Here is a 72,089-nt window from a genome sequence, read left to right on the forward strand (position 1 = left end):
ACAGATTCGGTGACCGATGGATTGGTAGAGGCGGACCAATTCCATGGCCTCCACGCTCTCCTGACCTCAACCCTCTTGACTTTCATTTTTTGGGGGCATTTGAAAGCTCTTGTCTACGTAACCCCGGTACCAAATGTAGAGACTCTTCGTGCTCGTATTGCGGACGGCTGTGATACAATACGCCATTCTCCAGGGCTGCATCAGCGCATCAGGGATTCCATGCGACGGAGGGTGGATGCATGTATCCTCGCTAAGGGAAGACATTTTGAGCATTTCCTGTAACAAAGTGTTTGAATTCAAGCTGGTACGTTCTATTGCTGTGTGTTTCCATTCCATGATTAACGTGATTTGAAGAGAAGTAATAAAATGAGCTCTAACATGGAAAGTAAGCGTTTCCGGACACATGTCCACATAACATATTTTCTTTCTTTGTGTGTGAGGAATGTTTCCTGAAAATTTGGCCGTACCTTTTTGTAACACCCTGTAGATCTCGCCTAATCTGGGTCTGGCCGCACACCTTCGTTTGACACAAGGCGTTCAAGTATTTTGATTTCTTTTTCTCCAAAGAGACACTTTTTTTGATCAAATTTCAGTCCGCCTTGTTGGAGACACTTACGAACGGCCCTCAGTCTTTTTATATGTTCATCAAATGTCTCTCAGAACACTATAATGTCATCTGAATAACAAAGACACATCGTCCACTTCAGGTGCCTTAGAAGATCATCCATCATCCGTTCAAAAGTTGCTGGTGCATTACACAAACCAAACGACATTACCTTAAACTCATACAGGACCTCAGGGGTGATGAATGCAGTATTCTCACGATCAGCCTCGTCTATTTCGATTAGCCAGTATCCCGAGTACATGTCCATGGTTGAAAAAAATTTAGCCCCCTTCAGACAATGTAGTGTATCGTCAATTCGTGGAAGAGGGTAAACGTCCTTTTTAGTTATCTTATTAAGCTTCTTGTAATCAACACAAAAGCGCCAACTGCCACCATTCTTCCTGGCGTGGACCACTGGTGACGACCATGAGCTCTGCGAAGTCTGAATGATGACACTCTTCATCATTTTCTCTACCTCGTCGCGAATTATTCGACGTTCCATTGCTGACACATGGTATGCTCTCTGGCTTATTGGTTGATTGTCTCCAGTGCTAATCCGGTGCTTCACCGTCGATTTGTCTAATTTGGTCTTCACCTGTGGATTGAAGCATTCAGAGAACTCTTGAAGAATGGCAAGTAGCTTCTTCTATTGTTCCTTGGTGAGATCTGGTGATAGTCGAGCTAGAAGATCTTGTCTCGTAGTGGTAGTGCTAATTTCCCCCACAGACTTGGCATGGGAGGTTTCTATGACGCTCAGCTGTTTTTCAATTAACGGCTCAGTGTTTGCTATGCACATGCGTCTTGGAAGGATCTGCGGTTCTCGGCGACAGTTAACTATCCGCAATTCACCGAATCCGTTCTTAAACGAGACGACAGAGGCTGGAATGACCAAGTTATTCTTCAGTGGTATGCTTCTCTTATATTCCACTACAAGATCCATGATATGACACATGACAGCTACCTTTCTAGCGCTGACTGCATCAATGATCACTTCACCCAGCACACGTAGTCTCCACACACTCGGATGCGCATCTTCCTGTCCACAATATCTCATCTCGTCTGGCATAATCTTCGAGCGCCCACAATCTATAATTGCCTGAGAAACTTTCAAAAAGTCCCATCCGAGAATGACGTCATGACTAAACTCTTGTAAGACAAATAATTCTAAGGGATGTGTATGGCCACTTATACCCACACGAATGGCACATTTCCCTGTAGGTTTTACATATTTCCCATTAGCCACCTTCAGCAGAGACGTTTTGTTGTTGACGAACACGGTTTTCTGCAACTGGCGACGATATTTCTACGAAATGACTGAATATGATACTCCAGAGTCCACAAGCGCTTGGGCTGGTCGGCCATCCATGAGGATATCGACATAGTTTCCTGTCATTTTTGTAGTGATCGACGGCGGAGGATTCTTCTCTTCGGCTGCCTCACCTCCAGGGAAGGTCGCACCCTTTAGTTCTCCAGGTTGCAGCGGCTAGGTGATCGGCTGGAGCTTCTAAACCTCGATGGAGGCCTTGATCGCCGTGTTGGGGAGCGTCCTCTCCAGCGTCTAGCTTGCTGTGATGGTGACCTAAGTCGTCCTGACCCACATCTTATTGTTCATCATCGTCATCTGGGGGTTGGCGTCGGCTAACATCGGTCTGCTGTCTTCTGGCGCAGGCGTCATCAAACATCCGCCGTCTTTCTCGACAACAGCGCACCACATGTCCCGATCGTCAGCAGTGGAAACATACTGGTTGGTTCAAATGACTCTGAGCACTGTGGGACTTAACATCTGAGGTCATCAGTCCCCTAGAACTTAGAACTACTTAAACCTAATAAGTTAAGGACATCACACACATCCATGCCCAAGGCAGGATTCGAACCTGCGACTGTAGCGGTCGCGTGGTTCCAGACTGAAGCTCATAGAACCGCTCGGCGACTGCGGCCGGCGCCATACTGGTTGGTTATCCTGGGTCCTCCAGACGTCAGTCTTCCTTGGTGCCCAAACAGGTTCTTCATATGGCATTGCAGGAACGTAACTCGGCCTGGGTCTCAACTTTTTCACCGTTTTAAAGGGAAATGAAGGACGACAGATTGGGCCCAATGACTGTTCCACTTCTTCCCTTATGACCTCTTGAAGCGTCGTGATTTTTTGCTCACCGTACAATCCAAGTGCCTTCTGAACTTCCTCTCTCACTATCTAACGAAGAACACTTGTGAAATCAGTTGCTTCCTCATCACAGACATCGATACGACGTTTGGAAGCCGTTCAAACTTTTTCGTGTAATTCTTTTTTGATGCATTGACTCGATATACTGGCACCATTTCATGAATTCGTCTGCTGTCGAAACCTCCTTTAAGAGTAGGGCTAGATATATGTCCTCAGAAACACCCTCCATGAGATATGCAACCTTATCTTCCTCCTCCATCCTAGGATCCACTATTTTACACAGCTCGAAGACGTCTTGAATGTAGGATGCTGTAGTTTCTCCTGGACGCTGTGCTCTGCACTTTAATTTATCTTCAGCCTTGCACATCAGTCGTTGTGTGTCGCCGAAATACTTGCTCAGTTTCGCCTGGAATACGTCCCAGCCTGTGAACTTGTCTTCGTTGTTTTCATACCATTGCTTGGCAGTGCCCTCCCAGTAGAAAAACACGTTAGACAAACACACGGTGCCATCTCAATTGTTAAATTTGGCTACACGCTCGTATACCTTCAGCCACTTTTTTGGATCTTGGCCATCGTCACCAGATTACCTGGAAGGATGTCTCATGTGGTGGCACACAGTTGCTGTTAACGTAACGTCCTCTTCTTCTTCTGTCTCCGATAGCTTACGATCTGTTGAATATGGCTGGAAGTCGTGTTTCCCGCCACGTAAACCGCGGCTCTGTCGTGGCCTGTTGGAGCCACTGTGTCGTCGATAATTAGCGCTATCACAAGTTCTAATACCCAGCGCCTCCACCAGAATACTGTCACCTAGAAGAAGCTGTAATTAGATGAATGACGAACAGTAACTTCGCTTAACGAAGGTTTATTCAGCACTTGCACATACAAGAGTGCGGAGGGAACTGCCTCCGGCCAGAACACATAAGGTATATATACAGTTACAGAACATTCCAGTACAATGATTCTTGACATTTGTGGATACTTCTAGACTGTTCTCGAACCGAACATAGAAATTAAAATTGTACAATCCTGGTGAGGTTTGATAGCTCGGCCCTCCATACAACACTTTAGTATCACAACTACTACACCACAGTGATACTCAGCTTCCTCTGCGACAATATGCAGTGCAACTGATAAGTTGTTGCACAAATATTCTTTTGCCTCTAAGGTTTCCATAGTGCCTTGAGTCTATGGTTGTAAAATGCTTGTGATTTTGAGAGGAAAGAAATATAATCTTTATAGCTTTTAATTTATAATTGGGAACCGTCGGGTAATTATCACCATTAAACGAGCATTAAGGCTGTTCTCGTAAAAACCGCTAACTCAGTCAGTGAACCTAACGATCACCAACAACATCTTCATGTTCGCCATATATTTGTCCGGTAGTGGTTGCTTTTCGAATTACAAGTAAGGGTAGTTTTCAGAAGCTTCGTTATTGCATCTTACCATTAACGTAATTGTTGCGTTAAAGATATTTCTCCTTCGAACAGGATTATCCCTTAAACGATAGAGCTTTGTTGGGTGATCAGTGGTAAAGAAAAGGACAATATCGGCGGCACTGTTGACACATTTTGCTGCATGACTGTTCTTGCAATGAAGGAAACGTAGACTACAACCAATCTGTAGTAAAACTTGGTTAGCTTCGTCACTGACGACTTTTTAATACTGTTCCGTTCGTTATCTTGAACCGTTCCAGCCAACCTGGATTACCACAAAATTTAAAACTTTTGTTTTTCAGTTTCAGTTGTCTGTAGCGGCCAGATATTTATTTTCACACATTCCAAGACATTTTTCGTATGAATGGTACAAGCAACACACTCTCCACATCTTCGTTTTTAACCGTTCTCATAGGTTCCCTCTCTGGCTTGAACACGCTGCACTCATGAATTGCTAGAGTCTGACTTTTATTTCTAATCGTACTCGATATTCTTGCGTTAGAAATTCCAATGCTCCATATTGATTTCCATTTTCGACTTCCGTTTCTCATCATCTTTCTTAAGCAGCTTCATCTTGATTTGAAGCGATATGCAGGACTTCTCGTCTGTATTTCCTTTCCGTTGCGCGTAAAAATGAGAATTACACTAACTATATGTAATATAAAAGAAAGTGAAAATATCTGAGTACAAATCTCGCTTATTTTGACAGACGGTTCACCGACTTTGATAAGCTTATCACCTAATACCAAAACTGAAATATTTCGATAGCGACAACATCGAAAGGCAAGCCGCAATAAAGCAACAGGTGCAACTATTGTTTGCTCCGTTCTGTCTCAGTGGGATAAAAGCGAATTACTTTGGTTGATGTCACAACTACCGAAAGCAGGTATATTTATTAGTGGCGGAGAGGATGTGGTTATGAATAGGGAAAACATAGGGTCACAACAAAGTGTTCAGGCAACGAACAGTAATTACATTACGAGACCCTCAAGACAGAACAAGTAAGAAAAGAAATTTTCTGAGTGTAGCAAGTCATCTGTAGGTCAAATGGCCAAGTCCCACGCTTGGAAATCCACAAACGACAGATGAGCTACGCAGGAACTAATTCTTCTGAAGGCCAACTTGCATGGTTGTAGGTATAAAATATCTGCCCGTACGTAGTGTAGCTCTCACTACGGTCTTTCCGGCGTTCTTTGATGTGGATCAATGTTCTTCTCTACCATTGTGTGCGTCGTTTTAATAGCAACATTTTTACACCTTCGTATCTCCGCTGACAGTCAGTGGCAAAGTGCACAGGGAACCAAGAATTGCTGTTCGAATAATGTGACGTTTCGCTCACGTTGTCCTGACGGGTAAACGTGGATAGAAGGAGCTCCAGGTGGACGGTATCTCCACCCGGGGTAAGTAAATCACAGACGTACGTTTGATTTCTCGTTCTCTTTCATGTGATTCTCATCAAGAACACAAAAGATATGCACAAAATCATCTTCACTCTAATTATAATACTAAACATCGATTTTAAAACGTTTTCATACTAATATTATGCTCATGTTTTAAATGTTGTCATGTTTTTGTTTATAATATCACTTCCTTTTTAATGACAATTTCACATTCAATCTCATTTTTGTAATATCTACTATTAATATTTTTGAGCTGTTGGTAGACTCTTTGGTTTTCCTAGAAGGTGTGCCTGTCCATCTAAAAATTATGCATAATTCCTGGTTGTCTCACACCTGTTCAGCGAAGTGGACAGATTTCTCTTGTTGTTCGCGAATGTCATCACATTCTCTTTACACCGAGAGGCAAATCTTTCATCAAGAGGTGGTTGCTTGGAATAGGACTGTTTCATTCAGTTATTATTCAGGATACTGCTGGAATCATGGAGGGTATCGGTTAATTTACTGCCTCGATACGACCCACCATGATTTGATCGCTTGTGTTGAAACTCTCCATCTGATAGAATCTACATCAACCATTTCGAACATTTGTGTATTGCAATGTCTGTTTTCCCCGAATCTTAATTCCTAGTACACTTCTCTGTAGTTCGCTGGAAGTTATGCAGTGGAGTCATAATGCGACTGCTGTCGGTACAAGAGACACAGCCACACCATGCTGTACACAAGCCGTACATTCTAAGAAATTTCTTCTCCTAATGGAGATATATGCGTATTATAATTAGAGTTCTTGTGGGTAAGAATTCTTCCTTTGCCTGTTCCAGTCTGCTTTTATATCCCTCTAGCTTTGTCTGACCGTCGCACAGTTTATCTAATTGCTTCATACTTTTGACCCAAGATGACAATATCGTACGCGAATTCATCCTTAATGCTTCTGAACCCTGAATTTTATTCCTATTTATTGATTCTTCTATATACACGTTGAACAGTAAAGTGCATCCTTGCCTTAGATGCATTTGATCGGTAGAAGAGAACTTGGTCTTCCATTCACATTGTTTATTTATGATAGTTTAAATCTGTATATTACCCTTCTTCCTGACAACATCGCCTACCTATATTACTGAGAATTTCAAACAACATATAATAGTTTACATTATCAATAGCTTCTTATAGGTCAGTAAATCATTTGAATTTTTTTTTTATTTTTCTAAAGCCTTGCTTCCAGTTTAAATCATAATGTCGTAGTACCTCAATTTTCCCTATAAGTAAATTCAACGAATTTTAGTAGTTCCTTAAATGTTCAAATGTGTGTGAATTCCTAAGGAACCAAACTCCAGAGGTCATCTGTCCCTAGGCTTACACACTACTAAAACTAACTAATGCTAAGAACAAAACACACACACACACATATACACACAGACACAAACACACACACACACACACACACATACACACACACACATGCCCAAGGCAGGACTCGAACCTTCGGCGGGAGGGGCCGCGCAATCGGTGACATGGCGCCTCAAACCGTTCGGGCATTCCGCGCGGCAAGCTCCTTAATTTACCTTTCCATTATTGTGTATATTATTCTTCGCAGCAACTTGTATGCATTAGCTCTTAAGATGAATTTGCAATAGCATTGGTCAATCTTTGATATCTTGTGGATTGTGTGGATTAAATTTTTGCGGAAGTCCGATGGTGTATCTCCAGTCTCATAGCTTCTAGAGACTAGCCGTTACCACATACACAAATTATCTCAGAAATTCCAAAAGAATATTACCTATTACTTAAATCTCATTTGTTCACAAGTCTTTTCAGATATTTTAACCTCTGCACTCTAATACTGGATCTGCAAGTGTTCTCCAAATTGGTATCCATCTGTTGTCCTGTCGTCATCAGGGAGTTACAAAAACTTACTTGTTAATAAATGTGCATGAATTAATTTTTGTTGCGCAAACTGATAAATTTATTTTAATACCAACATTTTCGTAGTTTACCTTTGGGGCTCACTTTACTTTTCTCGTAAAAATATTTTGTACACGATTATGGCTTTCTTTATGTCTTGCAGGGACGGTGACATCGAGGCACTGCCGGAAGTTCTTTTGTGTACAAGATGTGCTGCAAATAGCTTTCATCATATAATCTTGTAATCTACGATTTAACGGTGCCAGAAATACGTATAACTAGTAATTGAGCTGGCCACATGTTCGTCGTAGCATGTAGAAACACTATGCCAGATATGAAAATAAGATATATCTTATTCACTTAAAAATTTGTGTTTCATGTCCTCATTACTGACCATATTCCAAATACATACCTATGGGTTACCAATGGCAAGGGTTGACAGACTCTTCTAAACTATAAAGGCATATCAAAAGTTCAGGATGTAATGCATGTTTCGTTAGAGAAACACAGAATTTTAAATTTGTTGCCGGCCGGGGTTGCCGAGCGGTTCTAGGCGCTACAGTCTGGAACCGCGCGACCGCAACGGTCGCAGGTTCGAATCCTGCCTCGGGCATGGATGTGTGTGGTGTCCTTAGGTTAGTTAGGTTTAAGTAGTTCTAAGTTCTGATGACCTCAGAAGTTAAGTCCCATAGTGCTCAGAGCCATTTGAACCATTTTTTTTTAAATTTGTATATCTACTAATTAATGTTTAATTGAATAACTGGCTAGTGTTCCACAGTGACAAACATCCGGAAAAGGATAAGGCGGAACATATGCTGGAATGAAATAAAAGTACTTTATAGTTACTAGGACATCTTATTGCTGATCATTAGGTGGACGAATGGCAGCGTGAGACCCATGCGTCAGCAGTACTGCCGAATCGTATTTCCAATGGTGAAGAGCAGAGGCGTGGTTACAAATGTTCAAATGCGTGTGAAATCTTATGGGACTTAACTGCTAAGGTCATCAGTCCCTAAGATTACACACTACTTAACCTAAATAATCCTAAGGACAAACACACACACCCATGCCCGACGGAGGACTCGAACCTCCGCCGGGATCAGCCGCACAGTCCATGACTGCAGTGCCTGAGACCGCTCGGCTAATCCCGCGCGGCGCCGTGGTTACAATACAGGGCGACGTTTCATCTTATGCACTGGTGCCCAACTCACAGCCACTGTGTACGGGTTCCTTGAGGTATTTCAACGTGAGCGCATCCATGATTTGTACTGTAAAGTGAATGTATGGTATCACGCGTCGCTTATAGTTTCATTGTATGTGGTCCAGTTCCTAAACTTTTCTATGGATGTGTGTACAAGGAAGTGCTGGAAATTAATGTCTCAGAATTTTTAATGTGAAAACTGTTAAAGTTTTTACTTTTTTATAAAAAAAGAATCAAACAACGATAGTAACATTCTACATCTATATTCTCCATGTCTACGTATTTATTTCTCTATACAGTCACCCTAGCGACGAATACATTTCTCCGAAAGAGAGACCAGTTTGTTGGTACCGTCACTGTAGAATGTTTCACTTTCTTGACGAAGCCACAACCTAAGGTCTGCTCTCACCGCTTCACCGCCATCAAAATGAAATCAATGCAAAATGCGGTGCAAGTACACTATCTGTCAAGTGATACTCGGAATTCACTTATTTCTAGTTGTAAGCTTCACGTCAAGAGTGCCATCCTGGAATAGACAGAAAATGAGAAGCATCACTCAGTTATTGTCGATGCAACTCCTGACTGAACTCATGTTGAACAGATAACATTGACCCTGCGTTATACACTCCTGGAAATTGAAATAAGAACACCGTGAATTCATTGTCCCAGGAAGGGGAAACTTTATTGACACATTCCTGGGGTCAGATACATCACATGATCACACTGACAGAACCACAGGCACATAGACACAGGCAACAGAGCATGCACAATGTCGGCACTAGTACAGTGTATATCCACCTTTCGCAGCAATGCAGGCTGCTATTCTCCCATGGAGACGATCGTAGAGATGCTGGATGTAGTCCTGTGGAACGGCTTGCCATGCCATTTCCACCTGGCGCCTCAGTTGGACCAGCGTTCGTGCTGGACGTGCAGACCGCGTGAGACGACGCTTCATCCAGTCCCAAACATGCTCAATGGGGGACAGATCCGGAGATCTTGCTGGCCAGGGTAGTTGACTTACACCTTCTAGAGCACGTTGGGTGGCACGGGATACATGCGGACGTGCATTGTCCTGTTGGAACAGCAAGTTCCCTTGCCGGTCTAGGAATGGTAGAACGATGGGTTCGATGACGGTTTGGATGTACCGTGCACTATTCAGTGTCCCCTCGACGATCACCAGTGGTGTACGGCCAGTGTAGGAGATCGCTCCCCACACCATGATGCCGGGTGTTGGCCCTGTGTGCCTCGGTCGTATGCAGTCCTGATTGTGGCGCTCACCTGCACGGCGCCAAACACGCATACGACCATCATTGGCACCAAGGCAGAAGCGACTCTCATCGCTGAAGACGACACGTCTCCATTCGTCCCTCCATTCACGCCTGTCGCGACACCACTGGAGGCGGGCTGCACGATGTTGGGGCGTGAGCGGAAGACGGCCTAACGGTGTGCGGGACCGTAGCCCAGCTTCATGGAGACGGTTGCGAATGGTCCTCGCCGATACCCCAGGAGCAACAGTGTCCCTAATTTGCTGGGAAGTGGCGGTGCGGTCCCCTACGGCACTGCGTAGGATCCTACGGTCTTGGCGTGCATCCGTGCGTCGCTGCGGTCCGGTTCCAGGTCGACGGGCTCGTGCACCTTCCGCCGACCACTGGCGACAACATCGATGTACTGTGGAGACCTCACGCCCCACGTGTTGAGCAATTCGGCGGTACGTCCACCCGGCCTCCCGCATGCCCACTATACGCCCTCGCTCAAAGTCCGTCAACTGCACATACGGTTCACGTCCACGCTGTCGCGGCATGCTACCAGTGTTAAAGACTGCGATGGAGCTCCGTATGCCACGGCAAACTGGCTGACACTGACGGCGGCGGTGCACAAATGCTGCGCAGCTAGCGCCATTCGACGGCCAACACCGCGGTTCCTGGTGTGTCCGCTGTGCCGTGCGTGTGATCATTGCTTGTACAGCCCTCTCGCAGTGTCCGGAGCAAGTATGGTGGGTCTGACACACCGGTGTCAATGTGTTCTTTTTTCCATTTCCAGGAGTGTATTTATTTCAATAAGAAAATAGGTAAATATGAGATAAATTAACTGCGTTTTTGAATTCGTGGATTGTAATCAAAAAACATAAGTTGCTGTAGCACATTTAATTCGAACAATACTTGTGAAACAACCAGTTCCTGTCAGTGAATGCAGCGGACAAGGTTATGGTAAAGGAAGTAATTTGGAGCGGTATTATAAAGCAGCACAGACAGAGTTTCTTTACTGGAACGTTCTTGCAAAATTTTCTGTGTGTGTTTATCGTACATAGTCTACTATGGTGTGCTCGCTACTGAGAGTCGTTTTCTTTTTTCTACTTAAGCATCTTTACAACCTGTTCAGTTGTAGACCACAATGATGGGAAATTCTGAAACAATATCCTGAGAGTTGTTAATATTCCGTGTCTGATATATGTAGGAGTACTCGGACTGAAACTCAACTTCGATAAGTTGGCATTGCTTTTGAAATTCTTAAGAGTTAAATTCATAAGCTGAAGTACGTTTGTGTTATGAGATTTTTTGATTAAGTAATAGCTTTCACGTTCTTCATCATAGCATCAATTTGGCTAAAGTTGTTGGCACCAGTTGATTATCAGAGCCAATTACTAGAAGTCCGGAATACTATCACTGACGCAAATACGCTTCTTGGGTCTGCCACCGGATCGTATTGTGCAACTCGCACAATATTTCATCGATGCAACTGCCCAACAGCATCAGGTAATGGTTGCTGTTGTGTTTCTCCGGCATCTGAACTCGCTCCATCCCAGTACACACTTCACAATGGAAGTGGAAAAGAATGGCATCTTAACATTCCTGGAGTTTATAGTCAGAAGAAAAGCTGATGGTACACTAGGACACAGCATCTATCGCAAATCAACTCAAACGGAGCTATATTTGCTGGCCAAAAGTTGTAATCGTCCTACCCAACGTGGCACTGTCCTACGCTATTTGGTACATAGAACACTTGTAGTCTCAGATGCCGACAGTCTACCTGGTAAACTACACCACCTGAGAACGGTATTCCAACAGAATGGCTATTCATATAGGCAGATACACCATGCATTCCGTTCTAAGAAAACTCGAAGCAGGGATGTAAATGAAGATGCGGAGGCACCCACTGCAACAGCGTTCTCTCCCTATTTTGGAAGCATGTCTTCGAGAAGAGAAAGGATATTCCAAAAGCACGATATCAAGTGTGTTTTTCGGCCACCAGCAAAATTGAAGAATTTATTGTGCTCGGTCAAAGACGACCTTGACGTTAGGAAACATGGCGTGTGTAAATCTCATGCCAATGTGGAAAATCTAATACTGGACATACATGCCGAAGCCTGCAAGAACGTCGCATCGAACACAATCGTAATATACGCCTCAGGCAACCTGATAAATCAGCGGTAGCGGAGCACTGCCTGGACACGGGACATAGTACGCTTTACGAACAGACGGAAATTTTATCCCCAGCGTCATCTTTCTGGGACTGTGTAGTTAAGGAGGCCATACATATATGTACGGTGGACAATCTTATCAACAGGGACGCAGGTTTTCAACTAAGCGCCACCTGGAATCCAGCACTGGCTGCCATTAAATCAAATAAGGGAAAACAAGAACTTCCGATTCATCACGTGACGCAACGCGCTACTGAGATTTAGTTCAGCCTTTAACCACAGGAGAGTCCGGCAGCACAGTGATTGAAACTTCCTGACAGATTAAAACTGTGTGCCGGACCCAGACTCGAACTCGGGACCTTTGCCTTTCGCGGGGAAGTGCTCTATCAACTAAGCTACCCAAGCGCGACTCACGACCCGTCCTCACAGCTTGAATTCTGTCAGTACTTGTGAGGACGGGTCGTGAGTCATGCTTGGGTAGCTCGGTTGGTAGAGCACTTCCCCGCGAAAGGCAAAGGTCCCGAGTTAGAGTCTCGGTCCAGCACACAGTTTTAATCTGTCAGAAAGTTTCATATCAGCGCAGGCTCCGCTGCAGACTGAAAATCTTATTCTGGAGCACAGTGATTGGCCATAGCGCACGAGCTGATGGCCTTTCCGCGGCTCCCAGCAGGGGGCACTAGGAGCACCGCCGCGCGGGAGTAGCCGAGCGGTCTTAGGCGCTGCAGTCCTGGGCTGTGCGGCTGGTCCCGGCGCAGGTTCGAGTCCTCGCTCGGGCATGGGTATGTGTGTTTGTTCTTAGGACAATTTAGGTTAAGTAGTGTGTAAGCTTAGGGACTGATGACTTTAGCAGTTAAGTCCCATAAGATTTCACACACATTTGAACATTTTTTGAACCAGGAGCGCCGCTTTCCTCCAACTACTAGCATCTTCCGGCACACGCGTATTGCCTGCTCCCGGCATGATAAATTTCGATGCCGCCGGCATAATCGTAAGTCGCCCCTTGCCGCACTTTCACAATAATTATTATGACGAAAGCAGAAATTAAATAATGCGCTGCAGAGACAAGACGGGGAGCCAAGTGCTACCTAATCTGATTCTAAATCGAAGGAACACCACATGCCGTGTGTAGGAAACTAAGTAACGTCTATGCGGAAACTGGTGCTCTCCAGGTGGAAACAGTAACATAACCAGTAACAATAATACAGGCGACAGCCAGTCAGCAAACGCAAACCAAAAACAGGGATAACGAAATAGGAAGCGACAGTACCAGTGATATGCTAAGCTACTCTCACTATATGTCTGACAGCATTTTGGACAGATTAAAAAATGGCAATACTGAGGCAATATTGACCCTACGACTTATCTTAGAAAATAGATTGAGGAAAGGCAAACCTACATTTCTAGCATCTGTAGACTTAGATAAAAATTTGACAATGTTGACTGGTATACTCTCTTTCAAATTCTAAAGGTGGCAGGGGTAAAATAAACAGACCGAAAGGCTATTTACAATTTTTACAGAAACCAGACTGTATATTGAACAAGCAGTAAAGGAAACAAAAGAAAAATTAAGAGTAGGTATTAAAGTCAATGGAGAAGAAATAAAAACGTTGGTGTTCGCCGATGACATTGTAATTCTGTCAGAGACAGCAAAGGACTTGGAAGAGCAGTTGAATCGAATGGACAGTGCCTTGAAAGGAGGATATAAGATGAACATCAACAAAAGCAAATGAGGATAATGGAATGTAGTCGAATTAAGTCGGGTGACGCTGAGGGAATTAGATTAGGAAATGAGACACTTAAAGTAGTAAAGGAGTTTTGCTATTTAGGGAGCAACATAACTGATGATGGTCGAATTAGAGAGGATATAAAATGTAGACTGGCAATGGCAAGGAAAGCGTTTCTGAAGAAGAGAAATTTGTTAACATCGAGTATAGATTTAAGTGTCAGGAAGTCGTTTCTGAAAGCATTTGTATGGAGTGTAGCCACGTATGGAAGTGAAACATAGACGATAAATAGTTTGGACAAGAAGAGAATAGAAACTTTCGAAATGTGGTGCTACAGAAGAATGCTGAAGATTAGATGGGTAGATCACATAACTAATGAGGGGGTATTGAATAGAATTGGGGAGAAGAGGAGTTTGTGGCACAACTTGACAAGAAGAAGGGACCAGTTGGTAGGACATGTTCTGAGGCATCAAGGGATCACAAATTTAGCATTGGAGGGCAGCGTGGAGGGTAAAAATCGTAGAGGGAGACCAAGAGATGAATACACTAAGCAGATTCAGAAGGATGTAGGTTGCAATAAGTACTGGGAGATGAAGAAGCTTGCACAGGATAGAGTAGCATGGAGAGCTGCATCAAACCAGTCTCAGGACTGAAGACCACAACAACAAACAACTAGAAAAATGGGTCTAGAAGCAAAAGGAAAACGCAACAGATAAAAAGGAGGGACAAATTAATGTGTTAGAATCAGACGAAGATGAAGTAAAAGCATACATCTTCGACAATAATAGCAATATAAAGACTAAAGTTTCGGTCGAGTAAGTAGAGCCAGTTTTGCAATATTCTGATGAGGAGGAGTTGAAGGATGAAGGTGGTAGCAATAATAATGAGGTCAAGGAACCTATTAGCTGTACTGACTTGCCACAAATTGTAAAAGCCGACGACGGTGTTATACATTGGAATGATGCATAGGGACGTAGTTCCTTAGAGGTATAAGGTAGTTTAGCTGTTCTGCAGCAAACGGAAGTAGAGGAAGTCGTCAAGTGCTTTTATTTAAAATCGGTGGACAGATTGGAAAAAAGAGTTGAGAATGTAGTGACTGATGACCCCGAGAATCTTAGTGTAAATGTACTTGCAGCCGAGCAAAATAACTTTATCTGGGAACAGACTGAAAGGTATTTATTACGAGACGTTTATGGGGAACCTTTTCAGACTAGAATAACTCACCCCATTACAAAAACCAACTTGTCAAGAGTAACAGTGTGTTGTCTTCTTGATAGTGGCAGAGAAGCAAGCATTCTTTCATTCTAATCCTAATAAGTATGAATTAACTGGCATGAAAGTAAGTGATTTAAGAATAATAGGTGCTACTGGAAAAGTTTCTAAGACAATACAGCTCGAGGATTTGATACCAATTGGTATGGGTGACATAATAATAGATCATCCTTGTTTAATTGTGATCCCTTTAAGTGTGGATATGTTAATTGGTACAGATATCTTAAGAGAATATCAAGAAAAGATTGATTCTCTCCAGGACCACTTAGTATTAACCTTAACTTATTATTGGGTAATTGCAGAACCATTCATAGGAAATTATATAGTCAGTAATAATGAAGTATGGGAATTGTCTATTAGAGTAACGAGGAATAAGTGAGGAACAAGGGGTACTTATGGGAAGATACTGAATTCAGTAATAATGGGCAAGATGCTAATGCGTAAAGGAACTACACCTCAGAAGAGATAGAGGCAAAGGCACAAATCAAATCTGACAAACAGAGAGTAAAATATTAACCACTCACCATAACGTTTTCTTGAATACTCCTGGTGAGGTTAAGGGGTATGAGGGCGGTTTGAATGTAAAGACTGGTCACGTTTCTTTCAAGAAACCCTATTATATACATGTTACAAATTTCGAGAAGTCATGCATTTAAGGAAGAAATTCAACGTATGTTGGCATGGGGTGTCATTGAGCAAGCAAATACTGAACATAATAATCATCTTGCTGTTGTGCCTAAGTCTGATGCAAGCGTTAGATTAGCGATGCACGCGCGCCAACTAAATGAAATTGTAATAAGAGAGAGTAATCCTCCCTAAAATATGAATGAACTGATACAAACGTTCCGAGGGTTTATGTATCTTACGTCAATGGGCAAAACTTACGGATACTAGGATTTGCCACTGGCGAAAGAATTTCGTAAATATACAGTCATTTTGTATGAGGGAGAGTGCTACCAATATAAAATGGTCCTATTTGTATTAAACATTTCTGTGTGTGCTTTTGTAACAGTAATAGCTCATGTACTGGGGCAGGAATTGTCAGATCAAGTAACTATTTGTGTAGATAATATACTCTTGGGGACTCCCACATGGGAAGAACATATCGATCTACCAGACAGGGTGCTAGAAGCTATAGAAATATGAGGTATCAAATTAAAGTTAGAAAAGGCTGAGTGTTCAAGAGACAAAATAAAATTCTTGGGCACTGAAATTAGCAGCGAACGTGTATGACCTGATCCTTCCAAACTATCAGTCACTGAAAAGATTGAAGGCCGCCGGAATAGAAACCAGCTCAAGTCAACGTTCGGTTTATTTGGATTCTACGGCCGTTTGGTTAAAGATAACTTGTTTTCTGCGCCTTGCCTGCTCCACTTGTTGGAGAAGAACACCTCACGGGTTTTGACTGTAGAGTGCCGGTCTGCTTTTCAAGAATTAAAAAACTATTTGATGAGTGGTCCGCTATTACATCATCCGGATTTTTCGAACCCATTTTTGCAGATCAGTTGATGCAAGTGGTTCTGGGATTGCAGTAGAGGTGTTTCAGATGGGAACAGAAGACCACCAACAAGTACATAAAGCAATCGCGTTTGCGAGTCGTTCACTGCAACCTGATGAACGAAATTGTGGAACTTCGGAATTAGAGGCACTGGCTATCGTGTTTAGTGTTCAAACGTTTGAGTATTATTTGTTAGGGCATAAAGTGGTAATCCACAGTGACAATAAGGCACTTAGGTTTTTAGAAACTTGCAACTTGAGACACCCAAGACTAACCAGGTTTGCTATGAACCTTCAGCAGTTGGAACTTGAGATTAAATACGTACAAGGGAAGAACAATATAGTAGCAGAGAGGTACCAAGAAGTGCTGAGTTATGCAGAGAATCATAAATTCAATTAGCAGATGGGAATGAAGTGAGTATCTTGGCCATACATTAGCTCAAGGAGGAAAGCGCCTGGAAGAAGTATGTAAAAATTTAAGAAGGGAGCACAACGGTGATGATCAGTTGAGATTAGTCAGAAGCCAGTTAGGAGTCTCTAATTTTCCAAAAGTAGCACAGTAATATTGCCTACATAAAGCAATTCTCTTCTGAAGAAAAAGGTTAGAATCAGCTGAATTAAAAATATGTTTCCCATCACAACACGTGGATCTCCTGATAGATTACGTGCCTCTACTATGTGGCCACTATGGGGCCAAGAATTGCATTGCTAAATTAAGTGAGAAAGCGATATTCAACAACATGTATCATAGAGTAGCAAAGGCCAGCTTCCTGTGTTGTTTGTCAGAAGGTGATATACTACGTGCATCTACTATATGGCCACTATGGGGCCAAGAAATTCGACAACAAGTATCGTAGAGTAGCAAGAAGGCTATCATCCTGTGTTGTTTGTCAGAAAGTGCGTTAAGTAAATAATATAGTGCAGGGAGATATGCACAATTTAGAACGAAGTGAACCCCTGGAATTACGTCCAGTCGACATTTGTGTCCCCCTCCAGACATCTAAAGGAGGATGTAACCATGTTTTGGGGAGATTGACGGTTTTAACAAGAATGTCAAACTGTTTTCAATAAAGAGAGATAACGCCAAAACAGTGGTAGACAAACTAGAAAAGGACTCTTTTGTAAAGATTTGCAGGTCTAAGAATCTATTATCGGATAATGGTACACAATTGGGATCTGGAAAATTTAAACCATATCTAGAAGAGAACGGAATTCGCCATATGTCAGGGTATTTTACCCGAGGAAATATGAGCAACAGGGTTATGTCTGTGTTAAGCTGATTGTGTAAAACTTACTATGCTAGGACAGATTCGACTTGTACCGATCATAAGCTTTGAAGATATCATCAACAATCTGAAACACGATGCAACAGATTTTGTTCCTTGTGAACTAATGTTTGATCAGGAATCCCATAATATCCTTTCAAACATGGGTGATTTCCCAAGTCCTATCTCACAGATCTGTAGATGAAAAGAGTGCACAGGCTAGGACAAGAGCCTTGGACAGAAAAGAAGGCATGACGCAAAACCTTACCCCACTAGTTTTAACATTGATAAACTAGTGTTAGTCAAAACTAAAGATAAATCTAAGAATGTTTCAGCGGAAACAAAGAAGTTTATGCATGTTTATCAAGGACCATTCAGGATAATAGGTAAACACATACTGTATGGAATATCCGAAAAGTAAGGAAGAACTAAGTTACGAATTGTTGTTGATCTGAAGCGTTATAAATGTAACAGTAACTAGATTCTGTAGGGAGTCTGCCACTCTTTGGCGGATACGCAGAACAGCGTACTGTGTGGTCCCAGCTGGATAAAACTTTATGTCTCTTTCAACTTTCATTCTCTTCTTCTGTTCCGTCTATAGTAAGCAAGGAATGTATGTCATCATATTGTACGTATGATATTAGTTTGTAATGTTTTCCCATCTAGTAAGAATGATTCTAGAAAGTGGCTATACTCAAATGAAGCCTTACGAGAGAATATGAGAGGTAGTTTCCAGTAGTAAATTCTAAATGTTAAAATAACAGTGGGTAACTTTTGAGCAAAATGATAGAAAATCATGGCTGAGGTAAATAAATGAAAAATTAGGTCCACAAAAAGGATTAGTAACAGTAGACTGCAAATACTTTGCATTAAGAGGAGTAACTGAAGCTGAAAATTTCTAAAATCTCAAACAATAAAGTGCATAAATTAATAATTTTCCGTTGTGAGTAAGGTCGTCTGAAGGTAAGGCACAGCAATAATATGGTGCCACTAGAGGCAATCCAGAGCGTTTTGATATTAATGTGTAGAAGTGGTGTGAGTATCACTCCAAAAATATATGTAAGTAGTGAAGTCAGTAGGCTGACGAAAATAAAAGAAGGAAAGAAGCGTCGAAATAAATGGATAACCGAAAATAGAGAGAAATATCAGCAATGAAGTCAGTAGGTTGACATATGCTGTGGTGGAAAATGGGTGAGTAATTCCCTCATGCCTCGTAAAAAGAGTTGAGGAAGTTGTAATGTTAAGTAAGACAGATGGTTATTTAACAGGTAAATATTGACACACAGGGACAAAAACGCAGGTAAACGAATGTGGTAAGAAATGCGGATTGTACAGTATTGAAACAGTATAACAATGAAGTTTCTAATTATGTGTGTGGCAAAGCAAAGTATCTGCTGTTGAACAAATGACTTCTTTAGCGTGTTAATCCAGACGATAATTGAGCCATAGGAAGACAGAACTTACAAAGATTACTCAGTTTTCTAAGTAGAGCAACATCTAACGTAATGAAATACATTGCAAAATAGCCCAAAATGTGACTATTTAACACTTGTGGTGACTTTCAGAGCTTAATAGCTATGGGTCATATAAGAAAATTGCAGTTTGTGATTCAAGCTTATTAATGAAGTAAACTGTCCTATTCTGTGAACTAACCTATTGCCAAAAACCTTTTGAGAAATTTAATAATAGTTTTTCAACTTAGAAATGAAGAAGAGAGGAAAAAGTCTTTCTGGCAACTTCTTAATTATTTACTTCAGTTATAGAAGTCATATAGATTATAGAATGTGTTTTGTCTTTCCTCAGATGTAAGTTGAGAACAGAAGCTTAGGATATATTATCTGTTTCTCATGGACATGGAGGCTTCATGAAAGGCAGCCTACAAGTTGCAAGCAAGCAAAGATGACACGATCTACGCGGAACCCACCCCTTTCCCTTTCGTAATAGAATATCATGAACAAAGGCAAACATAGTGACTTCCCACCCTCTACCTTAAATGGTTTAGTGAAAGTAGTTGGTACGGACTCTCACATTGGTGCCTACGATTGTGATTAAATGAGTGGGTACTGAAAGGTGAAAAGTTTTTCTGTGTTTCTATTTCAGGTAAAGACTGAAAAAATTGTAGTAATTGAACATTTTATTTCATATTTCTATTACTTATGTCATGGATTTCCTTTTTTTCTTTCGCCCACGTTTCAGCAGTGTTTCAGAAATGAAAGCAATATCTCCCCAGGACTGTATAATTACAGCCGCGATTTTGGCTGTTGTGCCACTCTCAGTGCACATTCTCTCCTTTTACAAGGACGGTGTTCACATATTTCGCGTAGTATGCATTATGGATATTTGGTTACTTTTGTAGGTGTAGTATTAGGCAAAATTTTACCAAAATTAATTTCATTTAAAAGAGGTCAGCTATAGTAACATCACTTGTATCTAATATTTAATTTTATTCAAAAAGAAATTTTTTCCAAAAAATAAATAGGTGTCGACGTGGGGAAACAAACGCTGTATCATTGTGAGGGATACAGAGGCGAGCGAGTGTGCCGGAACTTACCCTAGTCACTGCTACAAAAGCCACTTCATCACTAATCGCCTGTGCATAGCATACAACGTATTGTGTCGTAATCTAAGAGCAAAATTAAAAATTGAAATAGCTTTTCCTAACTTTGTCAGTATGTGCTTCAGTATATTGGTGTTAAAATTGTTAAATCTCAGAATGATCAGATGAATAAGTTTTGCTAAATATGTTATTTTAAGAAAAAAATAAGTGGCGCTGAATAATGCAGCTAGCAAGCTTAAAATTGTTCAGAATGTGCAAATGAATGTCACAATCAAAAGTGACATGTGTCAACTTGGTCAGTGCAATATTTTCGTCAAATTCGACGTTTTAACTAAAATTTTAAGGCTCTAAATATTAGATTCAGAAAGATGAAAATTCGTATGTAGCTCAGTTTTATATAAAAACATTAACAATGTGACTCCATGAAGTTCCTGTGATAGTTTTCAAGTTACTTACTAAAAACGAAAATTGGAACATAAACATCTTACTTCATTACAGATTATCTATCATTTGTAAGTGCTATAGAATGTTCTACTCGTAATTATACCATTTGAGTACTTTAAGGACATAATACAACTGTATCAAGTATCAAGACTTCAGTGTAATTAACAATCAATACAAGGACTTTTAAAGAGGTAGTTAATAGCTCATGTTCTATTCTTGGTTCAGTTCTAAAACAGGTAGCCGGAAAAGTTTAAATGCAGTCGATCTGAAACGTTTTCGGTCAGTAAAGCCATCTTAACCTCATTGATATACAAATTATGAAGATTGTAAATCGTTACACAACAGAGTTATTAAATAATACGTGTCTGTGAAAGAAATCATTTAGATGCTGCTACCTGTGCCTAGAGTGGTTGACAGAAGACTTTCCTTTCAGCGGTCTGCTGCGCCCATATATAAATACGGCCAGAGAAGCGGTGAGAGGAGACACTTCGCACCGAGCTGTCAATCTGTCCACGTCACTCAACGCCGGCATAAGCGCTGCCTCGGATGATGTCAGAGCTCAGCACCCAGCAAAGGCACGTTTTCTGTAAAAGTGAACTCGCGAGGACTGCACATCATCCTGGATGGCATAGATTTCACGTAAGTAACTGCTTCTGTGCCACTTGCAACGTCGAAGAAACCGCGTGGCAAGTGGTAAGACTGTTTTCCACTTTTGTGGTGAGCAATTAACTTGGATCATTAGAAGTCAGGGCGATAGACCATTTTACTTGGAGCTTACCGCAGAGGCCGCCTCTGAATTTCTAAAAGTCAGAGTTGATGGTGAGATTATTATTATGAGGAATAGTTCAAATGGCTCTGAGCACTATGGTACTTAACTTCTGAGGTCATCAGTCCCCTAGAACTTAGAACTACTTCAATCTAACTAACCTAAGGACAACACACACATCCATGGCCGAGGCAGGATTCGAACCTGCGACCATAGCGGTCACACGGGTCCAGAATATAGCGCCTAGAACTGCTCGGCCACTCCTGCGGGCTATGAGGAATATTATTATGTTTGTGCGTGTTAACTTTTACTGAATACATTAATCAGTTGGAATTCAAAACTTTTATTTATGGTCATAGTTCCTGCTCCCGCTGAATAAATAGCTAGCAGGAACATTTTCTTTCAGTGAGCACAAGAAGAATGTGAACTTTCAGACTGGCAATTCGGTCAGTATGTTCTCCATCGCCTTCTTTCTAACTGCAAAAATAATTTTCAGGGTCTTATATAAACGAAGACGAACTTGTTTTAAATTTAACCCTCCGCCCCGCCAAATGTGTTAGACGACGATCCGTTTGGCCCACACAAAGTTGAAACAGAAGGAAGGGAGATTTGACGTGGCACTTGATAATGTTAGCAAGGCTGAGGAAAAATCAAGACACACTCATAACAATTTTGGCCCCAGGAAAAGAGTTCGAAAATATAAAATGGTGTAAGATGTTCGAAATTCTGAGAAAAGTAGGAGTCAATTAAATGGAGAGGTGGGTAACATACAATATGTACAAGATCCAAGAGAGAAAAATCAGACTGGAACGCCAAGAACGAAGTGATCAGATTAAAGAGAGTGTAAGACGGGGATGCAGTGTTTCAGACCTACTGTTCAATCCATACATCGATGAAAAAATGACGGAAATGAAAGAAATGTTCAAGAGTGAGTTTAAACATCAGGGTGAATGAATGTCAATGATAAGATCCACTGATGACATTACTGTCCTTTGTGAAGGTGAGGGACACTTACAGGATCTGTTAAATAGTAAAACAATCTATGAGTAAAGAACGGAGAGTGAACTGAACAAAGGCGAAAGTAATGAGAAGCAGGAGAAATGAGAATAGTAATAAACTTAACGTTAAGATGGCTGATCATGATGTAGTCAAGGTTAAGGAATACTGTCACCTTAACAGCAGAATAACCTTTGTTGGATGAAGCAATTAGGGCGGAAAAAGCTGACAAGCACAAGCAAAGAGGGTATTCCTGGCCAAAAGGGATCTCCTAGTATCATACATGGGTCTTAATTTCAGGAAGACATTTTTGAGAGTGTACTTTTGGTGCACAGCACTGTACGGTAGTGAATCACGGACTGTCGGGAAACCAGAAAACAAGAGAATCAAAGCGTTGTGAATGTGGTGTTAAACAAGAATGTTGAAACTTAGGTGGATTGAGAAAGTCAGGTTGCAAGTGCTACTCGGAGATGATGAGGTTCATGCACGAGAGGAATTCATGGTAGGCCCCATTAAACCAGTCAGCTGACTGATGAATCAAACAAATCAAAACTGTAACAAACTGCCACATACCTCATCATGTTGTGGCAAAAAGGTGACAGTCAGCTGACTGATGAATCAAGAAACCATAACTGTAACAAACTGCCACATACATCATCATGTTGTGGCAAAAAGTGACATACTGCTCCATACGCTAATATGGCAACCGCCATTGCCCTAGATAACTAAGTTAGGTAGGGCAGTGTTCTTCAGCTAACATAAGTTGGCTAATTTACCCTTAAAACATATCGGATATCTGTATTGGGGCAATGATGATCAACTTTAAGGCTGGGGTAATGATTGTCAGTTTACATGGTTAGTGACATTACCTTGAATGCAATTGGGACAATGATGATCCGTTTTGTGATGCAGTAATGATGGTTAGTTTACATTATTGGGTAGTGATGATTAGTTAACATGATGGGGCTGTGATTGTCAGTTGGCGTGGTGACTACCTCTATCCCCAACACAAGGTTTGTTCAAAAGAGGTAGGCAATGTTGGTCAGTTTATTGGATGGGACAATGACACTCACTTTACAGGATTGGGCAATGTTAGTAAGTATAAATTGTGGCTATCCTTACACCTGAATACTATTAAATGGAGGTAGATGGTCAGTTTTTGGGAGATCACCGTTATTCCCAAACATTATTGGGTGGAGAAATGATGGTTTGTTTAGAGGTGGGACAATGAAGATCAGTTTTTAGGGTGTCTACCTTTCTCCTGAATACTACTGTGGAGCAAAGATATTCAGTTAACAGGGTGACTGCCGTGACAGCCACATATACACCACTGGTACAGGAAATTGTAACAAACTGCTGCTTAACCAGTGCAACATTTAACTGTAAGAATTTGTTCCAGTCATAACTAGATAGCAATAAAGTGATCCATACATCGACATTTTATAACAAAATTGCAAAAAAGTGCCCTGTACATTCTAATGTTATAGCAAAATTGCAACAAATAAGCCCTGTTGTAGAACAGTTGTTACAAATTGGCTCATACATCTCCACTGTTCCATGAAAATGTAAAAAATTGCCCCATACGTCACCAACTAAGCAAGTTGAGAGCTATTCTGGCGAGTTGTGTCTTGTTTCTACAAGCCGAATCAGTGAATGAGCAGTCTGAAACTTCTGAAAGTCATTAAGGGAAGAGTTGTGCCAACAACACCAAAACACTACGTCAACAAGTTGAGAGTAAGTGTTGACTAAGCACACATTACCACAAGTAAGGCTACGATTGAAATGTCAACACCGTTTACCTATTTTGATACACATTACAGACTAGCAGACATGAAACGAACTTCCTTCTTTGTGTGAAACCCCGTTCATCGTTTTCTTTGACCATTTTGTATGTTATCATTTCCATTTGGAGCTTTACGATTATATCTGTTTTTACGTAGTACTTGGTTACGGAAAGGAAAAGATGAAGAGTCTGTAAACATTTTAGAGAGCCTTGACATCATAGTTCCGTTCGGTAAATGTCGCAACACGCAACATCCCTAAAACTTTCTTTTGTCATAGACTGATTTAGGTCTAAAAAGAAATGTCAGCTGCCTACTTAGAGTGTTATTTTTAACACCTGTGTTTTGTGTTTTTATAGAAAGTTACCTTTACAGTGAGTGCTGAAATTTTCTGATGAGGCAGTACGGTATTGATATAAACGTTTTTTTTTTTTTTTCTAGTGAGATATAAAACTGTGACAGAGGGAGACAAAATTTACTTGTGATCCGAGTTTTATGCGCTTATGTATGTTTTATATTGGAAATACTGTAAGTTACTTTCATTATTTACTGTCTGATCTTTGTGTACACATTTGAGATGATAGGTTCAGCATTTGACACATACTTTTCTTTCGTGTTTTCGATAGATAATAAAATTCGCTTAGAATCTTTTTAACTTGGACAGAATTCGGAGTTTTTGGATATTTTCAATGTCGCAAAATGCAGATCGTTCAGATACCTTTGAATATGATGCATAATTCAGACGTATTCCGTGTATTTGTGTGTGTATGTGTGTGTGTGTGTGTGTTTTAGAGAGAGAGAGAGAGAGAGAGAGAGTACACGTGTGTGAGTGTGTGTGCATGCATCTGTTGCTGACGAGGAAGCTTACTTCTTTTAGACAAGGAAATGCTGTATGTTAGACTCTTTAGATAACCGGATGTTAAACGTTTTGCACTAGAAGATAAAATGGGGTTTAGTGTAGTATTTGGCAGTGTCAGCAGAAAATGTAAAATGTTTCGTTCTGCAAGGTAGAGTTAATACCCTAGCATAGAGTCGCCGTAGTGTATAGGTTACTCTGCAAACAAATATTTTAATTGTTACTAGTGTCTGTTTATTTCAACACAACTTACAATTAAGTGTGGCGCTTCGAACATTACGTAAACAGAGAATAAGTGGAATTCAAGCTACGTAGTATATGAATGAAACAAAATGAGATATGGTGTAGGAATACCGGCGTCAGAATGGCAAACAAGATGTAGACACACAAACAGAACTTAATGAAAGTGAAAGACTAGGAGTTCAGTAGGGTAACAACTTCACTATTTGCAAGATACAGATGTAACTGAGTAATAAACAGAATGGATAAAACCGATATTTCGGAAATTGTATTTCTAAATTTGTCTGGATTTTATCTTTGACATCCACAAATGCGGGGGTGTAAGAATGGTATCTCGAGCACGGGAGCATGAAGCAAATTTAAGGCTACCATACCTCGACGGTGAGAACAGTAGAGAATATGCATATTAAGCTATTATGGTATAAGAATGGGGCAAAATATCGCAAGTGTTGAACCCCTGCTACTATCTTTGCAGTTAATTATCATCCTGAATCAAAGAAGCCCGCTGCGTGAAAGTGGCTAATGAAGCAGCACACGAAGATCGGGCAGCTAGCAGCAATGGACAAGTCAGAAATGTAGTACTTGTGCACAAGCGAGGTTCACCTTAGCTCGTATTGGGAAACTCCTAGAGAGATGTTCCGCACTAATACTACACTCCTGGAAATTGAAATAAGAACACCGTGAATTCATTGTCCCAGGAAGGGGAAACTTTATTGACACATTCCTGGGGTCAGATACATCACATGATCACACTGACAGAACCACAGGCACATAGACACAGGCAACAGAGCATGCACAATGTCGGCACTAGTACAGTGTATATCCACCTTTCGCAGCAATGCAGGCTGCTATTCTCCCATGGAGACGATCGTAGAGATGCTGGATGTAGTCCTGTGGAACGGCTTGCCATGCCATTTCCACCTGGCGCCTCAGTTGGACCAGCGTTCGTGCCGGACGTGCAGACCGCGTGAGACGACGCTTCATCCAGTCCCAAACATGCTCAATGGGGGACAGATCCGGAGATCTTGCTGGCCAGGGTAGTTGACTTACACCTTCTAGAGCACGTTGGGTGGCACGGGATACATGCGGACGTGCATTGTCCTGTTGGAACAGCAAGTTCCCTTGCCGGTCTAGGAATGATAGAACGATGGGTTCGATGACGGTTTGGATGTACCGTGCACTATTCAGTGTCCCCTCGACGATCACCAGTGGTGTACGGCCAGTGTAGGACATCGCTCCCCACACCATGATGCCGGGTGTTGGCCCTGTGTGCCTCGGTCGTATGCAGTCCTGATTGTGGCGCTCACCTGCACGGCGCCAAACACGCATACGACCATCATTGGCACCAAGGCAGAAGCGACTCTCATCGCTGAAGACGACACGTCTCCATTCGTCCCTCCATTCACGCCTGTCGCGACACCACTGGAGGCGGGCTGCACGATGTTGGGGCGTGAGCGGAAGACGGCCTAACGGTGTGCGGGACCGTAGCCCAGCTTCATGGAGACGGTTGCGAATGGTCCTCGCCGATACCCCAGGAGCAACAGTGTCCCTAATTTGCTGGGAAGTGGCGGTGCGGTCCCCTACGGCACTGCGTAGGATCCTACGGTCTTGGCGTGCATCCGTGCGTCGCTGCGGTCCGGTCCCAGGTCGACGGGCACGTGCACCTTCCGCCGACCACTGGCGACAACATCGATGTACTGTGGAGACCTCACGCCCTCGTGTTGAGCAATTCGGCGGTACGTCCACCCGGCCTCCCGCATGCCCACTATACGCCCTCGCTCAAAGTCCGTCAACTGCACATACGGTTCACGTCCACGCTGTCGCGGCATGCTGCCAGTGTTAAAGATTGCGATGGAGCTCCGCATGCCACGGCAAACTGGCTGACACTGACGAAGGCGGTGCACAAATGCTGCGCAGCTAGCGCCATTCGACGGCCAACACCGCGGTTCCTGGTGTGTCCGCTGTGCCGTGCGTTTGATCATTGCTTGTACAGCCCTCTCGCAGTGTCCGGAGCAAGTATGGTGGGTCTGACACACCGGTGTCAATGTGTTCTTTTTTCCATTTCCAGGAGTGTATATGAAATCAACTTCCAGATCTGCATTTCCATCCCCTTCCAGCTCCACATACACACATACACAAACACACACACGAATGGTACATGGGTTGTATGGCTATCACAAAAATCTTTGGCCCGTCTTATATGCAGTATGAGTCAAAACATACTCCGGAAAGGTCAGTGTATGAAATAGCTACTACAAACCAGCGTCAGAGAATGTGTCGATCCTGTCTGTGAAACGAGATTTAAAAATTCAGGTCGTAATTGCACTTTTAAAAATACACTGATACACGTTAATCAATAAAAGTCATGACAGTAAAATTTGACAGCTGTACTTATCTGTTTTAAGACAACTTACTGTCTGTAAGGTCACCGTTCTCTGACATTTCCCGTTCACAAGCACGTATCCAGTCTGGCATCTTTCAGGCAAATCAAACACGGTGTGGCTTACTTTTATCGTGGCCTGGACAGGAGTTGCTGATATCACGTCTCCGTCTAGTCCATCTGTGGTGGCCACTAGAAGCACGAACAACGGCCAGCGGTACGGCCGCATCGTCTTGTTTCACAGCCGTTCGGCACACTGGACTCTTTATCAGCTGTGGAGGGCCAACACAGTGGTAAACCGGTCGAGCCAGTTTACAAGGACGAAAGCGTCTCGACGTCACAAACCTATTCTCTCGTGAATTAAAATAACAGAGAACTGCGAAGGAGATTGTGTTGCAGGAGATACCTTGACAGCTTCCAATCTAGACCACGCATATCTGGAAAAAGCGTTAAATATTTATTTCACCGTTTCCGAAGTGGCTACTGCTCCGATATTCACATATACAAGGGCCATCGCGGAATTTCCGTCTGTTTAGTGTGCGTCCCCTCTCCGCCGCGTGCTGGTGTTGTCGACGCCGTGGAGCTGTTACTGCTACAGCTCAGTCGGTGGAGTCGAGACGCGACGCGCGATGATGGATGTCTCCGACGGTTAACGAGAGACAAGATCTGAAAAAGCTCTTAAGAAATCGTTCCTCACGTAACGACTAAAGTTTGTTTGCGAGTCCGTAGAGTTGTCTTATTAATGCAAACTGCGCACTCTGATTGCCTCTTATGGTTTGAAGTTGAATTATTATGTGCCCGGTTAACAAAATGGCTCTGAGCACTATGGGACTTAACATCTGTGGTCATCAGTCCCCTAGAACTTAAAACTACTTAAACCTAACTAACCTAAGGACATCACAAAAATCCATGCCCGAGGCAGGATTCGAACCTGCGACCGTAGCAGTCGCGCGGCTCCGGACTGAGCCCGGTTAACACTTTAGTGCAGTAATTGATGAAGCTTCCCTCGTGCGCATCGTCCACATCACCAAAAGCGAGGAAAAAGTTCAATTGCAGATCGTATGGATCGTTGTTTGTTCGTTGCTAAGTAAAATTGTTCGCTCTATATGACGCGAGATCCACAGATACTCTTTAACAATGTCTTAATTATCTTGCGTCGTAATATTATGTATGTCCAAACCTTCCATGTCACAACTAACAGTCCACGAATTTACTTCCAAGTTAAATAGTCACTGTTCATTCACTTTTGATGAGCAATAACCAAATATTCATAGAATGATGGAGGCGATACGTTGAATTTCCGCTTTTGATGAACAATTTTATTGTTCTTTTCGCTAAATACTTTATAAACATTACGCCACAAGCACTCACCGCTAATTAGTACTGGCAGTTCTGTTAGTTTCAAGTATCGTGACAATTACGACAGCTTTAACCCTCAGCGTAATTGTATCTTCTTCATGTATTCGTGTCAATGTCTCCTACTCGAGACTAAACGTGTATTATAGTCTTTCGAAACTTTGTCCGTTCCTTTCTATAAGTTCACTTATATGAATGTTGAGACCTATATTGCCTACTTCCGTTAATACAGTCCAACAACTCGCTATACAAAGTCACCATACCATCTCGGTTAAAGTCTCTAGTCTGAATATCATTTCACAAAATCCGTGCGTCTACGTCACGCAACGACGACTCTTGAAAGTAAAACAATCTCGTCGCGCTCCTTTCGCTCAACTATGGCAAGAGCTGCTCTCGCATGACTTGATAGCACGATAGCTTGCAAGCGACTTAACTTTTTTCCGTGAATGAGTATTGTAGACGCATTGAATTTCTTCGCTGCGTTTACAACTCTCTTCCACATAAAAGTTATCTCTGATCGACATTTCTTTGGACTTAACTTTCATGGTATTAATTTGAAATTATTACTTAGATGTTTGGCAAATAACTAAAGATGACCTTTCTTTCTTCTTCCTTTCTAGCAAAACACACTCTGTAATGCTTAATGTTGGTGTTTATCAAGACTTTCGGGTGTTATATCATCGGCGAAGTTGTCGTACCTGTCAGGATAACTTTTCCCCACTTTACGTCTTGATGGTCTTTCCTAATTGGGTTTTGGGGTTCATTAAGGTGTTACATTAGCTACAAATACGAGTGTTTGTAATTTAATAGCGGCAACTATTTTTGTACAACATTTACAAGATAGGCACGTCTTAAAGTGTTTATGTCCTTTGGAGTAATCAACAGCACTGTGTATAGCATGTTTCCAACGATGTGGAGATCGTGAGATGCCCGCAGCAGAGCCAGTTGTGTTGACAGTTCGAGAAAAGAAGTCTGTGGCCTCACAACTCTTTAGCACTTCTCAAACGAATGCAAGGAAGTGCATCCTTCTTCTTGGGAATCAAGCTGAAGTGAGAAGAGCTTAAGTTTCGGAAGTGAGGCGGCTAGTACAGCAGTTCCCAGTGCTTTCTATCGCACAGATCATTCACATTTGCATCCTGTAGAAAGCGTCACGGCTTTTTGCTCTAAGCTGTTCATTTTTGGAATACAGAGTACGACCAGCTTGCTAAATGAAGTGGCGGTACTTTCCACAGAATCCGAACATCATTTTGCAGGACAATGTTCGGGTGAATATGGCGCATTTTGACAATGATTTGTTCCGTCGATGGAGGTGGTAAGTGCTGTTGCAACCACGGCAGTCCCCGGGGGTATATTCATGTGAGTAAAACTGGATTATAAGACGGAAGAAGCACTTCGTGACATTCAATTCAAAACTGTTAATCAGATTCGTTGGGCAATAGACCGCTCCATTCACGATCAACACAACTGGCGCTGTTAAGGGTACCCTACAATATACACATCACTGGAAACGAGCTATTCAAAACGTGTCCTTAGTTTGTATAATTTGCAAATAAATATTTGCCACCATTGAACTTTCAATTCTCACCACTTACTACAGTTGTTTAAATACCATTTGCTGCGAAAATCTGAAGATCTAAGGCTATGTATTACATCCGCACACATCTGAAACTTAGACTGGGGCATGACGGTAATACACTATCATCTCTAATGAGCACTCCAGTTGGGAAACCTGCAGAATGTAAAATCAGTTTGGCAATTCAGTTCTTATTTTACTCAAAATTGTTCACATTCATTGCGAAATTTAAGTTGTATAAGAATGGAAAATGATTTGGAAGATTATTTACCTCAAAGCTATCATTTATGTAGTGGCAGACATGACGTATGACAGAATTCCTCACCGGAGAACGCTCAGCGAGTGGTATACAGTCGAAGTATTACGAAACAGAGGAGGTATGCGGGTGTAGGTCGTATCAGGAAGATTTCCACTTCGACGTTGCAGAGGTGTACGATAGTCCGCTTGCAGTCAGCTGAGTCAGGCTTCTTCATTAGTCAGTTTCGAAGGATAACAGGCTGTTGGGCACGATTCGGTATGATATTCCGAACTGTGAAAGTCGAATAGGAAATGAATTATTTTCCTGAAAATTTCTGCGATGTTCGCACTCGTAACTACCTCCCTCAAAAATGATTCACATGGCTCTGAGCACTATGGAACTTCTGAGTTCATCAGTCCCCTATTACTTAAACCTAACTAACCTAAGGACATCACATACATCCATGCCCGAGGCAGGATTCGAACCTGCGACCGTAGCGGTCTCGCAGCTCCAGACTGTAGCGCCTAGAACCGCTTGGCCACTCCGGCCGGCAACTACCTCCCTCCTCACCGTCTATAACTACCGTGTTTCACCAAGTACCATTTCTTAATAGCAGCATCACAACCATCCAGGTTAGACACATGTATAATAAAAGGTAAATTCTGAAGAAGTGAGTACAGTCATGAGCAGTTGGATGAGAGGATTATTTACTTGGTTCAAATGACCGACTTCTCTCATAACAACGTGTCAAGCCAAGTTAGTGCGTTATCCACTGTGAAAGCGGCCAATAAAACTGCCGGAGCACTCGTAACGAGTGACCTGTTGTTTTTATTGCAACAGGCAGTATACAAGAGAGATTCAAATTCTGTTGTTGTGGCTGTTCTCACTGTTGTGTAAATAAACGTGGTTTATGGAGTGACAGTAACGGATAAGCATTGGCTGTTGGTTGGAAGAGGTTTTGTAGCAGAGGCAATCAACTGACAGACAGTGTACGCTGGAAGAAGCACATCACGTGTTTACTGAGAGGTTGATGGAATTAAACATCAGTAGTAGGCCATGGGGGCGGGGTCAACGACCCAGCAGAAAAAAGGCGAATGACCATGTACCAAGTTCTGCCAAAATATGGGCCGTCGAATCATAGTCAACTGTATGAACTTGTGTATAATTGTTTGTCGTAGTTCTAATTCAAATTGAAGTTAACAGGCAGAGAATATATGTCTTCATTCAACACATTCAAAATGGTTGGCTGGCATAACATTTATCGTGCGAGCTATTTGAGGAATCATACTGAAAACTATAAATACTGCGCCATGAAGATTCGTAGCCGACGGATGCCACATAGTTTTGCTTCTGATTAATTCAGAGAAAATACACGACACTCGGAGAGCTATGGTTCGTTATTAACACTCTTGTTTGTCTTTCTATCTTGTGTAAAACGCGTGGTGCACATTCATATACTGCATACGGTTGATGCATGTCTTTATTGCACACAGAGGTAATGGCGATCACTGCGCTGTGTAACGATAATCTCAGGCCGCTGGGTCTTATCCAAATGTACAAGAAACACTATTATCCAATCAGGATAACCATCATAAATTTCAGAAATTACAGAATAATGAAACGAACAGGATACCGTAGCTAACAACTCAGGTCATGACGAACTACTTTATTTTCGATCCATATCTTTCGTATTTTTTTCCGAAAATCTTGTTCTACACCTTTAATAACTCATTTGAAATAGAGGAAGCAACTTATATGTATTATTGTAAGTTGATTTCTGTATTTGACTTATGAAAGGTGTAGCAATATTCCTCCCAAATCAACCCAGACGCCACTGAACGCAAGGAACCTGCTCTTTGCCCTGCACCTTCTTTCCTGGCACCACCTTCCTCCTATCTCTCATTTCCTAATCTAATTCCTTCAGCATCACCAGAATTAATTCGACTACATTCCTATATCCTCGGTTTGGTTTTGTTGATGTTCATCTTATATCCTCCTTTCAAGACACTGTCCACTCCGTTCAGCTGCTCTTGCAGGTCCTTTGCTGTCTCTGACAGAATTACAGTGTCATCAGAAAGCATGTCCCCCATATTACAATCACCCAATTCATCCCCCACAAGGACCCTGTCCTCATCAAATCAACCAATACCAACTTTCACACAGACTTTCATCTCAAACACCCTCATACAGCTTTTGGTCCTCACGCCTCTCTCATTCCCTTCAGCACCATCCCCCCCCCCTCCTCCAAACAATCTCAGCCTCCTCATCGTCCCTCACCCTCACTGCCACTATTACAATGCTCAGCCCTGAGATCACGACAGAGGAGATGGTCGCTGAACTCAATTCCAGTCCTTCCACAGAAAGTGGCACCTCTCGCCATATCTTCAGTGACTCTCGTATCACCTTCCCCGTGGGCGTACTCACAGAAGAAGCACCCATGATTGCATCCTCATCTAGGGAGCCCCCATCTACAACTTCCGTCACAAAATCGAACCCTCCAAATCCTTCCTGAACTAAAATGCCTCCTATATGACGACCTCCTTACTGTTGATTGCAAGAATCCTCCCACCTGCCCCCTCTGTAAGCACTTCGTTAAGCAATGTCCCAACCTATATTCCATCCCCCTCCTCACCTGCAATACTGGCAATGACACTAACATCACCTAGGCTGCTGTGGACATCATCTGTTTTCTAACCATCAGCCTCCAAAATATTCACCTCTTCCAACGACCACACAACCTTTAGCATATCTCCCTCACTTCCAGCTCAGCTTTCCACTTCATCACCAAAGCCACACACTCCCGAAACTAGGTCCACTTTGTCTTCATCCATCTCAACACCTTTGTAGAAATCTCTCCACCACTAACCCATGCAACCTTCTTCCTAGCCTATTATCATTCCACAACCGCAGTGCAGAATCTCATAAAGCCACATCCACTCCCTACCAACCAACAACCTCCATTTTCTGCATGCCCTGTCTCAACACATCTTCAATACCTTCATTCTCAATCAAACGCTCCTCCAACCCCTCCACACCATCTGTGCCCATCCTTATGTCCTCCACCACACTGATAACCCCATTACACTGACCAGGGGTGGGGTAGCAAATTGCAGTCACAGGATATCACTGTTTGGCCACAAACATTATTTAAAAATTCCCCCAAACACCTTATTCTTGGCCTCTTCAAATCCCAAACTCTTACCTGTGCTACCATCTACATCCAATCTAATAATCCAAACCCCTATGGTTCCCACACCAATAGCGACTGTGCCTTTTCCACAAATGTTATTGCCACTGGCCCCAACATCCACTGTACATCCCCTGCAAAACTTCAGCGATTGTGTCAGTTTACAGACTTCCTACAAGGTGTCATTGACCCTGAACTGCAGCACACCTGTCCTGAAAACACTAACTCACCAGCTGTCTTCAAAGCATCTCAGAATCTCCTTCAGCACCTCATTGCAAATGTCCACAATCCAAATGGTAGTGGTTACCTACCTGTCCTCCTCACCATATACTACACACCCCCTTACTAGTGAACCCCATCATGCTCTCCATCCAAAAGTTGTCAGAGACTACTTCTCTGCCAACTGCATTGTCTACCAGGAGTCCATAGATACCCGGACATGAAACCACCTCCCCCCCCCCCCTTACTTTCCCACCAACCCAATCATGTCACTATGCCACAGGATTCCTTTATCAGACCTTGTCTGATGCTAGCTATGACTATATCCCTACTAAAGCCATATATCTTCAACACCACACTCCCCAATCCATACTTCTCCATGAATCCCATCACCTATATGAATACTTCCTACGGATCTATGGTCAGAATACATTCAGAAGACTCTGGCTAATACAGCGATATCTTATAAATTTCTTCAGTGCCAAAAAACGCCAGGACTGATGCCTGACATTCACCACAGTGAGTGATATACTCCCAGTTAACTTCAAAGTGCTGGTAAGAATTCCACCGACTTATTGGCACCCATCCCTTTCCCCATTGCCGAATCCTTCACACCAATCACCCCTACCTAACAAGCTAAGCAAAGCCACTCACTTTGCATCCTATGTCTCAGACATCTTCTCCTCACTTTAACTACTTCCAATTCTCTGTCATTCACAAACTCACAGATACCACACACCCAGCTAGGCTCGAAAGTTCCAGTATTTGAAAAACATAATGGAAACTCAATTAAATATCCCAGTTTCCGCACAAGACATAAAACAAGCATTCACAGAAAATACCACATATCTCGTGGTCACTACTGTATTACCTATCAACACCTCAAAGTATGCCCTATCTTCTTTCTCGTCACCCTTGCAACCCTTTACATGACTGTCCTCCCCACAGGCTAACAGCCTGGCCCATGGAAAATCTCCTAAAGCCTGCTTTTTCTCAAAAAAACATTACACTCCTCGTATTGCGTAGTGTTCCTCAACTTAGCCCTTAACGAGGCCTTTACATTCATTCTCTCCTGAGGCATACCCTACCATCTGCAACAATAACATCTAGTTCCTGTTATGCAGTGTAGTTTCCAACGCTGCTTCTCTGCTGACGATCAACTCCTGAGCCTCACCAATCTCCTTATTAACTGCTCAACAACCGTAAATCCGCTATCTTCATATCCCTTGACCTAGAGAAAGCATAAAACCTCATATGGCATTTTGGGATCCTTTTCAAACTCCAGACTCATGTACTCAAATCAATAATTTCCGCTTTATTGCATATTTCCTCTCCAATCACCCATACTACGTCATTTATAACAACATCAATTCCCTGGGCTTCCACCCCACTGTAAAAGTTTACTTCTTACACACTGCCAATAGGCCCAAACCATTTCCCCCTGTTTACCTCCTTCAGAATGCTGATGAGATCGCTTTCTTTGCCCGCTATCTTACGCTCCAGAAATTCTAATAGGCCCTCAAAATCCATTTGAATTACTTTACCTCCTGGTGTAACCAATGGCTCCTTAAAATTAGTCCTTCCAAAAACCTAGTGAGCCGTGCTGACCCTGGCTTATGCGTTGCTTTAAAACCTGGCTGTTACTCTGTGTTTGGTTTCCCGCGGTTATTGCAGTTATGCCGTGGTTCGTCCTCTTTCTACGTGTGGGAGCAGCGGTGTGCATCGATATTTGCACCGTATACCATCTTTGGTCTGGCGCTTACAGTTCCGGCTTGACGGTGTGCAGCCGGTCGGTCGGCTAGAGCGGATCAGGAAACAAGTCTCGCGTGGCGTAGTCGGCCGGGCCCGCTCGCTGTCTCTGCAGTGTCGGAGCGTGTGGGGCTGTTCCGAATGCTACAAGGTTCGTGGCTCACTGACCCAGGACATGAAAGTTGAGTGGTGATTTTATTACCGAAGCCACGTCTGTTCACGTTGTGCCTTTGGTTGGTGGTTCACTGTTGGCGGTTTTCCTGGGAGCAACTGCGAGTGTTCGAGTTGGTGAAGCTTTCGCCGCCGTGTGGTGGAATTAACTATATTTCCCGGTTTGGAATTCAAGTGCACCAGGGGAATTTTCTGACTTGTGGCCATTAGTATTCCGATTACTTCCTTTCCTCACCTGTTGTCGCTGTCCAACATAGTGTGTAGTTTTTGAGACCTTAATGTATTTTTGGTTGTGGGAGACTACGTCTGTAACGTTTTGGCTTTGGAATCCTAGTATACTGGTCTGTGGTTAGCAAGTCGTCCTGTCGGTGGGTTGCTGACTGTCTCTTGGTTGTGTTGCCGGCGGATCGAGTATAGTTGGGCCGACTTCTTGCCTCACCTAAACGAACGTTAAGATTTCAATGACAGACAGAATCCCAGGAAACCTTTTGAGAGCCATTGCCTATATTGCTTTTCTTATTGACATTTAATTGTGTATTTTTAATGGCTCAAAGCTGATGTTTGGGATTTGTATGCTTGTAATTGTGTTTTTCAAATCAAAGGCCTTCAACCGTTTTAAAAGTAAGTTTTCTAAATTGGGCAAGTCTTAACTTTTGGAAGATAAAAAAGTGGGATTTCTGTCTCTTGAAAATCTATTGTCGTTGTATTGCTTTTAAAAGGCATGGACCTTCAGCTGCTTTAAGTTTTAAGGTTCTTTCAAGATAAAGCCTTCTGCCTGTTGAAAATTTATTGTAGTTGTGTTGTTCTCAAAATGATGGGCCTTCAGCCACTTTAAAATTTTGGATTCTTACATATCAGGTCTTACATCACTTGGGCTTAAAAATTACCCCTTTAAGGTTAAAAGCTTTGGGCCTTCTGCCTTGGAAAATTGGTTGCAGTTTTTTTAAGCATGGGCCTTCAACAGTTTTAGAATTAAAGACGTTTTCTGTCGATAATCAAGCATAGAAGTTGAGCTGTAATGTTTGGACAACTAAATAAAGTGTTATGCTTGGAGTGTAACTGACAGCCGCTCATTCTGGCCCCCTTCCACCATTCCTACTACTTGTCCTGTCCTGCAGGCTCAGCAGGGCGTTTCACTCAGTCAATAATTATACGATGTGTCTGTACCAGCTGTTTCCAAGACCTCTACCTCACCATTAACGAGTCTCCTATTCAGCATACTAACGCAATAAAGTACCTTAGACTAAACCGTGGCTAGCAACTAATGTGGAAAGATCACCTACCAGCCATCCAACAGAAAGCACACAACAGACTGAAACTACTTATACTGTTGACTGGCTGAATATGGAGGCTACACTTCTCCACTGTCCATCACACATACAAATCCCTGATCCCTCCCCCTCTCCCCATCTTTTGTTATGCAAATGTTAAATAGATATCTGAACCACCTAAGTCCTACAAGTTCCACCACATCCGTGAGTGCCAAGCTTTCTGCCTTGCTCTATGCTTCTGCTTACCTTCCCCCACAAGGATCCTTTACCAATTCATCAAATTACCTCTCCTCACTCACACTGCACATATCTGATTAACCTACACCATCTTCAAACTTGACTCCATAAATCCTATAGCATCGTCTCCCTTCGAATCCTAGTGCTGCCATGCCTCCACTTACACACTCCACACAACCCTCCACCTGCACACACTACAATTCCTCTGTCAAAGACATTGCAACACTCTCCTGGACCGTGAACTTCACCCCAACACATATCCATTCCACCAACTGTGAATCCATGTGACCCTACCCAGTCCCCAAGGAGCTCCCACCTCATCCTCTCCCTTTTCAACACCTCGACATTTTCCCTTTCCGTGTCACACCTACCCCATTTCTTTTCAAATTAGTAGACACCAAAACCAGTTACCCCTCTCTCCTTGTTCCCCACAGTTACCTGTCTCATCATCACTTCTTACCAGTCCTCAGTCCTCATCACCACCAATCTCTTAGCTCCCTCCTTACACACCTATCTCTTCCTCAACAACCTATCTTCCCAGGGCAGTTATTTTCTAGTTTCATTGGAAGTGTACAGTACACCACTTTTTAATGGTCAATCTCTCTTCCATCGTCTTCACTGCGTTTCAAGTTTTTTCAATTGTTACATCAAGTGTTTTTTCAATTGATTAGTGTTCTTCATATCATTTATGATGTTTTTAAATCTGCACTCAGACCAGATTTGTATCAGTGTTTTAAACTATTCATTAAGACAGTATTTTTTCTTACATTATCCCATTTACATAATCTTTTAAAATAATTTTAAATTCATGGTAAATATGTCTCATTGTTTTTTATGTAGCTTCTAAGTTAGATAATAATATCTATTGGCTGAAGAGCCCGGTTGACTGTAATACTGCCACCCCATCTCCAACGCACATGGGGCATGGCAGATGAAATAACAATAAAGTGAAAAGAACAGCATCGTCAGTCAGTGGATTTCTTTCCTGACGACGATGGTGGGAATAGCCATCGAAAACTTGAGAACCTGATTCTAACTGACAGAGCTTGAAAACCCAGAACATTTTATTCAGACATGCCACCAGAAATTGTCGTTAGTTTCCACTGCTGACTCGGTACCATACGTCTTTCGCAACAGATAAAGTTTTATCTTAAGACAGGACAGTCGGTTTTAATTGAGTGTTTTGTATTAACTAGTGTCGGTCATACGAAATGTTACATACAAACTGAATGCGGAAAGATTCCCATTTTTAATATACATGTCTAAGTAGTAGGTTCCATAAAGTGCCTATTACTAACTATTTTAAACAGTCAGTATCTTTAATTTCACTTTGAAATGAGTTCTTATCCATTTTATGTACTTAATAAACAGATGTATAGGTACAAGAATACAAATTTTATTACAAAATTTATTTCCACTCATGGATTTGCAGAATATTTCAAAGATACAAGTAATACTAATAGATTCTAGGTTAGAAACTAAATAAATAACAATTTTTTGATATTATATTACTAATGCAGTAGCCATTTAGTGGTTCTCATGTATGTTGACTTAACATTCCGCCAGTTCTCGTCCTGTTCTGAAAATAAGATAAATTGATAATGTTATTAATTTCTCATCATAACAACAATACAGATGAAATACAATTTATCTGAAACTACACACAAATCGCTCTCAGGCAAGTACCTGCAACAAATGTAATAAAGAAAATTTCTAATAGTATATGTCCATAACATTTCATGATCAGGTAATGGTAATATTGCATAAAAATGCAACAACAAAGTAGCACCATCGTCTTCAAGCAACGACTCAATGAGTTTTCTCGTGAATATGCCAAGCAGGAAACTAATTGGAATGTTGTACCCTAGAAACACTGTCACTCAGGTGGTAATCTGGAAAATTTCATTTATTGAAACGCAGTTTCAGTTTATGAAAATTTTTAAAAGAAATGAGATGCATAAATACAGTCACAGGGGTCACAAGGCGAATGCCATATTAGCCCTTCCTGCACAAGAGAGCCATCTTTCTCATCTTATCAGAGAGTCGAACACAGCCCATCATTGACAGCCCCCATTCAACCTCCTTCTCCCCTGCCCCTTAAACCCTTCCCCTCCCCCTACCCCCACACTCACACACAAGCTGTTGCCATCACACTGCCCACTTTCATACCCATCATGCACCCACCCTCAAACACATTACACCATCATCTTTCAACCCCTCCTTCTACAACACACATACTATGCTGTCACACTGTCCACTGTCTTAACCTTCAACTCCCTCTCCACACACACACACACACACACACACACACACACACACTTTGGCACTGTGCACTCTCTCGCCCTTTATCCCCGACTGCCACCTCTGTGCACATACACACTACACCATCATACTGTTGACTCTCTTGACCCTGAAACCCCAGTCAGTGCACACGCATACACAAACACATTATGCTATCATTCTATCCACTCTCCCATCCTATAATCTCCCATTTCACACACACACACACATACACACACACACACACACACACACACACACACACCAAGCTATCTACTTGCTGTCTCACTCTCTTCAACCACTCTCCCCAAATGCCCACACCCTATGCCATTATAGTGTCCACACTCTCGCCCTTCAACCCTTGTCCCACTACCTCCCCCCTCACACACACACACACACACTATGTTGTCTCACTATCCTCTCTCATCTTCATAAACCACTCTCCCCAAACACACACACATTATGCCATTATACTCTCCACAATCTGGCCCTTCAACCCTCAGCCCCCCCCCCCCCCCCCCACATACACACACATACTATGCCATCATACCGTTCACACACCCATCGTTCAACCCTCCACTCCTTCACACACATTACATCTTCACACCATCCACTCTTGCACCTCAGTACATCCTCCTCTCCCACCCCTGCCTATGCATTTAACACCTCTCTCCCCCAACCACTCACAACACACTAATTTATCTCACTGTCCTCTCTCTTTGCTCTTTGGTAAGATAGTAGAATACCCAAGAACAACTTTTTCAGAAGAAATATTTTTTTTTCTTTGATTAACCAAAATATTATCTTAACAATATATTCAGTGGTATACACATACTTAAGAGAACTCTGCTAATCATCACATTTTCTGAAGTACTGTACAAGACCAAGAGGAAATTTTAATGAAAATCGAATTTAAAGTTTACTTAGATCAACTTATTGCATTCGGAATAAAAGTATTCAATATTGGTTAATAATAGTTTGGAATATTATCACAAAAAGGTGAAATAATACTTAATACAGTATTGAAAAACATCTACAAGCGAAAAATTAATTTGAAAGAAGGACATAAGTATGAATACCCCAGTTGAACTACAACCTACCAAGGTAATGTATGTGCGTATTGAGTTAGATTTTTGCAATAATGAAAGGAATTTTCAGAGTGTTTTTACCTAGAAAACTGTCACTGAGTTCAGAAATATTCATTTCTGATAATAACATTGTCGAATAAGATAAGTTTCCTCTCTCAGTGCATGATGTAATTTTTTTTAGCCTGTATAAAGTAAGCTCTGCTGTTCCTACAGACACGGCACTGGTACGTACATGAGGATGTCTGGCCTATTTCATGGGTACTCGTTACCTGTGAGTTGTGTTTTTCGAACAGTAGCTCTGATAAGTCTTGTACTCTACACTACTCTGATACTTGCACTTCCAATTAACGTACAATCAGTATCTGTAATGGAATCCGAGAAGGATCATCATCAGCTTATACTATTATGAAACTGTGTTCTTAAGTTTTGAGGTATTGGTCACAAGCATTAGATAAGAACAAATATTTTACTGCTATGTATGAGTCTATAATGTCCTTCATTCCTTGAAACCGCGTATTTATTTGTTAATAAACGGTATCAGTCATCGAATAAAAAAGTGACACTCCATACACACTGTCATAAATCTTTCACACATGTTGAAACTTACTGAAGTGGTATCACAAAGAAACTGTTTTTCGCAGCAGCTTTCATTCTACAGGTTTGGTTATTTGAAGTTCGGCTGAAAATTAAGATTGATATCTGATCTGGCAAAACGAAGCAAATGATCCATAGTTTCCGGAAGACTTAATGGATCATCTTTGTTTGTTTTGCCACAACGAAGAAACACAACTGGTGGGACTTCACTCATGCATTACGTCGTATCACATATTTGTAAGCCAAAATATCTTAGCAATTGCTTAATAGCGCCACGTTCCACCTTTGGAATAAAATAGACCAGAGATTCTGTGCAGCACAGGTTAGAGAAGTCTGTTTCTGGAAGCATGCGGCCAAAGAAGTCCACTACTGTGTACGCAGTCAGCTCGTGGTCGTGCGGTAGCGTTCTCGCTTCCCACGCCCGGGTTCCCGGGTTCGATTCCCGGCGGGGTCAGAGATTTTCTCTGCCTCGTGATGACTGGGTGTTGTGTGATGTCCTTAGGTTAGTTAGGTTTAAGTGGTTCTAAGTTCTAGGGGACTGATGACCATAGATGTTAAGTCCCATGGAGCTCAGAGCCAATTGAAATTGTGTACGCAGTTTCCATTAACTACGAGCCACTTGTTTGTGGGTGCGGAGCTGGCGGCCGATAGCATCCCAGATGTATTGCATCTGATTTAGATCAGGCAAATTTGGTAGCCAAGACTTCAGTGTGACTTCGCCGTCATGCTGCTCAAACCAAGGTTGCAGAATTCTGACGTTCTGACACGGACCGTTGTCTTGCTGGAAGATGCCGTCGCTGAGGGGCATAGCGTCAAGCATGATGGGACACAGGTGGTCTTCAGTAATGCTGGCATAGTCCCCAACTGTCATGGTGCCTTCAACTACCGACACAGGTCCTTTAGCTTTATAATCCCCTTAGTGGTCTTTGTCCATAATCACTGCACATTTGACCAGTCATTCGCCTGAATGATGGTGTATATGAGCAAGACCAATTGCCTGGTGAATGATGAAATGTAGTTTCCCCGACCTGATCCTCGCTCCAGTCTCGAGAATACCGTCTCAACTGCAGTCGTAATTGATAATGATGTCCGATCAACAAGCAAATACGTAAGGGCCATCTTACATCCAGCAATGTGCCCTGGACAGTGAGCTCAGAAATACTTGTTCCTGTACTGTCGTCATATGTGCCACAAATTGTCACCTCATCATCATCATCATCATCATCATCAATAACAACAACAACAACAACATCCTTATGACAAAAGCCTCCTGTGAGCATTGACCTTCTGTAGAGCATCATTCCATTCAGACCTGTTTAGTGCTGAACTCCACCAGTTTTCCTTATGTCCTCTCTGACACCTTCCTACGACCTTTGTTTTGTTCTTCTTCCTCTCGGTGCATGTCCTGCCCATTCCAATCTTTCGCTCATAGCTTAGCTGACAACATCTGGTTCAGTATATTGGTCATACATTTAAGATCCAAAGAAACTGGTATACTTTTCTAATATCGTGTAGGGCCCCCGCGAGCACGCAGAAGTGCCGCAACACGCAGTGACATGGACTTGCTCAATAATATATTGTCTGGGGAGTTTGGTGGCCAGCGGAAGTGTTTAAACTCAGGAGGGGTGTGTTCCTGGAGCCACTCTGTAGCAACTCTGGACGTGTGAGGAGTCGCATTGTCTTGCTGGAATTGCCCAAGTCCGTCTGACTTCACAATGGACATGAATGACTGCAGGTGATCAGACAGGATGCTTACGTACGTGTCATTTGTCAGAGACGTATCAGGGTTCCCCTGTCACTCCAACTGCACACACTCCCCGCCATTACAAAGCATCCATCAGCTCGAACAGTGCCCTGCTGACATGCGGGGTCCATGGATCAGGAGGTTGTCTTCAGACCCGTACACGTCCATCCGCTCCATACAATTTGAATCGAGACTCGTCCGACCAGGCAACATGTTTCCAGTGATCATTAGGGGCGCACGAGTGGGCGTATCGATTGTATTTCGTTGAATGGTTCGAACGCTGACACTCGTCGGTGGTCCAGCACTGAACTCTGCAGCAATTTCCGGAATGATTGCACTTCTATCACGTTGAACTATTTTCTTTACTCTTCGTTGGTTCAGTTTTTGCAGGTTCTTTTTATGGCCGCAGCAGTGTCGGAGATTTCATATTTTTCCGGATTCCTGATATTCACGGTACTCTCGTGAAATGGTCGTACGGGGATATCCCCACTTCATCGCTACCCCGGAGATGCTGTGTCCCATCGCTCGTGCGTCGACTGTTACACCAAGTACAAATGCACTCAAATCTTGATAACCTGCCATTGTGGCTACAGTAACCGATCTAACGACTGGGCCACACATTTTTTGTCTTATATAGACGTTGCCGACTACAGAGCTGTATTTTGCCTGTTTACATATGACTGTACTTCAATATGTATGCCTACACGAGTTTCTTTGGCGCTTCAGTGCATAACAGTTGAATCTCCCTCCTCCAGACCCCATTTTCTTCCACTGGCCCAAGAATTTGTCTCAAGATTTTGCTTTCAAATGTTTCCAGTTGTCTTTTATCATATATTGTCAATGTCCTCGGTTCAGTACCGTATGTTAGCAATGGCCCTACTAAAACTTTATACAGGATAGCTTTAGATTTCCTGAACAACAACTTAGATTTCAGATCTTTCAGAGGCTATGGTAGCAGTGGTTGGCTAACAATATTCTTTTTTTTCTTTTAGTGCTGGCAGTGTTCATTGTTCCTGCAGTGTACTTCTGATCCGAGGTAAGTGAAACTACGCATGGCATCAAATGTTATATGAACGAATTTCTTTGGATGGTGACTCACTTGGATAATCTGTCTTAGTTACAGGCATATACTTAGTTCTCCGCTCATTTTTCTATAGGTTCGTCATTCTAGCATTCCTTTCAAGACTTGTAAAGGCTACTTTCATTGCCCTTGGGGTTCTTGCAATTTTATCAATATTATCTGCATATGCCAGCACCTGAACTGATTTACACACGGTAGTCCCTCTTGCACTGATGACCGCATCTCTTACAGTCTTTTCCAAGGCTATTTAAATAAGGGGTAGGATAATGCGTCTCCCCGTCTTACTCCATTTCTGGTGATCGCAGTACTCGATAATATATTCTGTATTTTAATTTGACTCCTACTGTTTTCCATAGTAGCTTTCACTAACTAGGAAACTAAATTCCGTCCGAACAGATCTCGGAAGACCATAACGACAGTGAACGACCGCCGTGCCATCCTTAGTCTATAGGCGTCACTGGATGCGGATATGGAGGGCCGTGAGGTAAGCACGCCACTCTCCCGACCGTTGTCAGTTTTCGGGAGCGAAGCCGCTGCTTCTCAGTAAAGTAGCCCTCCAGTTCCCCTCAAAAGTTCTGAGTGTAGCCCACTATCCAGCAGCGCTCGGCAGACCGAAAACCCAAGCCCGACAGCGCTTAACTTCGATCATCTGACGGGAACCTGTATTACCACAGTGTGAGACCCAACTCGCTTTATTTGTTCATGAGACCCAGAAAATATTAGATACAGGCTCCCAGGTAGATGCTATTTTCCTTGACTTCCGGAAGGCATTCGATATAGTTCCGCACTGTCGCCTGATAAACAAAGTAAGAGCCTACGGAATATCAGACCAGCTGTGTGGCTGAATTGAAGAGTTTTTAGCAAACAGAACACAGCATGTTGTTATCAATGGAGGGACGTCTACAGACGTTAAGGTAACCTCTGGCGTGCCACAGGGGAGTGTTATGGGACCATTGCTTTTCACAATATACGTATATAAATGACCTAGTAGATAGTGTCGGAAGTTTCATGCGGCTTTTCGCGGATGATGCTGTAGTATACAGAGAAGTTGTAGCATTAGAAAATTGTAGAGAAATGTAGGAAGATCTGCAGCGGATAGGCACTTGGTGCAGGGAGTGGCAACTGACCCTTAACATAGACAAATGTAATGTATTCCGAATACATAGAAGGAAGGAGCCTTTATTGTATGATTATATGATAGCGGAAGAAACACTGGTAGCAGCTACTTCTGTAAAATATCTGGGAGTATGCGTGCGGAACCATTTGAAGTGGAATAATCACATAAAATTAATTGTTGGTAAGGCGGGTACCAGGTTGAAATTCATTGGGAAAGTCCTTAGAAAATGTAGTACATCAACAAAGGAGATGGCTTACAAAACACTCGTTCGACCTATACTTGAGTATTGCTCATCAGTGTGGGATCCGTACCAGATCTGGTTGACGGAGGAGATAGAGAAGATCCAAAGAAGAGCGGCGCGTTTCGTCACAGGGTTATTTGGTAACCGTCATAGCGTTACGGAGATGTTTAGCAAACTTAAGTGGCAAACTCTGCAAGAGAGGCGCTCTGCATCGCGGTGTAGCTTGCTCGCCAGGTTTCGAGACGGTGAGTTTCTGGATGAGGTATCGAATATATTGCTTCCCCCTACTTATACCTCACGAGGAGATCACGAATGTAAAATTAGAGAGATTCGAGCGTGCACGGAGGCTTTCAGACAGTCGTTCTTCTCGCGAACCATACGCGACTGGAACAGAAAAGGGAGGTAATGACAGTGGCTCGTAAAGTGCCCTCCGCCACACGCCGTTGGGCGGCTTGCGGAGTATAAATGTAGATGTAGATGTAGATGTAGATGTAGGCAAGGCCTTCGGCAATAGCTTTCATTAAGGCAATCAGTCTACTGGGAACGTCTATCTCATCCATTGCTGTACACAGCTGCCTTCTGTCAATACTGTCGTAGAGTAATCCGCCTAGACACCTATCCTGGTGTATAGAGCAGGCACGCCTCCGACTAAACATTTTGTAAAGTGACGTGAACGTTTAACATCTAATTGCTCACTCGTTGTTTCACCATCCTTCAACCACTTTCCATAGATGATGTGGGGATGGCCAATCAAAGACTGCGTTTTATTGGCAAAACAGTTAGAAGGTGAAACATAGCTACAGCCAGGCACTTAAGTTTGAATTTGAATGTAGTCAAGTAGGTGTAGATTACTTAAGTAGCACGCTAATATTCTACCAGCTTCTCCGTTTCCAATAGGCTCGTCCCCAGTAACAAGACCATAATCACCTACCTTTTGCCAAACCTACTCATGTCAGTGGCTTTCCCCATTTGCGGCCGTTATCATTGCTAGAATGATTCTCCATTAGTCTCTTCTCCGCCTACTCTCCTTACCATGTCACGTGTCTGCAACGTCACCAGACGCCACCCAGTGGTCTCACTAAGGCAATAAAAAAAATGGGTTTCTAATGTCTTCACTTATTCTGTGTGCGACTTTCCTTGTTATCAACTACATAATTTAGCTTTGCTTTAATTTTGCTTTCTCATCGAAAGAGAGGTTTATTTGTTGATTATGCTAACGTCAGATGAAGTCATTATGCTGAGACACTAAGTCAAATATTACTTTCTTCTTTTATAACTGCTGGATTTTTACTTTTCATCAGTTGCTTAACACCTTCGACATCGCTCATACGTAATTCAGAAATTTCCATGGGGTAGTGTACACTCACGCGTTAGAGTCATTTCGAATAAACATGTTCAGTCTCTTACTACCTTACCCCAAAATGCCCTGTAAGAACAGCAACAAATTTTATGTTAAAAAACAGTTAAATAACTAACAATATGATAATCATTTTTGTTTTGGGTTTAGAAGTTGCTGGTATGTGTTGAGTTGGGTTGTTTTGGGGGAGGAGACCAAACTGCGAGGTCATCGGTCTTATCGGATTACGGAAGGATGGCGAAGGAAGTCGGCCGTGCCCTTTCAAAGAAACCATTCCGGCATTGCCCTGAAGCGATTTAGGGAATTACGAAAAACCTAAACCAGGATGGCCGGATGCGGGATTGAATCGTCGTCCTCCCGAAAGCGAGTCCTGTGTGTTAACCGCCGCACCACCTCCCTCGGTGATCTTACTGGGTTAAAACGTTATAGTAAAAATAAGCGGTCTTTGGGAAAAGACTGTTTTTGCTGAGAAGGCATGTTTGCAATATTGATCCTTTTTAAAACAGCTTCAGTTATATATAGTGGTACTTACTGATCAATCCTTTATGAGTGGATATAGAAACCAATACCAGTGGAAATCTGTAAAGAAGGCATATATAACTCAATTACTTTCAGGTGCTACAAAAGTGCTTAGATATAAATGCAACCTATACCGATTTTTATGCTTAATCGTATTACAGCATCAGAAACTATTGTTAGTGTACATGAAAATAAAACAGTGGATATAATATGATTACTGAATTAAATGGTTACATTACTTTGATTTTTAATGGTAAAAAAATGTTTATTTTTGCAGTAACTGTTATGAGAATGTGTTCAACCCGCTTTCCAAATCGCAATTTATTATTTGATTTCAGTACATGTTTACCATCGTCAGAGGGTTCTCCGTTTTACGGCTCACCTGAATTCCTTTGAAAGGTTTGATCCGTTGCATTGACCTTAGGGAAATTAAGTTCAAAGTTTTTTTTATGTTCCAACTACTGTAATAGTTTTTATATTTTTAATTCAGTTAGTAGTTTCATTCGGTTCTAATACTTTAATTAATTTGGCTCTGCATCATGTGTAGGAATGTGGTTGAAATTTATTGTAATCACTTAAAATGTATTTGTTTGGATTATTATATACTGTTATTAACGATTTTGAGGCAATGAAGCGGTGGTCCTATAGATTTACTTGAGACAGACAACGTTTCGTCCCCGTCTTTGGCATTTATTTTCGGAGGGGTCTTAAAATGGCTCAAATGGTTCTGAGCACTATGGGACTTAACATCTGTGGTCATCAGTCCCCTAGAACTTAGAACTACTTAAACCTAACTAACCTAAGGACATCACACACATCCATACCCGAGGCAGGATTCGAACCTGCGACCGTAGCAGTCGCGCGGTTCCGGACTGCGCGGCTAGAACCGCTAGACCACCACGGCCGGCGGAGGGGTCTTAGATATATCTCAGATTTGTAAAGTGGCTCTTTACTGCCTGAAGTTAGAATTTACTGCTAAGAGCTTTCTTCCAGAAATGTGACGATACTTAAAACAGGATAACTGGCAGTAGGGTGCGCTGTGTAACTTGAATGTCTCTCCTTATTAACTCTGTGACGCTTTTTGACGGATTTTGAATCTCTAGGATGTTTGTGAATGTGCAGAGAATTCGAGACAGAGTGAGAGCAACGGCTCCGGCCTACCAGGTCGGACACCGGCGTATGCGACCGCCGTCTGTGTGGCGCAAAGTGAAGTTGGGCCCAAAACCACAGAGGCCGGCAACCATTGATCTCCTCGCACAACCACTGCCGGCGGCTAAGGTCGGCTACGGCGCCGCGTGCAGGAGTTGCATGCGAGTTTTCTAGCCTCGTAGCCCTCCTCTACGAATTTCTTGAATCCAGTTGCGAGGCTAAGGACATTGTCGGGAGATAGGCGGTTGGTGTAAACAAGTAGGTCGCAGTGTTGAAATGAATACATTTTAGTAGCAGGGGAGAGTTTCGGGTTGTCATTGGAGGCTGGTGAAGACGGTCTACTTTTGACGGAATCCTCTACTGGCGTGAATCCTCGTTGTTGGTCGCAGTGGTTCGAAATTTTGCCGTTGGTGACTGGACCCATTTTAACGGGGAGGAATAAGCAGTATGTAATTGAATGCTTAATGGGGAGGACTAGGCAGTAGGTCGCAAAGGTGCCTTCATCTGAAAAGTACTGGCTGGGAGGACGTGAAGGCGTCATCGGACAGGTACTTACAGGTAGGACGTGAAAGTGTCCGGATCGACTTGGCAGAGCTGTGCGGCAGCCTGTACTGCGTCTTAAAATGTCCTGCTCAGGTGCTGACGATTCCTTCACGAAGTGGACTCCTGTCTGCACCGCGCAGCTCGGCGCATCACAGTCTTACTTATGGTGAGCACAGGCAGAGTAGTTACATTCACTTCACACTTGTGGAATCCGGGATGAACGCCTGTTTCTTCTCCTTTGCATCCAATAGAACATCACGGCACCCGACATAGCAGTCCATGTGATAGAGCTACACTACTGGCCATTAAAACTGCTACACCACGAAGATGACGTGCTACAGATGCGAAATTTAACCGACAGGAAGAAGATGCTGTGATATGCAAAGATTAGCTTTTCAGAGCATTCACACAAGGTTAGCGCCGGTGGCGACACATACGAAGTGCTGACGTGAGGAAAGTTTCCAACCGATTTCTCATACACACAACAGCAGATCACAGGCGTTGCCTGGTGAAACGTTGTTGGGATGCCTCGTGTAAGGAGGAGAAATGCGTACCATCACGTTTTCGACTTTGATAAAGGTCGGATTGTAGCCTATCGCGATTGCGGTTTATCGTATCGCGACATTGCTGCTCGCGTTGTTCGAGAGCCAATGACTGTTAGCAGAATATGGAATCGGTGGGTCCAGGAGAGTAATACGGAACGCCGTACTGGATCCCAATGGCCTCGTATCACTAGCAGTCGAGATGACAGGGATCTTATCCGCATGGCTGTAAGGGATCGTGCAGCCACGTCTCGATCCCTGAGTCAACAGATGGGGACGTTTGCAAGACAACAACCATCTGCACGAACAGTTCGACGACGTTTGCGTCAGCATGGACTATCAGCTCGCGGACCATGGCTGCGGTTACCTTTGACGCTGCATCACAGACATGAGCGCCTGTGATGGTGTACTCAACGACGAACCTGGGTGCACGAATGGCAAAACGTCATTTTTTTCGGATGAATCCAGGTTCTGTTTACAGCACCATGATGGTCGCATCCGTTTTTGGCGACATCGCGGTGAACGCACATTGGAAGTATGTATTCGTCATCGCCATACTGGCGTATCAGCCAGCGTGATGGTATGGGGTGCCATTGGTTACACGTCTCGGTCACCTCTTGTTCGCTTTGACCGCACTTTGAACTGTGGGCGTTACATTTCAGATGTGCTACGACCCGTGGCTCTACCCTTCATTCGATTCCTGCGAAACCCTATATTTCAGAAGGATAATGCACGACCGCATTTTGCATGTCCTGTACGGGCCTTTGTGGATACAGAAAATGTTCGACTGCTGCCCTGGCCAGCACATTCTCCAGATTTCTCACCAATTGAAAACGTCTGGTCAATTGTGGCTGAACAGGCGGCTCGTCACAATACGCCAGTCTCTACTCTTGATGAACTGTGGTATCGTGTTGAAGCTGCATCGGCAGCTGTACCTGTACACGCTATCCAAGCTCTGTCTGACTCAATGCCTAGGCGTATAAAGGCCGTTATTACGGCCAGAGGTGGTCGTTCTGGGTACTGGTTTCTCAGGATCGATGCTCCCAAATTACACGAAAATGTAATCACGTGTCAATTGTAGTATAATATATTTGTCCAATGAATACCCGTTTATCATCTGCATTTCTTCTTGGTGTAGCAATTTTAATGGCCAGTAGTGTAGTTGTCAGTTAGCAGTGAACATCAGGAGAGAGAAAATTGTTAGAAGGATAGCTAGTAATAACTGGTAGTAGAGCGTCGTGTTACTGCTCAGTGTTCATTCGGTTTATCGAAGTTATTTCTTGCAGAAAATCAAACTGTTATAATAAATAATTTTATACTTACCAATGCCAGAGCAGAAACGAGTCCAAATCGTGCCACGCTGCTTTCACCTGGCCGGACGGCGCCTGACATCACTGTAGGGAGAGAAAAACTGTTCTCATCTTAATGCAATCACGAGCTTTTTCGTGGAAATGTTTATGGAATGGAAATTCCTGGGAGATTAAAACTCTGTGTCGGACCAGCACACAAAATTGCGGCCCTTGCCTTTCGCAGGCATGTAGTCTATCAATTAAGGTACACGAGCACGACTTACTACCCATGGACATTGCTTTACTTCCACGGGCACCTCATCTCCTACGTTCCTGGGTTCGAGTTCCAGTCCCACACACACTTTTAATTAATAAGGAATTTTCATATCCACACCCTGCTGCAGAATGAAAATTCGCTCTGGATGTTTCTAAATGTTTTTACTGTTACTGGTGAATTAGAAAATGAAGCAAATTATCATTAAGGTCTGGAACCTCTAGCAGGCAGCCAAAATGTTATTTAACAAGTAAAGAAAGGGGTGGAACGGAACTCGCGACTTGGGCCGCACAATTGGTGCCACTGGTTTTTTCTCTGTCTCATATTTTTCTTCAGGGAGATCGGTTCTGTACAAATGCCGCATGGCATCTTGTCGGTATCTATCGATGCAGACTTTGCTCAGATTTTTTTTAATTTTTTGCGTCCACTGCAGTATCAAATCATAAAGCATTTCACAGATCTTACTATTTTGCCAGATAGAGCATGTGGCCGGGCTCGCAATTCTCAGTGATTTATTGACACCCTCAGTGAACGACTCGAATTACAAGGGCACTGCATTTACACGCTATCACCGATTTCGTCTAGGTTTGTCGATCAGGCAGGGATCGGTCAGAAATGAATGTGACAGGTATGGGAGCTCCAGATCGCCAAGGGTTTTGAAATAAAAATTGTATTTTTGGGTCGGGAGAGGTTTGAGCTATTTATGTTAGCCTGTTTTACAGGCAGCATTTGGCTCAGCGAAAGGATGGTTGTGGATACCATTGGCGACAGTTTTTTTGTTCCTTTATTTTTAATTTTTACTTTAGTTTCTCTGCAAATAAACCGAAATGAAGCTCAATATATTGTATGAGTCAATATTTTCGTTAAAGGCATGTAAAGGGATTTTTCGACTAATAAAGTGAAGCCCGACATTCAGGAAAAGAAATTTATTTTGCTAACAGAGTCGTGTTGAGGACAAAAAAGTACACAGTAGGACAACATGATTTTTCAAGATAGAGGAGTGCCGTCATGGAGTACCAAAATGATTCGGTCCACATGCACTCCTCTACTGCAACCCTGCTGTTACGCAACAGGATAATATGGGAAAACGACAGGTAAAATTTTACGAAGTCACTACAGCCCGACATTTCTCAAGCACATGGAAGTATCAACGGAACCAGGAATTAGGCGTAAACATTTCGACACAATCGGTCACCAAGAGAGCGACATCAACACTCTTCTGTGTGAGTGCAAGCGAGATCAACGGAAGAATGTAGGACAAATGCAGACCAAACTTCGTTATTCTCGTAACCTTATGTAAGAAGTGCTAGGTAGGATGTAAAACCACTTTTCAGTGGCTTAAAGAAGCGGTTATGATACTCGCACAAACTGATTGAGCTAATACAGCAAAGCTGAAGACCACTGACCACTCACACAAGGTTGGCGCCGTTGGCGACTCCTACAACATGCTGACATGAGGGAAGTTCCCAACCGATTTCTTATACACATACAGCAGTTGACCGGCGTTGCCTGGTGAAACGTTGTTGTGAAGCCTCGTGTAAGGAGGGGGAAATGCGTACCATCAGGTTTCCGGCTTTGATAAAGGTCGGATTGTAGCCTATCGCGATTGCGGTTTATCGGATCGCGACATTGCTGCCCGCGTTGGTCGAGATCCAATGCCTGGTAGCAAAATATGGAATCGGTGGGTTCAGGAGGATAATACATAACGCCGTGCTGGATCCCAATGGCCTTTTATCACTAGCAGTCGAGATGACTGGCATCTTATCCGCACGGCTGTAACGGATCGTGCAGCCACGTCTCGATCCCTGAGTCAACAGTTGGGGACGTTTGCAAAACAACAACCATCTTCAAGAACAGGTCGACGACGTTTGCATCAGCATGGACTACCAGCTCGGAGGCCATGGCTGCGGTAACCCTTGACGCTGCATCACAGACAAGAGCGCCTGAGATGGTGTACTCAACGACGAACCTGGGTGCACGTATGGCAAAATGTCATTTTTTTCGGATGAATCCAGGTTCTATTTACAGCATCATGATGGTCGCATCCGTGTTTGGCGACATCGCGGTGAACGCACATTGGAAGTGTGTATTCGTCATCGTCATACTGGCGTATCACCCAGCGTTATGGTATGGGGTGCCATTGGTTACACGTCTCGGTCACCTCTTGTTCTCTTTGACCGCACTTTGAACTGTCGACGTTACATTTCAGATATGTTACGACCCGTGGCTCTACGCTTCATTCGATCCCTGCTAAACCCTACATTTTAGAAGGATAATGCACGACCGCATTTTGCATGTCCTGTACGGGCCTTTGTGGATACAGAAAATGTTCGAATGCTGCCCTGGACAGTACATTCTCCAGATTTCTCACCAATTGAAAACGTCTGGTCAATGGTGGCCGAGCATCTGGCTCGTAACAATACGCCAGTCTCTACTCTTGATGAACTGTGGTATCGTGTTGAAGCTGCATGGGCAGCTGTACCTGTACACGCCATCCAAGCTCTGTTTGACTCAATGCCCAGGCGTAACAAGGCTGTTATTACGGCCAGAGGTGGTTGTTCAGAGTACTGATTGACCAGGATCAATGCACCCAAATTGTGTGAAAATGTAATCACATGTCAGTTGTAATATAATCTACAGGGTGAGTCACCTAACGTTACCGCTGGATATATTTCGTAAACCACATCAAATACTGACGAATTGATTCCACAGACCGAACGTGAGAAGATGGGGTAGTGTAATTGGTTAATGCAAACCATAAAAAAATGCACGGAAGTATGTTTTTTAACACAAACCTACGTTTTTTAAATGGAACCCCGTTAGTTTTGTTAGCACATCTGAACATATAAACAAATACGTTATCACTGCCGTTTAGTGCATTTTAAAATGTTAATTACATCCGGAGATATTGTAACCTAAAGTTGACGCTTGAGTACCACTCCTCCGCTGTTCGATCGTGTGTATCGGAGAGCTCCGAATTACGTAGGGATCCAAAGGGAACGGTGATGGACCTTAGGTAGAGAAGAGACTGGAACAGCACATTACGTCCACATGCTAACACCTTCTTATTGGTCTTTTTCACTTTATCATCTCCATTTCTTCTTGATGTAGCAATTTTAATGGCCAGTAGTATACATGGGCAGTGACAAGAGAGGGAGTGAACAATCCGAGGATAGCATGCGAGTCGAACACACACACACGCCACAGTCACGGCCTCATCCGTAGCAGACCAGCCGATGGAAAGCTTCTTCCTAAGTAACTGGCTGGCAACCCGCCACACTTTGGGTCATCGACCTCCACCCACGGCTGTAGCAGTGATGTTCATCAGCCCTGAGTCTACCTGCGGACTCAGCAAACTCCACACCGGGTTAAGGGTCCACGGACCGCCGAGGAAGACACGACAACAAGATTTATTCTGAGGCTTAAAAGAAGCAACATTTAATCTAGTTTCATGGAGTCTGACGACGCCTACAGGTTCCTCAGCCTCCATTCTGACGGGACAGTAGGTATTTCCAGCCACGGAGTGAGTGACCTTTACACTACGATATCTCTTTTCACCTAAAGTAAGGCTCTGAGCACTACAGGACTTAACATCGGAGGTCAACTGTCTCCTAGAACTTAGAACTACTTAAACCTAACTAACCTAAGGATATCACATACATCCATGTCCGTAGAGGTCGTGCGGTTCCGGAGTGGAGCGCCTAGAACCGCTTGGCCACTGCGGCCTGCACCTAAAGTAAGGCATTTGATCAAAAACCTACAAAACTCTGTTATCTCATATAGAGGTACTGATCAATATTTCGGTTTATATGCAGTGTAAGTAACATAAAAACTGAAAACAAGAAACGGAACAAGGGTTCAGCATAGAGACTCGACCCCACTAGCGTGAGATGCCCGCGTCAACCACTACCTGGAACCTAACTTACGACAAAAGGCTCATGCTCGCCCGACAAGCACCAAAATGTTGTTTTCTTTCCAAACACTTGGCCATTTGAAGCTTTCACTTCTCTCACTTTAATTTCTGGTCAAGCCCTGCATATACCACAAATTTGGATGGAATTGACGAGTAGATGTGTTCCCCTTGTTAATCTCTGTGGCTGCCGAACGTTGGTTACGATGGTTACCTCCTGCATGTAACTTTCTTCTACGTCTAACCGTAAAAGAATGTCCACGTGACAAAGAGTAACAATTTACTAGCTATATTTTGACGTTACATGCAGCAAAGGCAAAAAAAATGTTTCTTTCATTTTGTTTGGAGCAGAGATCAAGTAACTGTTGCAGTAAATGTAACAGCAATACATCAGTTTTTTCCCGAGGTTAGTTACTGATCATATTCATTGTCACTTCAGGGCTGATGTCAAGGATTATGATCTTGCAAGACAATGTCATGTACGTTTTTTTTGTAAATGGTGATGCACTGTCTAAGAGAAATAATTTCTTCTTTTTGTCATCAGTCTTCTGATTAGTTTCATGTAGCCCGCCACCAATTACTCTCCTGTGCCAACATCTTCGTCTTAGTGTAGCACTTGCACTCTGTGTCCTCAATTACTTTCTGGATGTGTTAGAATCTCTGTCTTCTCCTATAGTTTTTACCCTCTGCTGTTCCTTCTACCGCAATGGAAGTTATTCCCTGATGTGTTATGTCCTGTTATCCTTTCTGTTATTCTTGTTACTGTTTTCCATTTCTTCCTTTCTTCGCTCATTCTGCGGAGAACCTCCTCACTCCTTACCTTATCAGTTCACTCAATTTTCAAAATCCTTCTGTTGTATGACTTCTCAAACAGCTCTATTCTATTCATTTCCTCTTTTCCCACAGCCCATGTTTCACTACCATACAATTCAGTGCTAGACAGTTACATTCTCAGCAACTTCTTCTCCAAATTAAGGGCTTTGTTTGATACTAGTAGCCTCCTTTTGGTCAGAAGTGCTCTCTTTCCCTGTGCTAGTCTGATTCTTATGCCGCCTTTGCTTCATCTGCCACGCGTTATTTATCATCTGAGGTAGTAGAACTCCTTCACCTACCACTTGGTCACCAATTTTGATCCTAAGTTGATCAGTAATCGTATTTGTGCTATTCTTCATGACTTTCGTCATTCTTTTGTTTGTTCTCAATCCGTACTGTGTGCTCATTATACGGTTCATCCCATTCAAAAGATTCTATAAATAGCTTCAATTTCATTAGGGTAGGAAAATTCATCAGCAAATCTCATTTATTTTCTTTCACCTGTAATTTTAATCTCACTCTTGATCCTTTATTTCATTCCCATCACCACTTCTTCGATGCGTGGAATGATTGTATCCGTGTCTCACACAATTTTTAATCCGGGAACTTCGTGTTTCGTGTCCCACTCTTATCGTTTCCTCAAAAAAATGGTTCAATTGGCTCTGATCACTATGGGACTTAACATAAGTGGCAATCAGTCCCCTAGAACTTAGAACTAATTAAACCAAACTAACCTAAGGACATCACACACATCTGTGCCCGAGGCAGGATTCGAACCTGCGACCGTAGCGGTCGCGCGGTTCCAGAATGAAGCGCCTAGAACCACGTGGCCACTGCGGCTGGAATCGTTTCCTCGATTCTTGTACTAATTGTATAGTACCAGTCTTAACTACAACTAATCGCTACTTTTTCCGGCATTTCCAACACCTTCTACATCTACATCTACATAGATATTCGGCAAGCCATCGTACGATGCGTGGTGGAGGGTCCCCTGTACCACCACTTGTCATTTCCGCTCTTGTTCCACTCACAAACAGGGCAAGGGAGAAAAGACTGTCCGTATGAGCTCTAATTTCTCGTGTCTTATCTTCGTGTTCCTTACGCCCGATGTACACTCCTGGAAATGGAAAAAAGAACACATTGACACCGGTGTGTCAGACCCACCATACTTGCTCCGGACACTGCGAGAGGGCTGTACAAGCAATGATCACACGCACGGCACAGCGGACACACCAGGAACCGCGGTGTTGGCCGTCGAATGGCGCTAGCTGCGCAGCATTTGTGCACCGCCGCTGTCAGTGTCAGCCAGTTTGCCGTGGCATACGGAGCTCCATCGCTGTCTTTAACACTGGTAGCATGCCGCGACAGCGTGGACGTGAACCGTATGTGCAGTTGACGGACTTTGAGCGAGGTCGTATAGCGGGCATGCGGGAGGCCGGGTGGACGTACCGCCGAATTGCTCAACACGTGGGGCGTGAGGTCTCCACAGTACATCGATGTTGTCGCCAGTGGTCGGCGGAAGGTGCACGTGCCCGTCGACCTGGGACCGGACCGCAGCGACGCACGGATGCACGCCAAGACCGTAGGATCCTACGCAGTGCCGTAGGGGACCGCACCGCCACTTCCCAGCAAATTAGGGACACTGTTGCTCCTGGGGTATCGGCGAGGACCATTCGCAACCGTCTCCATGAAGCTGGGCTACGGTCCCGCACACCGTTAGGCCGTCTTCCGCTCACGCCCCAACATCGTGCAGCCCGCCTCCAGTGGTGTCGCGACAGGCGTGAATGGAGGGACGAATGGAGACGTGTCGTCTTCAGCGATGAGAGTCGCTTCTGCCTTGGTGCCAATGATGGTCGTATGCGTGTTTGGCGCCGTGCAGGTGAGCGCCACCATCAGGACTGCATACGACCGAGGCACACAGGGCCAACACCCGGCATCATGGTGTGGGGAGCGATCTCCTACACTGGCCGTACACCACTGGTGATCGTCGAGGGGACACTGAATAGTGCACGGTACATCCAAACCGTCATCGAACCCATCGTTCTACCATTCCTAGACCGGCAAGGGAACTTGCTGTTCCAACAGGACAATGCACGTCCGCATGTATCCAGTGCCACCCAACGTGCTCTAGAAGGTGTAAGTCAACTACCCTGGCCAGCAAGATCTCCGGATCTGTCCCCCATTGAGCATGTTTGGGACTGGATGAAGCGTCGTCTCACGCGGTCTGCACGTCCAGCACGAACGCTGGTCCAACTGAGGCGCCAGGTGGAAATGGCATGGCAAGCCGTTCCACAGGGCTACATCCAGCATCTCTACGATCGTCTCCATGGGAGAATAGCAGCCTGCATTGCTGCGATAGGTGGATATACACTGTACTAGTGCCGACATTGTGCATGTTCTGTTGCCTGTGTCTATGTGCCTGTGGTTCTGTCAGTGTGATCATGTGATGTATCTGACCCCAGGAATGTGTCAATAAAGTTTCCCCTTCCTGGGACAATGAATTAACGATGTTCTTATTTCAATTTCCAGGAGTGTATATTGGCGGCTGTAGAATCGTTTGGGAGTCAGCTTCAAATGCCGGCTCTCTAAATTTCCTCAATAGTGTTTCTCGAAAAGAACGTCGCCTATGAGCCGTGAGTGGATCATGTTCGTGCCATCTTTATTTAACATCCTGTTTTTACCGTACGGTCGCCTCGCCATGCAAATTTCAATCACTGGTGTCACCGAATTGCTGTCTTGTCTGCCCGTGAGCGACAGCGGCTGCGCGTATCGTTAAGAGCACTGTCGTACTATCTCTGGGCGACCGATAGTATTTCCGGGTCGTCGTGTATTTGGCAGTCAGCTGGAGGTCGTACCTGGAGTCTTTGAGTTGGAACGGGGCAGAATTGCAGTCGGGACGTAGCAGCAGTCAGGGAGGGAGCGCTAGGGAGGCGCGGACAGCCAGCACTCACCGACCGCTCGCGACACAGGTTGAACCATCCGATGGACGGAGATGGCAGCGGGATCGACCGTTGGTAGGTCCCTCTTTGGGCGAAGTGTGTTTGGTCTTTTGACCGTTTCTGGGGCCTCGTCACTGGATCATCTGGCTGGACGTGGCTCGGTTCCTTCTTTTGCGGAGACGTTACCCCTGCATGACTGGGTCCGAGCCTGTGTGCCCGGATCGCCGTGTCTCCCAGTTCCCGACGGACAGCGGACACACATGGTTTCAGTGCCAACGACCTTGGTTGGTTGATGGTCGGTCGTCTGGTCAGACGACGTGTGTTTCGTCACCCACCGTCCTTCGGGTTTGTGTGTGTGTCCGCCGGTGATTTGTTCTAGTTGTTCATCAGTGATTCGTTTTACGGGTGATCGAGTTTCTTGGAGCAGTGTGTCGTGCAACATTGTGTACCCTGTGTCAGTTCGACTGAGCAATGCTTTAAATGCTGTAACGCTGTCTGCGTACTGCATCAGCCAGTTGGTCGGCTGCGACAGAGCAGCGAGTGAGTGCTTTCTTATCGTGTTGGTGCTGTCCGCCTCGGCGTATAGTTCCACAGCCGTTGCGATATTCATGTATCCCAGTAGTTATTGGATTATCGACAAACCAATATTTGTTGTAGTGTTTTTGGTCTGGTCACCGAAATCAGGTAGTTGGTTGGTTCATCGGCTGTCTGTCGGTTGGGTTGCCTTCCTATTTAGAGATTGTTGGTCAGGCTGCCTACTCGCCTAAACGGGCGTTAGGATTACAATTCCAGGCCGGTCCTTAGAAACTTCTGAGCGCCGTTCCGTGTCTGTTACGTAGTAACTTCCCTGTTTGAGTTTTAGTTATTTGTTTGATGTGTGGCCTTCAGCCGAGTTTTTATGTATCCTGAATTAATGTTACTGTCTTGCCCTTTAGACATAAGATTGTTATTCCTTACATGGGGCTATCAGCCGAATTTTGCATCAAATCTTTTAAGGCGTTAAGCCGTTAAATTATTGTGATGATGTGTGGCCTTAAGCCGAGTATTAATATCTCTTAACTTAATGTTCTTGTCTTGCCCTTTAGGCATAAGATTTTTACTAATTATACGCGGCTTTCAGCCAAATTTTACATCAAATCTTTTAAGGCCTTAAGTCGTTAAATTATTGTGTTGATGTGTGGCCTTCAGCCGAGTTTAAATTTCTCTTAAATTGATGTTCTTGTCTTGCCCTTTGGCATGAAATGTTTTAACATAAGGCCTTCTCCCTTTTGATTGTAGCTCTTCTTATTGCTTAATATGTGGCCTCCAGCCAAGTTCCATTAAAATTAAATTGCTAAGGCCTTCAGCGTCTTTAGATTGAAGATTTAGAAAATATAAAAGGGTGAAACATTCAGAAGAACCTTGTATTTCAATTTCTTGCTTAGGCCTTGTGTGTTGGATTTTGAGTGTGGCCTACAGCCGACCAAGGGATCTCGATTAAAGTTTTAAGTGTTTTGCGTCCTTATTGTAATATGGTGTGTTGATAAATAAAGTTGGTATGTTGAGTGCAACTGACAGCAACTCATTTTGGCCCCTTTTGACAACCTAATCCGCTCTGCGCTGCTAGCGCACGTGTTACAGCCTAGCCTCCAGGGATTCCCATTTCAGTTCCCTAAGCATCTCCGCAACATTTACGTGTTGTTCCATGGTACCGATAATAAATCTAGCAGCCCGCCTCCAAATAGCTTCGATGTCTTCGTTGAATCCGACCTGGAACGGATCCTAAACACTCGAGCATTACACAAGAATATGCACTGAATGCTGACACTCTTGCTTTTAATTTCACCGACAATAGTTTTGACTTTGCCATTCGCTGAATTAGTCCTTCCAATGAGCATTTCATTTTTGATTTCTTTACATCTTTTTCTGAAGCGATATATTCCACCAAAATCTGACGGCATGTTTCTAATTTCATACATCGCACTCACAAAGCTTAATGGTCATTTGGTTGTCACTTCCACAAATGATTTTAGAAATTCCGAAAGGATAGTATCTATTACTATCACTTTTGCTGTATCTGATTTCATCTGTTACAAAGGTCTGTTAAACTCCAGTACTGAATACCTTATGCCTGGTACACCGAGTTAGTGGATCCCATACGTCATCCACCTCGATTCCCAGTCAGTCTTCTATCAGCAAATCTATCCTCCCCCTTGTAGAACCCCACAGTGTGCTCTTCCACCTATCCGCTCTCTTCTCTTTATTTATCACTGGAATTACCACTGTGCTTAATGCTGACGCTCTCGCTTTTAATTTCACCAACTGTTGTTTTTACTTTTCTATTAGCTGAATCAATCCCTCAGATGAACACATATTTTTCGATTTCATCACATCTTTTTCTGAAGCCGTTTCCCCTAGTCTTCACTGTTCTGCCGATTTCTTTCCCTCCTAAATGATTTGTGTTGCGGAATTCCTAAACAGTTTTAAACCAGATTCTTTTAAATAGTTCTTCTATTACTCAAAGTTACTTCAGGGTTACGTTCTTTGTGTCTATGTTTCTCTGTCCAACTTCAGCGATTTCCCTTTTCAGAGATGCACACTTTACTGCACATTAACTGTCTACTGTGTTACGATTTATCGCAGTGATGTACGGCCTCACAATACTTCAAACGCAGATCATCACTCCATAATATTTCAGCATCCCACTTTTCCCACATTGATCCTTCGAGACGATTCTCTTAAAATTTTCAGGAAACAGCGGTCATGCGAGACACAGCCGGCTCTCTTTCTCCATGATATACAACAGGCTCTAGATACCGTCTCCCAGGTTGATGCCGTATTTCTCGACTTTCGAAAGCCGTTGGACTCAGTTCCGCACTGTCGCTTGCTCCAAAAAGTGCGCGCTTACAGTCTATCCGATGACATACGCGGTTGGATAGAAAGTTTTCTAACAGACAGAGAGCAGTATGTCGTCCTGAATGGGGAGACGTCAACAGAAACAAGAGTAACATCAGGTGTGCCCCAGGGCAGAGTAATATGTCCGCTGCTTTTTACGATTTACGTAAACGATCTGGTTGATGGTGTTGACAGCGGCATTAGACTGTTTGCCGATGATGCTGTAGTCTACAGGAGAGTAGTCTCACACGAAAGTTATGAACAAATCAATGAGGATTTGCAGAAATTAAATGCGTGGTGTAATGTTTGGCAGTTATCTCTCAATATTAGTAAGTGTAACCTACTGCGTATAACAAAGCGAAATTCACCATTAATGTACTAGTACAAAATAAGTGCCCAGTCTTTGAAAGCGGTAACATTCGTCAAGTATCTGGGTGTGACTATTCGAAATTACCTCAAATGGAACGATCAGATTACACAAGTAACTGGTAAGGCGAACTCTAGATTACGGTTTATTGGTAGAATCCTGAAGCAAAGCACTCCTTCAACAAAGGAAATTGCTTACAATACTTTAGTTTGCCCAGTCTCTATGGGAGCCTTACCAATTGGGTCTGATTCAAGAGATTGAGAAGGTCCAGAGAATAGCGGCAAGATTCGTGACTGGTACATTTAGCCATCGAGAGAGCCTTACAAATCTCATAGAAAGTCTGACGTGGGACACACTTGCAGACAGACAACGCTCTAAACGGAAGGGGCTGCTGACTAAATTCCAAAATCCGATCTTCGCCGAGGATGTAGGGCATATATTATTAACACCAACTTTCAAACCATTCAAAGATAAGGTAAATTAGAGCTTGTATTGAGGCGCTCAGACAGTCGTTTTTCCCTCTCATGCTCCGCGAGTGGTAGAGGTTGGGGGGGGGGGGGGGGGGGGGCGGGAGATATGCTTTGGTGGCTAGCGGAGTATAGATGTAGATCCTAAATTATGATCCGAGTCTATGATCCTACTAGTTACGTCTTACAACGCAATATCTGATTTCGAGACCTGAGCATGACAGAATCTAAATGGAATCTACTCGTGTCTCTGGGCCTTTCCCAAATTTACCTCCTACGATTGTCGTTCTTTAACATAGTATTCGATATTACCAACTGAAATATACTGCACACCTCAATTAAAATTTCTCCTCTCTCATTCACTTATAACAAGCTCGAATTCGTAAGTAACTCTGTCATCTATTCGTTCCCCTACTATAACCTTGCAGTCCCCAATTATTATTCGATTATCATCGACCTTTACGTACTGAATTATCCTTTAATGAAACCACATACCTTTTCCTTCATTATCTGCTTGTGACGTCGGCGGAACTGTCACTGAACATGGCACAACATCTCACACTCTGCCCTACCCACCTGTTAATAAAATAATTCTCCACCAGTTATCAATATTTTGTTACTGTCCTTCATCTTACATTCATCTAACTAGAAACCCTTTTCTTCTTTTCATCCCACTTCATTCTCTCTCTATATATATAGACTGAAGCACCATGCGAATTCAAATACAGAGATATGTAAGGCAGAATACGGCGCTGTGGTCGGCAACGCCCATATTAGAAAAATGTGTCTGGCACAGTCGTTATATCGGTTACTGCTGCTACAATGGCAGGTTATCAGATGGTGTTATAGTCGGCGCACAAGCGATGGGACACACCATCTCCAAGGTAGCGATGAAGTGGGGATTTTCCCGTACGATCATTTCAGGAGAGTATGGTGTATATCAGGAATCCGGTAAAACATGAAATTTCCGACATCGCTGCGGCCGGAAAAAGATCCTGTAAGAACAGGACCAACAACGACTGAAGAGAATCGATTAGTGTGACAGAAGTTCAACCCTTCGGTAAACTGCTGCAGTTTTCAATGTTGGGCCAGCAACAAGTGTCAGCGTGCGAACCATTCATTTTTGATTTCTTTACATCTTTTTCTGAAGCCATATATTCCACCAAAATCTGACGGCATGTTTCTAATTTCATACATCCCACTCATCTTAGAAAATAGATTAAGGAAAGGCAAACCTACATTTCTAGCACTTGTGGACTTAGAGAAAGCTTTTGACAATGTTGACTGGAATACTCTCTTTCAAATTCTAAACGTGGCAGGGGTAAAATACAGGGAGCGAAAGGCTATTTACAATTTGTACAGAAACCAGATGGCAGTTACAACTGTCGAGGGGCATGAAAGAGAAGCAGCGGTTGGGAAGGGAGTGAGACAGGGTTGTAGCCTGTCCCCGATGTTATTCAATCTGTATATTGAGCAAGCAGTAAAGGAAACAAAAGAAAAATTCTGAGTAGGTATCAAAGTCAATGGAGAAGAAATAAAAACGTTGAGGTTCGCCGATGACATTGTAATTCTGTCAGAGACAGCAAAGGACTTGGAAGAGCAGTTGAACGGAATGGACAGTGTCTTGAAAGGAGGATATAAGATGAACATCAACAAAAGCAAAACGAGGACAATGGAATGTAGTCGAATTAAGTCAGGTGATGCTGAGGGAATTAGATTAGGAAATGAGACACTTAAAGTAGTAAAGGAGTTTTACTATTTGGGGAGCAAAATAACTGATGATGGTCGAAGTAGAGAGGATATAAAATGTAGACTGGCAATGGCAAGGAAAGCGTTTCTGAAGAAGAGAAATTTGTTAACATCGAGTATAGATTTAAGTGTCAGGAAGTCGTTTCTGAAAGTATTTGTATGGAGTGTAGCCATGTATGGAAGTGAAACATGGACGATAAATAGTTTGGACAAGAAGAGAATAGAAGCTTTCGAAATGTGGTACTACAGAAGAATGCTGAAGATTAGATGGCTAGATCACTTAAATAATGAGGAGATGTTGAATAGGATTGGGGAGAAGAGAAGTTTGTGGCACAACTTGATTAGAAGGAGGGATCGATTGGTAGGCCATGTTCTGAGGCATCAAGGTATCACCAATTTGGTACTGGAGGGCAGCGTGGAAGGTAAAAATCGTAGAGGGAGACCAAGAGATGAATACACTAAGCAGATTCAGAAGGATGTAGTTTGCAGTAAGTACTGGGAGATGAAGAAGCTTGCACAGGATAGAGTAGCGTGGAGAGCTGCATCAAACCAGTCTCAGGACTGAAGACAACAACAACAACAACATAGTTCACACCTGTTTATTTGTTTTTTTTTTTCTTCATTTATGTGAGAGGTCTATGCGCTATCTTGCCTGCTCTCGCTATTCATCAAATTTACTTGCGACAAGTAATATGACTCATATTCTATAACCAATGAATAGTATGACAATTGCCGTCTACAGAAGGACAGATACATCAATGACCGGACGGGAAATTCATAATTTTGTGAAAAAGAAATGGCACATGAAATAAGTTTGAACACTGATCTCTCTCTGTACAGTCCAACACCGACATCACACAGCCACGACGCTGTGCTTCTTTATTTCACTCGATGTTCATTGTTTCTATTCCGCTTATTTTTTTTTCAGAATTCAGTACACCTTCTTCCTTTTTTCATGCTTGATACGTGTTCAGTTTTCGGCAGGTTCTCCCCTGGGCCATTTGACTAGTAAATATGAGGGGGATACGATGGAGAGTTCCCATTGTTAGCATCATGTTGATCATTACAGTAATTCCTAAAATAATGTACGGTTCACTCTTCCGAAGGATCCAATTGTACCAAGTCCTTAAGTGGAAAAATAAAGAACTATAGCCTGGAGCGTTGTTTACACCAAGCGAAGTGCAATAAACGAATGTGATTTTACAGATGAGCACACCGTGCTGTAATGGGCGAAGAACATGTACATGTTCTCGCTCATGACGCTGAGTTATCATACTTTTTTAAGAGTAGAACGTTCTGAAAACTGTAGCTGCATTTTTGGGCTCATCAAAAAGTAATGCAATGAACCTATACAGAAATTTTCCTTCACAGTTTTTATCTCAAGAAAAATGAGAAAATCATTCAGTTCCAACTGCAATTGCATAAACTGAACAAGCTGCTTTTGATAATGGTCCTATTTCTGTTACAACGTGTCAAACATTTTAACTATGGCTATATTATTCTGATTGTTATTACTATTATTTACGAGTATATGAGTGTGTGGTGTCTGTTCACTCGGACATATCGAAAAGAACGGCCGCCACACATCCATATAACTGATTTGCCTAGATGTACAAGTACTCACCCTCCTCATTGCGGATGCAAAAGGTCGTCCAACTTCCTGCGGGACTCCCAGAGTCGCGAGCAATGAGGAAATGGGTAGTCACTGTGGATAGGTGGCTTTCGGTGGGAATGTGGGTCAACCGTGAGTCGTGCCGTGACCGTACGTGCAGTTACCGCAATGGTGTGTTCCAGACGGCACAGTGGTTAACGGAATTGCCTTAATAAGCAAGAGATCCCGGGTTCGAATACCGATCCACTACACGTTTTCATTTGTAGCCCCTGATTGCACGCAATGTCCCGATGCAGCTCACATCAGTAATCCCATAACCCCCTTTCTTTACTCCACCCCTTCTCCCCCCACCCTCGCCATCCACCTTCAATTTTCAGTATTATTTTCAGAAGCTATTTCTTTCTCTTGTTTTCACTATTGTTTGAACAGTGTCTGTGATCTTCAGTGATCCGTAACCGAAGGTGTATAGATTTCAAAGGCAGATTTAGAACTTTTTCTCTTTATCGTAGCAGCCGGAATTGATTTTGCTTGCTTAACGTTCATATCACACACAATCAGGGAAAACGTTCTGTTTCAAATTACTTATGTTAGTTAATTGTCTTTTAGGATGGCGTCCAGAACTGTTCTTAAAACATTCACCCTCTATTTGTTTTGTTCGAGTGACCATTTGATAGGGATCTATAACCAAGAAATAAGCAAATGTAAATAATAGTGTTCAGCATCACTCCATGAGCTGTAGGGCAATCTATGTACCACCACACGTTGCACTGTTGCCACTTTTATTCATGATGGCGGCAATAGCTGCGACAATGTCTCAATGACATCATGGCGTGAAGTTCAAATTTTGGCGGGAAAATAGGTCAGTTGGGCTACCTCCACTAACTTAACCTTTTCCCATCCCCCCTGTGCTTCCCCTCCCCCAGAAAATTTGGGAAATTCAAATTTTGGTGGGGGAAGGAGTGTCCTTCATTTATTTTGGAACAATTTATTTAAGCACTGATTTCACATAGTTCATTTATCACACCGATACAATACACTCGCTCTGACGTGGTTGGGGTGAGACTACATAGCCTAAAGACCTACAGACTACTCGTAAATTACCGAAATAATGCAGTACACTGTTTTTCACACACGACTCGTAAATGATCATGATAACGCATGCGAAATGGTCCGCAGACAAGTTTGCTAATTGTAAACTGTCGAAATAATGCAATATAGACCTGCAAATTACTCGTAAATTATCGAAATAATGAAGTACACTGATGTAAAGGCACGCAAACAACTCGTAAATTGTCAAAACATTGCATATTTAATGCTCTGCCAACACGCTCACTAATTGTAAACTGTCAAAAAATGCATTGCAATGCCTATAGACCTGTTCACAGAATAATGCAACTGTCCACTACTCGTGAAATTGTCAAAAAATAATGCCCTGCCAACATGCTCAAAACACTTAAACTGCAGAAAATAATGCACTGCACAAACATTCATTGCACGTAAAAAAAAACCTTTAGAACTATCGTTAAGAGATTCGACCACCACTATCAGCGAGCTGTTCCAATGTGCACACATGCGGGGCAGCGCCAGAGAAAGAAACACCAGGGTATGAGGCATTGTTCTGATGCTGCTGCCGCCTGCAGCCAGCAGGTGAAAGTCGTGTCTCTTTTCAGGTATACAGTTACAATTCTTCGAGTGTTATACTGACATCACATGACTATGTAAATAATAGCTAAGTCCCCCCCTCTGGACATGCTATAGAAATCTGTTGCAATGATTCTCAGAATAATACAGGGTGCGTTCTCCCCCGCGATCCTAATAGGATAACCAGTCTCACGTGAGAGACGTGTCTAACTGTGGGCACGTGTTTACCTGCCCAGGGTGGCTCACGCATCACCGCCAAATGTTCACGTAGTGTCTCACCATTGCAGGTGCAGCTAAAAGGTTCTGAGAGCTCATGGCTATGTGAATAAGAACACAGTCTAACCCTCAGTAAAGTGCCGCAGAAATATTTTTTATGCTGTCTCAGCTCGTCTGCATGGAAATTCTTGCTCTAACAGGACCTGTTTACGAAAATTGCTCAGAATAATACCGAATGCATTCTTCCTGATGGTGCTAACGAGGCACACCGTCCACTAATGTTACCCTTCCTGGAAATCGTTAAGTCCTGGTTTCAACAAACATCTCTGAAACGCAAACATTCTCACTGCTATGTAGAGGCTCCTACGTCCCAGCACAAAGGATGCCTTGCGAATGAATGGAGCATTCTGCTCCGCTCTTACTGAATTTATCCACCAATTACTGATGCTGCTGGTGTATAAGCCTTGTCCGCCTTTTTGTTTCTGCAGACAAGACTTTCAGCAGCAAAACTATTTTTTACAGATCGTCATATTGCACTGACAGTTGAACCCAGAGAAAGTGCCCTACAGATCGTCAAGTATGGAATGACTCTAACTCAATTACACAGCTCTGCCACTGAGGATGGAGGCTTGAATATTTCAGCGTGAAACCGATGTCCAAGTACCATATCTTTGTAGTAAACATACAATTCGTATCCTGCGCCATACAAAATTGCCCCTTCTGCATCATGCATGTAGCTATCGACCGCCAGACACTCCTACATGCCAAAAATATGATTCACTAGTGCCTGTAATCATTAAAAGACTTTTCCATAGGATCCAGTGCAGGTATGCGGTTGAATGGAAAGACTTGATCCCAAATCGCAGACATCATTTCTACTGGAAAGCGTAGCACTAGAGATCTGAAAACTAGTGTACATTTCCTACGACCTCAATCAGCACACCACCTACTGTTTGTGATCCTTCTCAATCAACCATTGCCTATAACGCAGTGGATATATCGCAGAACCTCTGACATGGCATCGAGGCAGAATGCATTACAAATACTGGAGAAATATCTAGTGGCAGCATGAGGGAGTTTCAAATACCAGTTTCATACCATGTTCCTTAGCCGAATCACTTTCTAAATTTGGCCATTTTATCGTGAGGTTGCATCGTCGGTGACGTGTAACCGCACTGTTGGTCTGGTAATATAGAGTTCGATGATCGGTGTCTATATTCAGTGTCATGGTATTTGTCTGGAAAAACCACTTCATTTGGAGATAATGCCATACCCCGATTTATAAAGCAAGTATAGCTTCTGACATGGATACTTGTGTGCACCTGTAGAACACAGACTGATTGTGATAGAAATATGGTCGTTGCAATTTTCTTTTCTACATCCAGTGGTTTGCAAGATGATTAAGCGTCTCTATCTAAGACACAGTGGTACGACTAACAGGAAATACTTAAGAGACATGTTCACCCATCGCTGATTTTCGATCAGTATTATTTCATATCGCCAGGAGTCCGTTATTAGCGAAGTATTGTACTTTGTAGTAGGAGGTGCATGACAAGTTCGCCTTGAGCTTCAATCTTGTAAAGTATGTGTGCGTGTTCCGACATGTGCAAAGGAAATACTATGTCCAGTGGTAAGGAAGCTATGGATTTGACGTGGAATACTGTGATAGCAAATGGAAAAGTATGTCAAGTCATAAGAATGGTACAGATATTTCTATTTCCCGGGCCACAGCCGTCAGTAGGGTATATTTCCGATTCTTCGCTCATTGTCGAATGTCATCCAATTGAGACCGCAATCGTAATGATCAAATATGTATGTGGCCGGTTTCCTAGAACGATTCTGTGTAGCGTTGTGTGGCGCGCAGCGGCGGTGGCCTGTGGCTGGGATATTCACGTTTCCCACTAATGGCAGAAGCCGTCCTAATGGAAAAGCCTTTTGGGATGCAGGAATGTAGCCGACTTAACCGTGTCGTCCTCTAGATGGCCGAGTAGCGAGCTAATACTTAGTATGTGTTGGACAACTTTCATGATCGCGTGGATATTTCAGAAGATTCAATATTGACGTGTGTTTGCGCTGGACCGTTATTCCCTCCCATGTAAATTGTTCAGTTGACTGCTTCTACACATTTATTTTGTTGAGAGATCATCGATTGTGGTGTGTGCATGTAGCAGGTGAAAGACGGGTGGAAGACACGTTTGCAGGTTCTCTAGACATGAGAAAGACCTTAGTTGACTTTTTAAATTACAGGAATTATATGGAATCTGTTATATCACCGACATCAGTATTCGTGAGTGGAAATATCAGTTTCCTATATTTTCTTTCGAGTTTTCATGTAAAGGACTTCACAGACAGGATAAGTTTCTAGTTACTCAGTGGTTTACAGCACGCTACACCCCCGCTAAAGTTCAGAGTTTCTTGAGAAATAATTTCCAGTCTGTATCTTCGGAATTATACTGTGCAAGCGATACTTCTATGTAAGCTATATTGCTGTGCGCTTGATATCAATAAGGGTAACGTAAATGGTATGATATTCTGGGAAACAATGTGAAATTACATATGTTCTTGTAATCCCAGAGTCAGGAGTAGGTGTAGAAAGCAAGCAAGAAAGCAGGTCAGGGCCAGAAACAGTAAAAGCCTTTGTGACAAGGGGAAACGAGCCCGACTTTGTACAACAGTTTGGAGAGTGACTGGGGTCCACTGAGGGCGCTCTGGTCATGCATCAGGAGCAGATGACTTGCAACCTTCAGCTGCAGTGGATAACCACCCGACCTCACAGGAAATATCTAATGCTGCGAGGAGTATGTACGATGCATGTGCTTATGCTGTCTGTCTTCGCGGTATATGTACGAGTGTCTGGTGGTAGATGCAAAAGGGGCGATTTTGTATGGCGCAGGATACGAACTGTATGTTTACTACGTCGATATGGTGTGTGGAGATCGGTTTCATGCTGAAACACTCAAGCTTCCATCCAGAGCAGTGTAACTGAGCAAGAGTCTTTCTGTATTTCATGATCCGTAGGGCACATTTTCTGGGTTTAACTGTCAGTGCAAATATGGTGATCTGTACAAAATTGTTTTCCACTGAAAGACTCATCTGCAGAAACAATAACGTGGTCAGTGCTTATACTCTGGCAGCATCAGTAATTTGGCGGGTAAATTCAGAAAGAGCTGATCAGAATGCTCCATTCATTCGCAAGGCATACTTTGTGCTGTGACATAGGAGCCTCTACATAGCAGTGAGAACGTATACCTTTCGGAGATATCTGTTGAAAGCAGGACTTCACACTGACGGAAGGGGTGCCTCATTAGCAGCATTAGGAAGAATGCATTCAGCATTATTCTGAGCTATTTTCGTAAACAAGTCGTGTCAGAGCAAGAGTTTCAATGCAGACAAGCTGAGACATCACGAAAACTCCTACAAAAGTGACTGTTAACTATAATGTGCCACTTTAGTATTTCCAAGAGTAGACCTGGTTCTTATTTACATATCCATGTGACGTCAGTATACACTGAGAACCTTTTAGTTGAGCCTACGATGGTGAGTCGCTATGCTAACAATGATGCATCAGCTGGCGAGGTAAACACGTACGTGCAGTTAGACACATCTCGCACATGGGATGGGTTGTCCCATTGGGATCTCTGGGGACATTGCATCCTGTATTATTCTCGAAGTATTGCAACAGATTTCCATAGCACGTCCAGAGCGAGAACTCTGCTGTTACTTAAATAGACATGTGACGTCAGTATAAGACTCGAAGAATTGTAAATGTATACCCGAAAACAGACATG

This window comes from Schistocerca nitens, chromosome 4, assembly GCF_023898315.1.
Source record: "Schistocerca nitens isolate TAMUIC-IGC-003100 chromosome 4, iqSchNite1.1, whole genome shotgun sequence".
In the NCBI taxonomy this organism is placed as follows: Eukaryota; Metazoa; Arthropoda; class Insecta; order Orthoptera; family Acrididae; genus Schistocerca; species Schistocerca nitens.